The sequence below is a fragment of the Adiantum capillus-veneris genome, chromosome 12 (genome assembly GCF_014529385.1).
Source record: "Adiantum capillus-veneris isolate H3 chromosome 12, ASM1452938v2, whole genome shotgun sequence".
Lineage (NCBI taxonomy): Eukaryota > Viridiplantae > Streptophyta > Polypodiopsida > Polypodiales > Pteridaceae > Adiantum > Adiantum capillus-veneris.
This window is the reverse complement of record NC_140942.1, coordinates 70063819-70135907: the sequence shown is the minus strand read 5'-3', so window position 1 is coordinate 70135907 and position 72089 is coordinate 70063819.

Sequence of the window (72089 nt, the reverse complement as noted above, 5' to 3'; positions counted from 1 at the left end):
GTGGTATAGTGAAGTTTTGGCCGAACTCAGTGGCTTGAGAATTTGATCTTGGAATAGGATATAGCAAGCCTTTGAAAGGGGAAACGAATCTAGTTCTCAAGGGGATTTTCCATGGTTTTTTTGAAGAATTTAGGGAGCCTGGCTCCTTGTGTTAGTGCCACGTGGTGGTAAAAAATCCCACATGTGAAAATGAAGTAGTTGATTTGGGTGTATATATCCAGGGGCATGAACTTTCATATCACACAAAGGGGGAGAGAGGGGAACTCCCTCACCCCATGGCTATGGACTGGTCTTGGGCGAAGCTCGCAACGTTGTGTGGGAGCTGTGCGCGACGGCACTGTCGTGCACGTAGTGACTTTGGAAAAGATGGGCGGCGTTGGTGGTGCATGCCCATGTCAAAGTAGTGGGCAGCTCGACGTGATAGCGATGATGTGGCATGGTGCTCGCCACGGCCCGGGTTCACACGGGCGGCAACCCCGCCAAATTTTTTGAAGGCAACCCCTCGCCCCACTACTACTAGCGACCTCCCTAGTGCTTGGGAGGAGGAGGTGAGTCCCATGTGGTGAGAGAGAGAGAGAGAGAGAGAGAGAGAGAGAGAGAGAGAGAGAGAGAGAGAGAGAGAGAGAGAGAGAGAGAGAGAGAGAGAGAGAGAGAGAGAGAGAGAGAGAGAGAGAGAGAGAGAGAGAGAGAGAGAGGATGGCCAGACAAAGCAAAAGGGCCCAAGTCGGGTTGGGTGCAAGGGAGCCAGCATATGAGAGAGAGGAACGGGGAGTCCAAGGGCGGCCAAGAGAGGAATTCAAAGCAGATAAAGAACAAGGTGAGGTGTCCCATCATTCAAGGGTTTCTAAAATGAGCAGAGCAAGTGTAATCAATGCAAAAAAATACCAAAGAGGGCTCAAATTAAACTGCACGAGCTGACAAGCTCCAATTTTTAAATTTTTTTATAGTCTTTAGTCACTGCTATAAAAGAAAAATGGACACAATTTTGTGAGGGTTTTTTTTCCACACTTGCTTTTTGGCCAATTGAGTTTTTTTTGCCAAGGACCGTTGCTGGCATAGAGTTCATTGTAAATGGTTGTGTGGATGTAAGGAAAGCCATCATTGATATCTCTTGGCATCAATTCTCCCTTCCCTCATTCTCTTCTCTGCTTGTGTGCGTGTGATTTTGAGCGTGTGTCAGTGTGTGTGCCCCCCCCCCGCAGGAGATCTATTGTGCAAAGAGAGATAGAGAGAGGATGTGTGTGTGTGGAAGGTTGTGAGTTGGGCAGAGCAGAATGATTGGGTTTGTTTGCTGCATTTCAAAGCATGTGTGTGTATGGTCGTGTGTAAATGGTGGTCTGCTTGCAGATAAAGTCAAGTTCTAAAGGTTGATTCTAGTGGATTGGGGTGTTGTGTATACCCTGGGCTATAGTGAGGCATTGTGTTGTGTTCTGGGTGTGTTCCCCTTTCACCCTCTCCAACATAGCTAGCCCAACTAGTGCATGGAGGCTACAAGAGATAACCAATCTCTTGGAAAACCCAAGTCTATGTCGCTTCTACTTATCTACGTCTCAAGTGTGTGTCAGACATAAAAAGCTACTTTCTCTACTACAACCTTATCCAGACAAATTTGTGTAGCTGCAGGTCTCTAAATGGAATGAAACTTAATATCTAGCATAGGCAGGGTATCCTCTATACTCTCATGTGCTCAAATGTTGTTTCTAACACCTAGAAAAAATTGCACATAAGATAAACGGCCTATTTAGGGTTGTCTATTTTGGTCTCAAAAGGGCTCTATAGATTCCTCTAGACGTGCTCTATCTATCTCTAAGGTCAAAATCCAGCTTTAGTGCGTGTATTGTGCATAGGGAACAAAAAATATCTCATAGACGAGCACGACTAAAAGCACACTTTATCATGAGAAACTTACATTAAAAGAGAGATCTTTCACCTGTGAATGCATTGGTGTGCTCAGAACAGCAATGCAATACCATACTCAAGAGAGACAAGAGATTGAAGAAACACTAGAAAGTCCTTGAGCTGCTACACCAAAGCTTACTCTTTATTATCCAAAACGTAGGTCTTAAAGTTACAAAAATTGTCTTTTATACCTTATCCAGGTGTAAAAATGGATCCCTAGCTAATTGGGACTCAGTATAAGGTTAAGACACTGCATAGAATTACAAACATGGAAGCCATTGCCCCCTTTAGACTCATTGGTACTCAATAATATTACAATGTCTTTGAGTTTCAGAGATTTTTCGATAATAAAATGGGTTTGATTACAATCATTAGGCTTGAAGGAATGTGTGGAGTCCTCCTTGATGCTCTTATTTTGCTCTTGTTAGCTCAAGGGGGTCACTATATGTAAAACCTATATATCATGTACGTTCAAGGACTATTTATAAACCCCTTACTAGTGAATTTTCCACTAATGAAAGGGACCCTTTTTCTATTCAATCTATTAAAAAAATCAAGATCATATTTTAACACCCTTGTGTATGTGAAAATGTTACAAAATATAGAATAAAATAATCTCTACATTTGAATCCACGTGATAGGAATTTTTTTATTATAGTGACCCCTTTGTAAGCTGAGCAGCTAAAATTCCCCCCCTCCTTGCTTGTGTCGTCCGCGACACAACTACTTAGGGTGCTAAGTAGTGGTCGGGATTTTGCATCGCTGTTCTCTTTGCTTGATGCTCAAGACCTTGTTGGTACTTGAGATGTAGCTCTTTGTCTTCAGTGGACATGAATTGTATGTTGATTGCATTCTTCAGCTCCATTTCTAAATAGCTGACAAACCGAGCCTAGGTTTGTGATGACAGAGCCAAAGATCTTTGATCTATAAGTGTAAAAGCCCATGTAGAATGCTTCTTCAAATGTCTGCATATAATATGATAGGAGAAACATGGCCCTTGTATAGAATCCATGAAGGACTTCTTCAGATGGTTGAACAGAGAGATCATAGCATAGACCTTGTGTACATTTGAGGAAGGACAGCCATGCGGCTTTTGATTGTTTTGCCATATGAAATCTTTGCAAACAAGTGAGGATCATCTTTGCAATCCTTACTAGCATAAGGCATGCCAAATCTAGGATCCCTTGAAATAGATGTATAGTCGAAGATAGTGTCTCCACCATGTATCACTATGTCGGTTGATTATTTGGAGGTGGTGGAAACTGGGGGTAGTTAAGCCAGGTTGGTCTTTTCTGTTGGAGGATAAGGTGTTGCTGCCAATTTATGACAGCGTGATCAGGTGTACCGAGTATTGCACAGGATCATGTTTGATTAGTAATGGTGCATTTGTGAACAAAATGAGATACTTGGGATATTGGTTAAGACATATCTTGCACCATTTAGGGTGTTGTAGTGAAGGATTGGCCTAGAGATCCTTGAGAAATCTTTCTTTGATTTGGAGGACTTCGAATTTAATGAGAGGATAAGGGAGAGCTTGTTGATGCCACGTTTCATTGATTGTGGAGGATGTGAGTAGATTGACATTTTGAGAGTAAAATTTGGTCTTCCCATTGCATTGCCTCCTTCTAAATGGTCTCCCTTTGCTCTTCTATCTACTTCTTCAAAATAGTTACCTCCTCAGTAGTAAGGGTTTTTGGAGTAGTGGAAGATTTCGCTTCTGCTTGAGAAAGTTCAATCTCTGGAAGACTGGACTCTTCTATTGTTGACACTTCCAGATCCATGAACTAAAGGGTATCCTTATCTTACATTGCAGGAGTGATTTTCTCATCTCCCAATGTGGTTGCATATGCCACGGCAGCTTCTTTAGCCTTGCTTAGCTCCTCGTTAAGCTGAGTGATTTTCTTTTGGTAGTTGTCTTCTTGCTACATGAAACTGATTGACAATTCTCTTCTTTGCATCTGCTCAAGATTTAGCTCCATCTCTAAGTCCTTAACCTTCTGTTCCATTGTTTGATAGGCAACATCTATGCCTTGTAGTGTGGCTACTGTTGGGTTATCCTTTAGCTGATTTATAAGTACATTCTATTCTTGGCATTGTGCTTCTACCTGGTCCACTTGTGTACTTGTAATGTTAAGCTGAATCTGTAGGCATTGTACCATAGAATCTGATTCTTGTAGAGCACAATTGGTTTCAATTTAGTGTTGTTCCTGCTCTTTATGTTGAGATTGAAGAGTCTCTAGATCTGCTGATTTTGCTGACAACTCGGTGATTTCTTTCTCTTTAGCTTCCATAGCCTCGTTGTAGGCATCATTCAAGGTTGTTGCTACTTCAAGCCTTCCATTTGTAATGAAATACCTGATTCTGATATGATATCACAACTGAGTACATCAAGATAAACATTATTGGAAAACCCTGACCTATTAACTTTTTTATTGCTCCCAAATCCTCAAATTGGAGTCAATCTAAGTTTCTCGCTCTAGTTGTTGCAGCCTGTACAAAAAAAGTTGGTGTCTATGAGTTTACAGTCACTCTATTAATCAAAATCTAAAGTTGACAAATTTTTATCAAGCTTCTAGCAAAAACTATTATTTTACTCGTACAATCCACAAATCAAGTCCAACTTCAATTTTGAAGAGACCACTAGACTCCCTGTGACTAGCTCTAGCTATGTTACAAGTTTGGTCTCAATCTATGACAAAAGAACATAGATCACGATCCATATACCTTTGTGTCAGAATCAGATGAAGCTTTTTATACAACTTGTTCTTGGAAAATCGATCCAAAACATGTGTTTTTTATGTGATTTTGACTAGTTTAGGTCACCCAAAAGTCAAACCCTAGGTCTATTTGACAGTGTTTGGTCTTGAAGGGTTTTTTGAACTTTTTTGGCTACCTTGGTTTTGGAAGTATTACTCGCAAATATCTCTAACTACAGGTTAGTATGGTCTCTGACCAAATACTCATATATGGTACATGGATTGTGATCCATGTTTCATTAGATCCGGACTTGGAATTTGGCCTCCTGTGTTCACGACTCGCTTATGATGCCACTAGTCTAGTTTTTTGCATTTGGATAATTTTTTGCCAATGAAAAATGGACTTTTGTATCTATTTTGCGGTTTTTGACTATTTTTTAATTTTGTGCTATTTTGATTAAATTTTCTCTGACTTTTTTCCAATGTACCTATTGAGAAAGCTTTTTCAAATGGTCTCAGCTATATGCTACCCAAACATCAGCCCAAAATCATGAAAAGAAGCATGGATCATGATCCATATTCGAAAACATTTTAACATGAAATTTGGTCATCTTGTTGCCTATGCCTTGTAGAGGCTAATTCCCAACCTTTTTAAAATTTAGATCATTAAAAGTTAAAATATCCCTAGATTTTGGTCAATTTCTTGAGTTCTAGGTGCTCTAGGAGTATCGATCTCACCATTAATCTTACTCTTGCACAACATTTTTGAACCTAAACTGTGTGAAAAAACGGGTCCTGTTTTTGGCTTTTTTTCAATTTTTGGCAACTATACCACTCTAAACTTCATGTTTGTGTGGTTTAGATGGCTAGAGGTTTGGCCTTCATAGTTCTCAACATATTTTGATGCTTGTAGGGAGAGCTAAGTGTTAAATTGAAAGTTATGACCAATTTACAAGAATTGCATAATCCTGTTTTTCGGCCAAAATTAGCACTTTTACAAATTTTTTGGTGGCTTTCTTGATATCCAAATTCAATTTTGATTATGTAAGTGTAATGTATAACATAAAGCTAATCTTCCTTGAGTTTTGGGGGACCTAATATGCTATATAGCATAGTATATGATGATGGTTGAGTTTTTTTATTGCTGAAGAATACGATACATTTTAGAGTAGCAAGTATAACTTTATCAATATTGCTAGTTTCTTAGGCCAATTGTGTGTATTTTGTAGGTAGTAACCATATCTAATCATAGAGTACAAACTTGGCTAGATATTGAGTAGTTTCTATGGGTTTCTAGAGGTCATAATGCTAAACCCAGTTTTTTTATGTTTGCTGTATTTAGCACTTTATCATTGCCCTCAAGGTTCCAATCGTAAGAGATTCATTATCCTTTTGACACGCTCCATGGCTCCTTTTGAAGCCAAAGGCCCAAATGGAACTAAGAAAACATATATATAGTATCTGTATTGATGTTGACTATAGAAACTTTGATGATAGGTCCGCAGAATGACAAAAATGCAATTCTTTTATACCTATTTTTTTTGCCCAAAAAAAAATTAGTGAGGTAAAAGCAACCATATGTTTTGGTCACCAACCCATTGAAGTTAACGGGGCATTTTATCTCATGTCCTACAAAAATCCCCACTCTTATTTATATTCAATCAATCGTAAGAAATTGCTGTTTTGGGCAAAATGCACTGGTCCATCAACTTTGGAGACTTGTAGTGACCAAGGGATGAGAAAAATTACAAGTTTCTCATTTTTTCCATATGTAGTAGTTATTGAACTATAAGCTCATGAAAGGATTTTTCAAAATGAGTGGATCTACTATGGTTTTGGATTTTTTTCCCAAAACCCTGAAAGGACACTTTTATGTCCTGTTAGGTTACCATTCTAGTGTTAAGGGTAGTTTTCAAATTAAGTGCAACATTTGCCATGGCTGACAACAACACATGTGTCCAAGATGTTTACTGTTGAGGATAGATTGGATGGGTACAATTACCCTATGTGGACTTATATGATGAAACATGTCCTTTTGTCAAAGAGCACTTGGAATATTGTGTAGGGCATTGATGTAAGTCTGAGTTTTGAGGATGTAGGTGATGTTAAGGATGTTGCAGGTTTTGGTGGCATGATTGCTGCTACTAGAGCTATTTTGGCTATGGTGAGCAAGCTCATTGGGATGTAAAAGATGCAAAGGCTCATGCTTTGTTGTGTTGTCTATGAAGAGCCCTCTTACTCCTCATATTTTTTCAACAAAATCTACAAAATAGGCTTGGGATATTCTGGCAAGATTTTGGTTGGTCTTTATGCAAGTCGCAATGAGGCTAAAATTGCATTGCTGCATAAAGAGCTAGAGTCGAAGATTATGCATGAGGAAGATGAGATGGAAACTTTCCTAACTTGTGTCAAGGATATCAATGAGCAACTTATTTTTGCAGGTAAAGTCATTTCTGACAGTCTCCTTGTGCAGACTACTCTTGATGCTTTACCAGATTCTTACCAGAGTTTTGCTAGTACTTGGAGACTTATGACCCAAGGAAATCCTGAAGTTGTCAAGTTTGATACATTATGCACATTGCTATTGCAAGAGGAATTTGTGGATGAAAGATGTACAGTACATGATTTCAATTTCGGTGATGAAATTGTTGCATCTCGCATTTTATGTCGTGGCATCTATAAGATCATCTTGTATGACAAGTGTGGGTAAAATTTTGCAAATGCAGTTGTGAATTCTAAAGCTATTCCAAATGCAAAACTTTGGTATGCACGTTTTAAGCATCTGAACCTTACCAGTTTTTTGCGTTTGTAGAAATCTGATATGGTTGCTTCTTTGCCGCCTCTTGAAGCACCTGTCAAACATGTTTGTGAAGGGTGTATTTTGGGTAAGATGCAGCGTTCAAATTTTTTGAAGGATGGTTCAATTATGGCCACATGAAGGTTTATCTTATGCGCATAGTGATTTTTGTGCACCCATGCAAACTCCCTCCTGGGGAAATTACCTTTACTTCGTGACTTTGATTGATGATTACCCCAGGCATGCATGGGTGTATACGCTTAAAGAAAAGTCCGAAGTATTTATGTGCTTCAAAAAATTTCTGGATGGCTGAAAATGTCTAAAAATGCACTACGGGCACCCTCCGTTCAGATCGAGGGGGGGAGTATACGTCTCATGAATTCAATGCATTTCTGGCTAGTCATGGGATAAAACACCAGTGTACAGTGCTGTATACACCTTAGAAAGATGGTGTTGTTGAGAGAAAAAACTGGTCTCTTACAAAAATGCCATGATGTAGGTTCAAAAGTCAAGCTTTACCACATTATTTTTTGTTTTAGGCTATTATGTGTGCCACTTATGTACTTAACATGTGTCCTACAAAAGCTTTGCACTCTATGACTCCATATGAAGCATGACATGATAGAAATCCTTCTATTGAGCACATGCCTGTTTTTGGGTGTTTGGCATATGTTTTGGTGCCACAAACACAACACAAAAAATTGTATGATAAGGCTATTAAATGTATTTTTTTTGGTTATAGTGCTGAAAGAAAAGTTTACATGTTGTATCATCCACAAACAAAGCGTATCTTGGTCTCAGGGGATGTTGTGTTTATGGAAGATTTTGTCTAATCCTTGTTGTCATGTACTAGAGACGGTAATGTAAGCTCATAGGACATTTATGACACCTTGTTGTCTCTTTTTAGTGGTGAATTTTGAATGTAAATTCCAATGAGACAAATGTACAACCTACAGGGTTTTTTGAAAATGTTACATATCAGCCTATTATTGATACAGATGTACATGATGTATATGATGAGGAAAGGGCCAAGAATGAGTAGGCTAGAGGTATACCAGAATGGTTTGTGTATACTTTGTGTGACCGTAAATTGAATGCACCTTTTTCTAGTTGTACTTGTTCAGGTTGTCGCCATGCATCTTATGCATCAAATTGTTATGCTTTATCCTGTCTAGCTTATGTGATGTTGAGGAACATCTATCTTTTGATGAAGCACAAAATTCAAAAAATTGGATGGTCGCCATGCAATCAAAATATGACACTTATAAAAAATTACACATGGACTTTATCTGATTTGGCTCCTGGCAAAAAGGCCATTGGTAGAAAGTGGGCTTACAAGTTGAAATACAAGCCGGGTGGTGAGATTGATCTCTAAAAGGACTGACTTATTGAAAAGGGTTATGCACAGAAAAAAGGCATAGATTACAAAGAGACTTTTTCTCCCACTTATCGTATGACTACTGTGCATTTTCTATGTGCATTGGCAACTGATTTTGGTTGGGATGTACATCATTTAGACATTGTTATTGCTTTCTTGAATGGTGAAATATTTGAGGAAGTTTATGTAATATACCCTTGTGGTTTTGTCATTAAAGTGCACGAAGATAAAGTGTGCATATGTAAGAAATATTTGTATGGGTTGAAGCTATCTCCTTGTGCTTTGTATGAGAAGGTTGAAACTCATTTAGTCAAATGAGGCTTTTGTAAAGTCCAATAGAAAGCACAATGTATGTAAATCATGAGGGTTATGTACTTCTCATTGTCGTTCTCTATGTGGATGATTTGCTAATCACTGAAACAAATGAGAGACATATTGCTGAATTTAAGGCTGATTTGAATGCTACTTTCAAGATGAAATATTTGGGGTTGTTGCATAATTACTTGGGTATACAATTTAAGTAGTGTGATGGTGGTATTGCCTTGTGTCAGACCAGTTACAAAGAGACATTGCTATGTAAGTTTGGACTTGAGGATTGCAAACCTATTGCCACTCCCAATACGATGCTATAGTAGAACTATGTGTGCGTAGAGGTGCGTACATAAGGATATAGATATGAGCTAGAGCTTGACTGTGTGTCTTTTTACAAAAGAGAAGGCCTCCTTTTATAATCCAAGAGAGTGATTAGGGAACATATCATGAGATAGAGGAATTATTACAAAGTAACCTCAAATAGAGGCATTCCCCTGATGAGAGAGATCCGTGTGCCTTGCTTATTGACCAATTTCCTCTTAATCGCCTTCATCATGGCGAGCTTTGTCTCCATGCCTCCTTCCATAGCTTGAGTCCAAGAGCTTCCTTATAATATTTGAGAGAATCTTGATAAAATAAAAGAAAATCAAGCAATAATGGAGAGAAACCTATGAGAAATTATGTATGTGTAGTTAGATAACCATGAATTCTTCCCTTATGGACAGATAGGCTCCACTATTTTGGCCATATCTCCCAAAAGCGTAGCTGCTACCATATACATGTGGTAATGATGTGTGTGAACACACTAGGACTGTCGGGGCATTTTTTCCCTCTTTAGGAGGTTTTTTCCCTCGTGCATTGTATATACGCCCATCACTCTAGGGCTGTCTATCTTTCCATTACACACTAAGTAACACACTCTCAATTGTGTGCCTTGAGCTTCTTTCGTCTCTCCAAGCTGTGTGCGTTTCTCTGCAACCCTAATTCCAACAATTGGTATCAGAGCAGGTTGCGTCCTCTCGGGCTCAGTCACTAGTTGCTCCAGTACACGCCTGCTCACTTTCTCCGATTTCAATGAGCTTTGGTGAGCGTTCGCAGGTCGACAAATATTTCAGGGCAGCTCGTAGAACTTGGTCTGCTGATATTTTTTATTCGGGCTCATTTCGGCCTCCGTTTCCACTACAGGCAAGTCTGCACATGCAGTTTTGTCATTTTGTGCAAAAATTCTGTCAGTGACATTTTTTGCATAACAGGTGCCTTACAGTCTTCTACGGTTTGTGCTATATAGCACGTGTTCTTCCCGCTCTGTTTGTCCTATTTTCGGGCAGTTTTCACATCAGGTGCAACATTTACCATGGCTGACAACAACAACACAGATGTGTTCAAGATGTTTGTTGCTGAGGACACGTTGGATGGGGATAATTACCCTATGTGGGCTTATATGATGCAACATGTTCTTGTGTCAAAGGGCATCTAGAATATTTTGCAGGGCATTGATGTACGTCCTGGTTCTGAGGATGTAGGCGATGTTGAGGATGTTGCAGGTCTTACTGCAAGGATTGTTGCTGTTAGAGTTGTTTTGCCTACGGTAGAACAAGCTCGTTGGGATGTTAAGGATGCGCAGGCTCATGCATTGATTGTGTTGTCTGTGAAGCACACCATTGTTCCTCACATCCGTTCAACAAAATCTGCAAAACAGGCTTGAGATATTTTGGCTGGTTTTTATGCAAGTCGCAATGAGGCTAAAATTGCTTTGCTGCGTTGTCGAGAAATTTGCGGTCTTGCCAAGAAAGCACCGGGCTTATGGCTGTGAGAGTTTGTGAGAGAACTCAACAAAAACTATGTGAAGGAGTTAAACCATAGATGCCATGAAGACTAGGGTTTGGAAAGAAGTTCAATCAAAGAAGACTCACTCTTTCTCTCTTGCACTCACACACACAAAGAAAGAACACAAAAGAGAATGTCAAAACAATATGAAGATGAAAACATCAAGTCTATGGTCATATCGTATCATGGGTAATATGAAAGGGTTAATAGATGAGTTAATGGCATTCAATATTGGCTGACCAAATAGGCTACGAATTATTCTTTGGAATTATAGCTTTGTGCTTACCATAATATATATATTTTGTCTAGTGATTGGGATTAATTGTGTGTACAAATCCTCTTGGTTCATAGCAAGATAACTACGCTTACATCAAAAGAAAAATTATAATCTCTGAGAGGTAGTATGATGGGATCCGATGATAGAAGTATTTCATTGAGCCTTTCTGGGCCAAAGAGAAACACTATACGTTGTTGAAAGTGTATTTTACGGCTAATCCATACGTTAATTCTAATAGATCGTACAGAGTGAAAGCGATTGAAATTATCATCATGTGGGTTATTCATCTAGGATAGTATGTGAGAAATGTAGATATGAGAGAAGTGAAGAGATGAGAAGTTTCCCTCCCAAGCCCTATTCTTGCCCGTAGGCAATAAGGATACTGCGGAGAGAGATGTACTTGTAGCAAAGAGAACCTAGAATTTGTAGAGAGGATGAATTACTAAGAATGAGAGAGATAGGTTTGGTTCAGGAGATGATATTAGATACATACATATATATATATATATATATATATATATATATATATATATATATATATGTTGGATTAGAGATGAAAAAAAAACAACAAGAAATCAAGAAAACATCTTACTTGACAAACCCTTCAGCACCATTATTGATGGAGAGAGAAGAAGAGGGGAGAAATCCACTTTTATTGATACACAAAGTGAAATACCTTCTTTGATTAGAGTTGATCTTCCAAGGATAGCGTACAAGAATGGCTAGTCTTCCTCTAGGAGAAAGTGTAGGCTTCGGCTTATGTTAATGGCTAAGTACAATTAGGCATTACTACTCACTCCCTCAAGAATTCCTCTCATCAATGGCTTGAATGCTTGAGTTCTTTTCAAGGAAGAAGAGGTCCCCTTTTATAGGTGAAGAGAACCCCCAAGGGTTTACACAAGAAGAGAGGAGCCAGTGTGAACAGGAATTGGAAAAGTTGGAAATGAGCTGTCCCTGCATGATGTGGGCAGATTGGGGTCCAGTATTTTGATCATATCTCGTCAACCGTGGTTCCAAATAAAAAAGTAAAAATATGGGCAGAAACTTTAGATCATTAGCTACGATTTTTATTTTAAAATCATTTTCCAATTCGGATTCGAACCTTGTGTAAAAAATTCATCAAAATAGGGTCCATTTCTGGCAGCAAAAGTCTTCCTGTGGTCCCCTTAGCCTAGACTTTTATTTGATTCCAAAGGACACCTCATGCCATATGAAAGCATGACATTGCTCTTTGACATTTTTGTAATCATGCTTGCAATAATGCATTAAAATAAGTGTATCTTTGAAATCATGCCACCTAGTGTCCCACTAGGATTTGATTCCCTCCTAGTAGCTATTTAAAAAGAAATATAAGAAAAATATGAAAAACACATAGAATATATATATATTGGAGTTTACCCTCGATATAGGATCTAAATAGGGTGTGAGATGATAATGAGATAGTAGAAATAAAGAATCAATGTTTTTTGCCCCAAGTTAAAGAGACGGAGCTGTTGATACTTTTCCCATAGTATTTTCTGATGGTAAAGTAAGAATAGGTTACCCTTGAGAAAAATAATAGGATGAGATAGAAGTCTTATTATTATACTTAAATATGCATATGTACATTATATGAAAGATAATTATGTATCTAAAAAATTACAAGATAGATCTTGTAGCATGCGTTCCTACTATGTACGTGTCACAGCACGACAGCGTAAAGAGCTGGAGTCGAAGATTATGCATGAGGAAGATGATATGGACGCTTTCCTTGCTAGTGTCAAGGATGTCAATGAGCAAATTTTTTTCTGTAGGAGAAGTCATTTCAGACAGTTTCCTTGTGCAGACTGTTCTTGATGTCTTACCAGATTCTTACGAGACTTCAATAACAACAACTTATGGTTATGACATACATTACTCCAACATATACTTTGATTAATTATGTCATAGTCTTATGATACACATACACTATAACCATGCAATATTCTCACTCCCATGCATTTGTGGATGACCATATTACAACTTTGGCAAGCTTAATGCATACTAAGTTAAGGCAAAACACTTCACTTACCACAAGTAAATGATAATTCATTTTTAACTTCCTTTCTCTCAATTTTTAGTGCAAATCTGAACAATAGACTTGTGTATGTCGTCACAATTAAGTGCATAACGAGTATCATAATCATGAATTTTTAAGAAAAACACATGCTTTAGATTGTTGCCATCTTGCAACATCTTGAGGAATCATAGATTAAAGTATAATAAGTAGAGTTTTGCTGTATCCTAGCAAGCTTTGGATAGATAAGAATAAGAATGGTAGTAGTAGATTGGGAATTCTTGAGAAGAGAAGAGAATAGTGATGTAGAAGTGAATTGATGTAACAAATTTATATTACCAGATTGTGCCTAGGAGTTTTTGATCTCTCAAGGACTTGTAGAAGCTTCACCAACGAGTAGCCATAGCAGCAGAGTCTCCCTATCTCCAATGTGTATTCAAGTGTGTAAAAAAATGAGTGGGAATTCCCTTTATATAGAGATTTGGAGGAGTCTTGTTGCCGAAATCAGCCCCGTATCTCCCTAGCTTGCCCCCTCTTGCTAAATGAGTATGTGGAGGTACTGTCACAAGCTCCCACTTATTTATTAGAGGTGGCCCTCTTTACCCTTTTGGGTGATACACCTCATGTACTTACCCATGCTTATACAGTCAATCATACGATACAAGATGTGTCCATGGCTATGGGTCATCTATGGGCATCCATGGACATACATACACATGCACATACATGCCCATGGACATACATACACATACATGCCCATGCACATACATACACATACATACCTTACTTAGAAATTAATTTATTAGCACTAGGATGAAAATTAATTTTCTAGAGTGAGCTTAGCTTTTCAAAATTTAATTCTGAAAGTTGCTATGAAAAGGTAAGCTTGAGGATGACAAGTGAAGGTGTCAAAAGCACACACCTACTATATTTAGTAGTTTTTTCTATTAATCTTTTACATTGGAATTCCCTCTACAAGGGTGCCAAAGACCTTAAAAAAGCCCATATTTGGCCTTGACATACATGAATTAATGTGGATGTCATGCAGAGGACTTGTCCATAATTTTTGGACGACCCTTCTTCCCTGCTCTTTGAAAGAGTACCATCCATGTGGTTGGAGTCACATGTCCCTTTACTATAGTCCAATGTGTCAACCAATAGGGTCAAACACCAAGGTAATTAGTGGCCAAGGTCTAGTGTTAGAGAAAGTGTGTCTCATGTGCAAATTTTCACGATTGCAGTAGGTACATTTGCAGACTTGTGCAAAATTCAAGGGAAAGAGAGGAAGCTAGCACATGTCCTCGCTCTTCTCTTGAAGAGACAATTATGATAAGTCAATAGAAGAGAAACAACAGAGATGTAGTAGTGATTCTAGACTCGATATGCTTGAAATGACATGTGTTGCAGGTCTTGATGGAGACAAATTTGTCTATTGTGCATGTGCTGCAAGTTTTGATGTCTATGAATCTTCTTGCTTGAAAATGGTTGGTAGGACATGCCATGTGCAATGGTATTCATATTGTTGATCTAAGATTAATGCTTCTATTGTGGCTTGTAGGTTGGGTCTCTTATGAAGCTGTGGAGATTAATGACGTCGTTTTCCTCGTTGGGATTCTTTCTTGATGTCTTTTTTGAGTAACCAATACCGTTTAGTCTTCCAATGATTGTTGATTTAAGTTATTAGTGTTGCTCCAAATAAACTTATCATGTAGTGCTTGCACTATTAATTGAGAAAGATTGAACAAGCCTATGTTGATACGTCTAATAGCAATTATTGTGTTGTAAATGCACTCCTGTTACCACTAACCTTAACCACTCGTTTTTTGTCCTACCTAATGGACATACTTAAAGTGGTCCTTTTTTTTGTTATAAATATGGGGGAATTGCTCTCATGTAATCTCCTCGTATTTTACAACCTAAAAGGAAAAATGTCAGGAGAGAATCCTTTAGATTTGTATGGTAGTACTTTTCATGAGTGCTTCTATTAAATGGGTCAAGAATGTCTTGTACCAAATTAACTATCACAAATAGTGGTAGGATATAAGGAGAGGAAATCATGGATTTGTCAGGCTACTGATTAGGGTTGAAGATGGTTTGTTGCTCTTCCCATCTTTGGGTTGCTTTCATCTTAATGTAGCCTCATTCAACTTGCTAGTAGTCAACTCAATTTTTCTATTGTCACAAATTGTCGACATAGAAGGGCTAGTTGCTTCTTGCTAGTGGCGGCCAATGCAAGATAAATAGAGTGCATGGTGAAAATTGTAGGGAGAGTATGTGCATACGTCATACTGTTTGATGCCTTATTGCCAAAGGCCATATCTTTTCTTGATTTGGGGGCTAAGCTCATGTTGAAGCTAGCCTTTGGCCATGGTTCTTAAGTGTGTTGCTTCCTATTATTGTTGGTGTTGCATGTGAACAAAATTGCCTTAAAGCGTAGATGTAAAGAAGGAATTTTTCAAAACAATCTCCATTTTACTCTATTTTTGAGAGTTTTTAAGTAGATGTTTTCATTCCAAGGAAGTTTTCAATGTAGCTAGTTGTTTTGATTTTCTAACCTCCTGTACATCAAGTCAAAGCATTTTTTTCCCTACCTTGGATGGAGAGAGAGAGAGAGAGAGAGAGAGAGAGAGAGAGAGAGAGAGAGAGAGAGAGAGAGAGAGAGAGACTATAGGTGAAAGTAAGAGAAATTAGGATAGAGTCAGAGACAAGAAAGCAAAAAAGGGGCTTCAAGTTAATGAAGAGAGGTAATAAAGAACAAGTGGCTATTGGAAAAGGTGAAGAGAGGGGGAAAGAGGTATGACATTAGGAATAATTACCCTATTCTACAATACAAGGCTGAAGTTTTCAAAGTCTTTATATGATTCCAAAAATCCCATTACATATTTTATTCCACTTTGTATAATTGGAGTTATTATGTTTAGTTTCTCTTTTCAGTCCACCCATCACTCCATGCTCGTAGGTACTTCAACCTTTTTCAGTTCATGGGCTAGTCAAGTGACCTATATCGATGCTTTGATTTGACTCATGTCCCTATTGATATCATAGTTACAAGGAAACTCTGCTTTGGGGCCTATCGGATCAAAAACTCTATTTCCAACGTCCCCCGTTTCCTGTTTTCATTTAGTCACTTCTTTGGGAAGTTTCATAGTTTTTGTACACAATATACCTATATAAAACCATTTTGAAACCGTTCTAGTGAATTGAATAAGCCGTTTTTGTCTCTAATGGCCTTGTTGATCTCATTTCCATTTCCTATTCTATGTGAATATGGTTGATATTTCAAAGACATATCGGCAGATGCATTTTTTTGAACTCTTTTGAATTTTTACATGTGCTTGTATGTTGCTTTTCTGGAAGTTCTATGAAAAATGTTTGTATGTGGCTTTTTTGGAAGTTGTATGCCATTGATGGAATTCTTACTTAGACATGTCAAGATTCGATATTTTCTTGGTGATCTTTAGCTGTAACCACTTTTATTTTGTGTGATCTATGCATAGGATTTTTTGTAAGAAAAAATCTTGGATTGTAAGGTAGAGATTGTTCTATTGGTATAGCATGCTGCAAGAAAAGTTTATCTATAAACTCACCATGTGTAGGTCTAAAGGAGGCCATTGAGAGTAGGATATGTCTACACTTGGTTGTATCTTTGACCTTTTAACGTATGTGATGATGTAGAAAACTTCTTGTATGTCCTCATAAGCCATTTTATTGAATGTATTTGGATAGATAGCAACAAAAGAAGTTGTGATTTATCACCCTACTCCAATTCCTTGTTTGTGGAAGCTTGGTAAGAAGCATAGCACTTTGAGCTCCATCCAATACATAGACATCTGAATCAGAAATAGGTCTTCACATGCCTAGATAAGAAAGGGAAACTTGCAGTACAAAGGCTTAAGAGAGCCATAGCTTGGTGTACACACAATGCACCTAGGTAGGAGATTATGGACGCATGTTGGGTAGAATGATCACAACACATGCAAGGAAGTGCAAGGAGTGTGAAAGTTGAGCAAGAAGAGCATGGCTATGGAAGTTAGTGCAAGCATTGGCTGCACTTCTTTGTGCTGCTAGCTGATGGAGAATGTGCAAGCGCTTGAAGTAACCGTTCTTGCATTGGATGTACCTAACTTAGGAGCTAGAGGGATAAGGGACACATGTGGGTTCCCATGGGTCCTCCCATTTTTTAACACAGGAAAACATAAAATCCTTTTGTAACTCCCCAACAAAAAATTTGACAGGGGCCCACATTGGTCATGGTGCACTAAGGCAAAGTGACCTTGGGTTGGGTAAAAAGTCCCCATTGCATAAATGAAACTATCAAAATTTTGAACTTAGTGTCAAAATCTCTAAAAATAACAATATTTACAAGCCGTACACATATTATAGAGGGGGTCAACTTGACTCTAGAAGCACCATAGAAAGGGTGGTATATGGGTTCTTTAGAATTTGTAGATAGGGGGTTGGGCTAGTGGCATGGGGTTCGTAGATAGAGGGTTTTTCCCATATGGTTGTACGCAGGTGACATCCCCCCTAAGTATAAGTGAATCCCCCGGGAATAAAACACATCGTCTCATCAAGAAATTCCACCAAAACTTGGTCATCAACTCTATAAACAGCCTTTCTTTGTGCAGGGTGCCACAGGTAATATTGCCAAACTTGTGCTCATATGCAAAAAGGAGAACCCTGCCCTTCAAGTCTCTATCATTCAAACTTTGATAGGTGATGGATCGTCTAAACATTGGTTCCAATAGCAATGTGACCTAGTAAGCACAATGAAACCAACTTGGAAAGGACATAAAGAAACCAAAGATTGAAATTGTACTACACACAACATATAAAAATTTCACGATTTCACTACATGGGCAAAAGGGCTAAATGTTACTATTTTGTGTGAAAGATATACATGTACTATAAATCACTTCAAAAGCTATAAGCTATTAATATGGAATGTCACCCAAAAGACATATCAAAATAATGATTTGCACCCTAAGTGGTTAATGATTGTATCGTGGCAATACTCCCAAAACACCCAATGGCACTTTAGCAGCATTAAGCTCTTCATCTACCTCTATAAGATCAAGAATCTTGGCATGGCCCTTTGATTCTATCACAAGCACAACCAGTCTCAAGACAATGCCATAATCATGGACCACTCCACCTCTTCCTTTAAGGAGCTTCCATGAGTCCCCATGCTAATTAAGCTAGCAATGCTCACACACTCCCATAATGGCACAATACAAAGAGCAAGCCCATATGAGGCAGCACCATGAAGGGATTGTCCAGTGCTGACTTTATTGTCGAGGGAGACAGACATTCGTTTCTTATTAGCAATCAGCTGATGGTTGTAGTCCCTAGTACCGATAAGAAGCCTTGACTGCCACCGAGCCAGGGGGAGAGATGACCTTGATCTTTTGCTTTGTCTTTGCCATCTCCTTGATAATCTCTGTTTCGGAGGTATGATAAAAAATTTGACATGTTGTACAAGGGAGGCTATTAGTCCACTTGGCATAGGCATTGTAGGCTTTGCAAGAGAGGGAGTCACAAAGTATAGAGTCAAAAGGAGGCAAGCTTGGGCGACATTGAGCTGTAAAATGAGTATAATGGTTGAGAAGATGATAGCACAAACTATGTTGTGAAGTAGAAAATGCTCCATGTTTGAATCTGCCATGTTCCTTTGCCACATTACCTAAAGTGAACTCTCTCTCTCTCTCTCTCTCTCTCTCTCTCTCTCTCTCTCTCTCTCTCTCTCTCTCTTTCTCTCTCTCTCTCTCTCTCTCTCACACACACACACACACACACACACACATGCACACACGCATAGGTACACCAGGACACCACCTGCACGATGTTGGAAAGGCATGAAATGAAAACACCTTAAGAATTGTAGCATAAATTTCAATGCATGTTTACATCGCACAACTGTCATGCGATGTAATTAATAAGATAGGACGTGGCAACTACATGGACGATGACATAGAGGGAGGTGATGTTGGTTGTCCATGCATGCCCTCTAGCCTCTAGAAGTCAATGCATACACAAATTGTAGTTGGGTCGTATTCTCTCTCTCTCTCTCTCTCTCTCTCTCTCTCTAAGTCTTCGGACATTACACAAAGTTGATTTTGAAGCTTGAGTTTTAGATTTGGATAATTTCTCAAATCTGGTCTAAGATTGAAATTTGTGTAGTTATTAAGATCTCTCATCTGCTGAAGATATGGAGAGTTTTAAGTCTTAGAGTGACAAGTCTATAAGATATGGACAATTGACCAAATCTCATATTCAAGCATCAATTTGCTTTGAGAGAGAGATTTGGAAATTATCTAAGCCTCTTGTCTGAGAGAATCCTAAAGATGAGTGAAAACCCTATTTTAGAATTGAGAGTTGAGGTTAAGATGCTTATTGAGAACTTATAATGGTGTAGGATTCTGTATCACTTAAGAATGTTAAGAGCCAATAACCTATGAATGTCAAGTCAATGAGATTTGGACAATCGTCCAAATCTCATGTTTAAACAACATTAAGATTTGAGAAAAGCCTTGCAAATAAGAAAACTCATAAAATCTTAGAAAGGCTAAGAGAATCCTAAAAATGAGTGAAAATTTGAGAGTCGAGGCTAGGATGTTTATCAAGAACTTATAATGCTATAGGATTTTGTATCACTTAGGAATGCTAAGAGTCAATAACCTATGAATGTCAAGTCAATGAGATTTGGACAATTGTCCAAATCTGATATTTAAGCAACATTCATGAAAACAAGAAAACTCTTAAAATCTTAGAAAGTCTAAGAGAATCCTAAAGATGAGTGATAAACTGAAAGTTGAGGTTAAGATGTTTATCAAGAACTTATAATGGTATAGGATTCTGTATCACCTAGGAATGTTAAGAGTCAAAACCTATGAATGTGAAGTCAATGAGATTTGGTCAATCGTCCAAAACTCATGTTTAAGCAGCATTCAAATTTGAGATAAGCCTTAAAAACAAGAAAACTTATAAAACCTTAAAAAGTCTAAGAGAATCCTAAAGATAAGTGAAAATCCTATTTTAAAACTGAGAGTTAGGTTAAGATGTCCATCATCACTTAAGCTCACATAGATGCTTTAGACATTAAAGATTCTAAATATGTATATGAAAAGTCTCATAGATATATACAAACGTCATATTCTCATGTTCAAACTTGGATCTTGTTGGGGTTAATATTTACCATTGGTTATGAGTATGCATGAGAATGTATCTTAACGTTTCATATCTAACATTACGTGCAGAGCAACAAGCTATATAAAAAATCATAATCATTAAAAAATAATATAGAAAGAAAAAGAAACTAGATATTTACATTCCAATTGTTGCGTACAACTTGATTTGTAGTCCCTTGTGATGGTTTCTCAGGTGATCCAAAACTCTACCATTGCCTCCTTACATGCTTCAATTGTTCTAGAGTTGATTTTTTCTTTAGCACGTTGATTTTATAATTTTTCCATTAAAGAGATCTTGACGCAACATTGTGGTCGACAATCAATCACAAATCTTGTCAAACGTGTCTGATAAATTGACTTTTGTGCTGCATACACAACATCTATGCTTATGAAGATTTTTGCAGCCATGATTGAGTGTTGATCCCCAAGAATCCAATACCTATAATTGTTAAGATTCTCCTTCTTGAATTCTTCCAATTTAATTGGTTGCTTTGTCACTGAATTGTATGGCATAAGATCTGCTGCAAAGGAACATGGCTTTGGCATTGTCCCAAACTCCTCAACAAGCTCAATCACTACATTCTCTGATAATGGTTGGCATTTGTAAGCATCAGGTGCCAAATCACATAATGTAACAGGGATTTCCCTTGGTGTATGAGAGACCCAATGGATAATACTTCTCATATACAACTAGTGCAGCTAACCCTATGCGACTTCTGTATGCAACATCTAGAAGATGAAGTTTCTTGGGTGTTTCTTCATCATTGACTTGGATTGAACTCTCACTAGTAATTTTCTATATAGCTTGAGCATCATTTGTAATGGGAATCAACCTCAAAGCATCCTCTCCTTCCTGGACCATGCCATGCTCTGAAGTGGCCACAACCTCCATCTGCTGCATTGATTATTCCCTAGAAGGAGATCCTTCATCAATCTGATCTTGACTACGTCTTGATTTCTTTGTAGATCCTTTCAGAGAGACAAATGAACCTGCAATCTTGTAGTAGTGATCAAGCATAACACCAATAGAGATGTCACTTGTATCATTTGACTTGGAGAACCACCCCCGTGAGACCATGTTATCTAATGGGATATTGTTCATACCTTCAAAGTAATAGTACCCAGGATCTAAGAGCCATTTCTTAGTTTTTTGAGAGGAGACAGCTTGTGAATGGACTTCCACACAAGCTTCACCTTGAGAGCTCACATCTTCTTCAATAGCTCTCACAATCCCAACATCTATGAAATATTTCTTATCACTCATGAATACAAACAAATGTAGCCTTGAACTTTGTGTAATTTGCATTATAGAAATCAAAGTACCACTTCTTAGGTGCATGTGATGCACAAGCTATGACCTCCTCAGTGGCTTCTCTTTTTCTTGTTCTGCTTATTGTGCTATCTGTCATACAAAAATATTCAAAAAAATTAGATTCACAATCATGATTTATAAATCAAAATCTTTGACATACATTATGTTTGAGATAAAGATTGTATGTTTGCTTGCTACATTTACAACAGAGATTTAAGTAGTTGTATAAATATAATGCTCTGAGTTGTGGCTAAAAAAAGACTTTCAAATTTGGGAAACCATCCAATTCTCAAATAGCCAAGTATGGAGGTGCACACTTGATTGTGGCTAAGATTTAAACGGTTTTGGAAGTTTAATTGCTAGGGGTTTGGAATTGAGATAAGCCTCTAATATTTGGACAACCGTCCGAATCTTAGTCGATAACATATTTATTGCTTTAGGTTTGAGAAATTGTTTGAAGAGGGAGAAGGTCTATGGGATTTGCCACAACCGTCCAAATCTCTCATGAAGGTTTGGTTTGGGGTTCAAATCACTAGCCAAGTATAATGGTGCATGCTTCTTTTTTACGGTCAATTTTAAAATTGTTCTAGTAGTCTCATGGCCTAGGTTCATGTTAGAGAAAAGTATTGGAAATTTGGACATATATCAAAATCTTTGAGTTTTAGACAATCATCTAATTCTCAATTAAGTGCATGTTTCTTGATTGGGGTTTAACCATTGGACGGGTCCAAATCTAGTTTGGGTTTCAATTTAAAAATGAAAATTAACAAGAAAATAATTTGATAGAGTGGATGAAAAGTCTATGGGATTTTTTGCATTTAGGACTGATATTTAAATAGGTTTCCAATTGGCTAGGAAAAGTCTATGAGATTAGGAACATTTGTCTAATTCTCACACTAGAGCATAATTTGTGTTTGGGACTGATTGCTTGCAAGATTGTACCTTGGACGCATAAAAAAAATGGGGACGATGATATTTAACGATTGTGTATAAAGTTTGGACGGTTGTTCAAATCTGGTATGGAATTGATATGTAGACAATTGCTCAAATTGATCATTGAATAAATTTTTGCATTTTTTAGAGATGTGAGCAATATCAAGTAAACATCATAACAAATTTGCAACAAGTCTATGATACATATGATGGTCTTTGAAACTTTGATCCATGGCTTAGGTTCATGTTTAATATAAGTCTTTGTGTTTTGGACAACCATCCAAAACTCAATCGACACCATGTTTCCTGCCAGGGTTTTAAGCTTTGAACGCGCATCCAAAACTGATTTGGGTTTCAAATTGAATATGAGAATTAACAAAAAACTAGTTTGATAGACTGGATGACAAGTCTATGGGGTCCATTTCTCAATCGATTTTTGGCATTTACGATTGATATTTAAACAGGTTTCCAAATGGCTAGGAAACGTTTTTTAGATTTGGTTATCGTCTAATTCTCACACTACAAAATAGTTTCTGTTTGGGACTGGGGGCTTGCAAGATTGTATCTACGACATAGTAAAAAAATGGGGAAGATGATAGTTAAAGATTGTGTTTAAAGTTTGGATGATTGCCCAAATCTAATATGGAATTGAGATTTAGATAATTTCTCAAATCTTATCATTGCATATATTTTTTGTCAGGCCAAGGGCCACCCTGGAGGTCAAGGACCGGTGGGCCAAGGGCCGGCTACTAATGGAGACAGGATCCTAGGGGCAAGGCCTATAAAGGGAGGTTGGGTGAAGGATCGAGGCTAGGCAGTCCCAGGGTCTTACATTGGTATCAGAGCTTAGTGGACAAGGGAAGGTCGTGGATTTTTTTGCACGAGGCATGCATGGTCTCTCCTTCTCTCTCTCTCTCCCTCACAGGAGGCTATGGCGGATTTTTGGAGGGCCATGACTGGCGGGAGAACGGGCTCTTACACACAAGGGAGGCATGGGAAAGACCTACACTGTTTCAATTGCTACTGCTCTTGGTGGATTTGCACCGGCCCAAGGACCGATTTATGTTTCTGTAGAGGTTGATTTGAGCAACCATCGGTGCGTGCTGTGTACTTTTCCCCTTGCACAGTCGCATGCTACCACCATGGATGAAGCTATGAGCTTCTTTTCACATGTTTTTCAAACACGGGCACCCTAGTTGGGCACCCTACCTTACTAAGGCCAAGCCCCATTACAAGTTTGCCATGCATGCAAGGGTGTGCGGCTTTTGGCCTCGAGTGCAGATCCAATGGAAGCTCACATGCATGGGCTAGCTCGCATGTATCAACCTTTCCCTAGCCATACAACTCAAATTTGATTGCAAAGTCTTGAAATCTTGACTTCTTGAAAAAGGTTCAAGCTTCGACAATCGAGCAGAGAAGTTCCGGTATCACACCATCGTGCTTGTTCGTTTGAAAAGGTGCTTGTGCTTGCCAACATCAGCCAAGGTTCTGAGCAAGGCTGCAAGGAAAATCCAATGTCAATGCTGGGTTCGAGGTTCATGGAAGCTCAAACATCCGGACCATGCAATCGTCACGAAAAGTTGATACGGTTCACATGCAACACTCTTTTTGAAGCTTATGGAAAGCGATAGATGTATATTTGGAAAGAGTGTTGCATTTCAAAATCACCGCCATGTATAGTGGAGCTCTCAAGGAGGGCGATACTTGAAGCAAGCAAATATTTTGACGTACGATCGACAACAAGTACGGGATTTTTGCAGAATCCATGTAGGGCATGGTGGTGGAGAAGCAAGGCTTTATCGAACTCGAGGTAAACATGAAATCTTGTCACTAGTGGAGCACGACTCAAAGGGTGTTTATTGCTTGATTGTCCAATACGACAAATCATACACAAGCCAATGCTTGGCAAGGCAAGTCAATGCAAATAATTGAAAAGGTACGCAATAACTTTCGATTTTGTTGACACATTTTTCTATAACAATAATATGATCAACAATCATGGTATGCAACATATGTGTGTGCTGTCATAGCAATAATTTTATTGTTTACGCATTAACAAACATCATACAGTGGTGTGAAGACAACCATCAAGCAAGGCTTAATTTTGTCAACCGATCTTGATACAAAGCGCATCTTCTGCTAAGAAGGAAAATTTTTGCTACAAAGGCAAGGCTTTTTGCTAGTTTTCCTCATGAAAGCCACGATATGGCTCCTCGGAGACATGGTTGCATGGCTTGTGTAAACCTCTGGTGTAGATCAAGCATCTAGAACAAGATGTTGTTGGACACTCTCTCTTTGAAAGGAAAGAAAATCTTTCAAGAGCACGGTTCCACACATTGGATACCTCATCCTTTCTTGTATCTGTACGATTTGGCATGGCCGATTCTCTATGAAATTTTGATAAGGTTTCTACTTTGACATATGTATGTCAACAGGAACACATGTTAGCTCCAAACACCACGGATATGTTCTATTTCATCTTTTTGATGAACTTATGCGAAGCAAGGCATCTCTCAAGACAACTTGCATGGAAGTTTCAAAAGTTTGGATTATGCTAGTAGCATATGGACTTCGCAAAACTTAGCACATTGTATATCTGATTTTTTGTTGGAGGTCGGTATGACCCAAGCCACAATGGCATGTAGGGTACATATGATAGCTCTCAATTTCTCAATATCTATGGCTATGAGCCAATTTCAAGCGATGACTACTCGTCTCCAAGGGGCGACCGGTGCTTTACTAGACTTTATGTGAAGCAAAGTTGGTATTATCAATTGAATTTGGATCACCGATACTAACACACATCTTTAGCACTACGTGGGTATAAGCTCACAATTTATGCAACAGTGCACTGTGATGTATCCATACTAGTGTCATCGTGCACGAAACGTATAACAAAGGCTCACATGGTTTAGACTGTCCTTGAAACCAAGGGCTTATTATTCTATTTTTTGCTTTGTATGCATGTCATACTAGTACGATGGCCATACAACACCCATCAATGCCTATGCTTCCTCTATAGCACTAGCTACTCTGTCAAGGACGAGGTAAGTGGTTCACGATGTGACTTATGATACCTCTCTCAACGAGAGCGTTGTACAAGCACACTATTGTATGCTTATTGAATAAGCTATGACACAGACATGGTCTGCACTTGAGTATATGCAAGGAGCATACAACACATTTGAATAAGGAGTTTTCCTTAGCCTAACACGCTCTCTCTCTCTTTCTATGTTCTATGTGGGAAAGGTGAAACTAGGCATGATTTTATTGCAATCTTTTTATGTCAATACGATAATAGGAAGGGCTAACTGCCATCTACTGACACCTATTTTGGCATGGCTAAGAGCGTTGGCATGGCTTAGCACCATCTATTTGTAGTCCATCGGTGATTGATTTCAAGATCGAACACTTCTATCCAGTTAAGTACCCATCGGTCATAATGGACAAGCAAGAGTGTTGTCATTAGTGATTTTTTTTGGGCATTATTTTAGCACTACACACTTTGAGTGCAAAAATCCAGTTGAGTTCTTGCACATCTTCAACTCGTAAGGGCTTTTCTCTACCAAGGTGTATAGATGACGCCAGCATTTCAGACAACAAGACTGTTCACAAAAACCCAAGATTATGGAGTTTTGGATCTGGAAAAGATCTAGTTGTAAATATGATTCCAACTTCAGTGGATCTCCTATTTTTAGCACTACGAGTATGTATATGAGTCCATTTTTGGGGTAAGACCCAGCTTGTGATTATTAAATCACTTATTCAATGTGATGATCAATTCTTGGAATCTTCACACTTGCACTTTCAAGGAAATAATTCCATAAGCTGCCAAGGGCTCGTGGATATTTCAACTTCCAAAGTTGAATTAAAATACTCTCGCTACTAGTTGAACATTTTTCCTGCAACGTTTAACCAGGGGCTTTGACAATGCTGATTTTACCCAAGGGGTCTAGTTTGTAAAGGCAACACCCAAGGTTACATGTGCAATACTACTTGCATTTCACTAATTCTCAAATAGTGTTCCTAGGCCTTTGCAAGCGAGAAATTTGGGCAGGTTCCTTTTACTTCAGATAAGTGAACACTATGTTTAACCTTCAGGAACGCATCTGATTTGGTCTTGTTTCTTTTTGTTTTCTTTTTCCATGTAGGATGTACAAACTATGTTATCATCCATTTTTGCTCTTAAGAGAAATGACAAGGTCATGTAAGAGCGAATGAATTTGGGTTGTGGTGTCCAAAATAAGTTTCTGCATTTTGCAGTTATACACCCACTTGTAGGGTTATTTGGCACATGGGATACAACATGGTCTAGGAACTCAAGGAATTCAGTTTATCCAGTGTGGAGCAAGGCTAATGAGGGTCGCTCTCACTCCCATCGTAGAGCGTTTGTAATTACCTCCACACACAAGTACATGGTTGTACTTGAAGGATGTTTTTTTTTCAAACATTCTTACATGAGACATATTCTACATGTGGAGAATATGAGTCTCTAGGACTAACACTGGCGCCCACTGTTTGAAGTATGTGTCATGACAAAGTCCCTAGGTGCTGATCCAGTCCGTTTTATAGACCGTTTTCAGCACGATGTATCAGAAACAATTTCGGTGGCCAAAAATTGTCGGATACTTAGTTGTTAAGGTACAAGTGTAGCTAAACAACATTCCAGATGGTTGTTTATGCAGATAGCAAGGCTATGAGTCGTTAATGAAAAGGTTTCATTGTTTGTACCTAGAAGTGATTACTATTTCACCTTCTATTATGGTTCAAACGTTTCGGCAAGGCTTGCAAATGATTGTAGCTGAAAGTATTTAGTTTCTTTTCATACCTATTTACACTCCTCTTTAATGTGTGCTAGGAGCATCACATTCATCATAAGTATTGGCAAGGATAATCATGAATATACCGGTTCGGATCTGTTTTTTGCTAAATGCATGTACACTAGGTGTTATGGGTCCTAGTGTTTAGCAAAGACTGATTTGAAGCGGCATGTATATTCATCACACTAGTTGCTTATGAAGCATTTTGCACCCTATGTGCAGTATCTCTATGAGATTACTTTTGGGTCTACCAATCACCAATAGAGGTCATGGCTCATCGGTTTGGGTGCTTGTGGACTTTTCAAGATTAACCATGATGGTTATTTCGGACATTGATGATTCCTCAGCAATGTTATACGATCTTGTGATCCCCGTTTACCAGTCCTCTGGGAAGACTGTCTGTAACCGTGGGGAAAAACACCTCAGTACTGTCCGTTATTCAAGGGGATCGGCATATTACAAACTCTAAATTTGTGCTAAAGGATATGCAAAGTGCGTACGTTAGCACCAAGCAATCCAATTAGTAAGAATTTATTGCTCTATTTGGAGATTGCTTACCATAAGTTAAAGCATGTTTGCGACTAGGCTTAGTCTCTTCATGTATGAGTCAGGTTCTCAACCTTGAACACTAGTTATGGTGGCATTGTTTACTGATGAAATTTGAGAACAAGTCAAGGACTTAAACTTGGTTGATGAGTTATTTTAGCAAGTTACTTGTATGAAAAGTGAAAAGAGGTACTTTTTCGGGTGCATCTTTGTTGTGATAACTCATTTAGCATGCCATGAGGGCCAAAAACGATTCAAAAAGGGTTGTGTAAGGAATTGGTTAACTTACCAATTAGCAGAGCCGTTTATGGTCAAAACGGCTCCAAATTTGTCCATTTTGGTCATTTAAAGCATATCTATGCAATTTAAAGCGTATCTAGGTACATATCTCTAAATCTTCAAAAAGATATCGTTTTCTTCATTCTTTTGCGGCTCACCTCAAAATTTGTTCTCATTTACTTCACTTGGCGGCAAATAGTTGTTTCCACTTTTGAATTCCTCAATCTCTCTTTTTTCGAGTCACCTTTCGCGAGCTTTGTCTCTTCTTCTTTGATGCACCTTGTTCTGCTACTATGTTATTTCCATTATACTTTCTGTGTGTTCATTACTTACAATGAGTAATACATCTTCCATTAGTGATAACCGCAAGTTTCACTTGAACATTAAGCTAATCCAAGAATATGCTACTACACGGAGTGTTTATCAAAGACCAGTTACAATTGCAAATGAAGCACAACAACTTCACAACGAGGGGAAGAAACACATTGATATATGGACAGATGGGAGCTTGTATCCACCGGATCCTAGCACTAGAAGGTATCCATTTTTTCACACACCTCATGATTTGATGAGATTTGTTGGTGATGGGGTTGATGGCTTACTAGGATATAGTTCTAGGCTATCTCATTTACACATTGATCATACACAATACATTCAATATCTCAAACCTGTTTTGTCTTCAAATGCAACAAGAATTGTAGAAATTCAAAACCAAATAGCATCTCTAAAACAAGAAAATCATCATCTTCAGACTTTAAAAGAAACTCCAATAGGATTAAGAGCACGAGTAAAATGAATGAGAGATGTATTAAACTTAACAGAAGGTTCTGGACAAAGAAAAAATAAATAAAGATTACTAGAGAACATGTGACTAGTCTTTTAGGATTTGATATGTCCAATGTTCAAGAAAGGGTGAGATTTTTGAATGAGGTAATGAACAAAAGTGATATTTTGAAACTTTTGAAACTTCCTGAAAATCAAACTCAGAAAGAATTGGTATTTCAAAATTTACTGAAAGATATGGGTTTACTGGTCCAACCTTCTCAAATGCAAGAAGTTTGTGACACAGTGGGGGTGAGTAGAAGGGGTTACAGGGCCATCTCTAAAATCTGCTTTCAGGTTTTAAAGTATTACAAGATTAAAGCTTTTGGGTTGCCTAGGCCTCACAATGTTGGGAACATTAGGACTCTGTTAAACGAAGAAATACCCGAACATTTTGGAGAGTACTATCATATAGAAGGAACGATGCCATATGAAAAACATTAAAAGAAAATCTTCTTTTGAGTAAATTGTTTTTAATAACATTTGGATGAGTATCAAAAATGTTCAACCTGCTATGGTGAGATACTATAACATGCAAGAAGTAGATTGTGAAGGAAAACTTATATTTGTTATGAAATTGGATGAAGCTCAAATTCAGAAATGTCAAAAAATGGAAAGAGTATCCATATCCCTAATGAATAGAGCATTGGATTATAGCCAGGGTAAGCTTGATTCCCCATACCACAAAACTCAATAAAAAATGGAGCTTTGGTGGATCAGAGCAGCTCAAACACCAGTAGAAAATCACGATACATTGAAATGGCTCTTTTTGCAGACCGATATCCCTTCTGTTATACAGGACCAAAATGCAAGTGAAAAACTCTGTGTAGATGGCATGGGTGACCTTTTGTAGAATGGCACTTGAGTGCCGACCTAAAAGCATTAAAGTGCATATTTGGTGTATGTGGAGGTGCCAATACCAAGTATCCATGTCTATATTGCATGGCAAGCACTGGAACAAAAGGATGGCTTGCAGAACACAAGGTTGGAAAACCACCATCGAGAAATAGTGTGAACGTCATCGACTACCCATTGTCTTCTATGATTTGGAATCCAATTCTAACAATAGATTTAAAAAATTTACATATACGTACAATGCATGCAGAGATAGAATCTTGGACAAATTGCTTTGACTCTATATGATTATGCATATTCTATTAAGCTAAGTAAACTTGCAGATGAGTGCATAGAAAAATGAGAGTCTTTGCTCTCTCAAATGGGTTTTCATGGTGGTCAAGTGCATCTAAAAAAAGATCCTACTCTTTCAAAAGAAACGGGTGATGTTTTGCAAGATATTTCAATGGGTGGAGCAAAAGCCAGAAGATTTTTGAGTAGCCATGACAACAAACAAGTTGATACTATGTGAAACTATTGGAAGGATCTTTGTGTAATAACAACCAATGTCAAAAGTAGACCAGATGTAGTGTGAAAGAAGCTCGACATTTTTTTGAAAGTTTTGAGACAACAAGTTAGGTCTGCTACTTATGCAGATGACTTTAAAAAGACAATAAAGCTTTTAATAACTACTATTACAGATTTTTGGGAAGAAAAAGACATCACATATTACTTAGTGAGGATTCAATTACTTTCTAAAGTCTTGATAGTATTTTACATTGCATCCTATGAGTTCAACTAACTTTTTTTTATTTTTAGCATGTTCTGTACCTGCATGGACCATATTTTGCAAAACAAGGACCCCTTGCAACATGGAATACTCAGGGAATGGAAAAATCTCACTATCAAGCGAGGACTTCTTTTTTCAAATGTATGAGAAAGGCAGGGGGACAAAGAAGGAGCAATGCACTAAAGGAATTATTCAATTGGTTCTATAGGAGGCAATTACAACAGATGAGATTAAACAACCATGCTTCTCAACCACAGATGGAGATTAATGCTTCACTTTGAAACTTTGTACCAAATCTTTCTGAAGAGATCCAAATTCAAAAAAGATATTCTGGTGCAAAAAATTGTCAAATTTACATCAGTTTTTGATTTTTTTCATATCTCTAGGCATGTCACCCCTATATCTCAAAAACTTTCTTCTTTTATAGCCCCCAAGAAGGTTGACATTTGTCTCCTCAGCTGCTGCAGATAAAGTATTTTTCTCTTGAGGCATTGAATCATGCAGCATATCCAAATATTGTAAGTGCTATAGCTCTCTCAAGTAGCATGATCTTATTTGCATTGTGTACCCCCAAAAACCGTGACAATATCTTCAGGGTAAATATTAGCAACTCAGGATCTTCAGAATACTGCATGTGAAAAGCACAGAAGGTGGCACTATCCAATGTAGGCATGTAGTGCATGAGAGAGGAGGCATCCCTTCTTGAAGTGCCCTCTATTTATTTCCCACTTGAGCCTTTAGCTCTCCCAAGAAAATTGTCTTTGTCAAGGAGTAAACAAGACATAACGAGTAATTAAAACAAACTTGAAAAAAAAGAAAGATTTCAGAAGGGAGATCAAGGTGAAACTAAATCTACCTTTTGCAACTCATCCTCGGCAATTAATTTTTCTTGAAGGATATTGCATGATCCAGTCATCTCTCTTATGTCAACGTCCTTTCCAAAAAAATTTAGCTTAAAGTCTCTGCCAAAAGATTGGATGCAAAGCTCAACAAGTCTCTTCTCAAAATCCTCATCTTTGAGGGAAGGTTTCTCCTCTTCCACTCTTCTCATGCATAGAGCAAGTGCATCAGGAGCAGGAAGAAAATCTTTATTGGATGTCTGAAGATCAAGTGCCAAAAGCTCCTCTTTTGACTCTTCTTTTGTGTCAATAAAATCTTTGGCCATCTCAAAAGCTTCAGAAATGGTTGCATACAGTAGTCCTCCCTCCTATTAAGCAGACATTGGATATGATGGAGAGGGATATACTCTTTTCCATTGGTATAGAAGTAGCAAAGGTTTGGAACATTAAGGGAAGCCTCAAACACCTCTACCTCCTCTGTTGGCTCATCAATGACAGTACTAGCTCTAAATTGAGCCACATCAATATTTGCACTCTACTGCTCCTCAGCTGCAACATCAATTTTCTCCTCTTCTAGAATTTCACTTTCTCAAGCTGCAAAACTATGGAAATATTTATATTTTTTACCTCTTCATCTGTATCTTTCACTTCATCAGCTTTGCCTTGCATGTCAACTTTAAGGAACAAAAAGAAAAGAAAGGCAACTTCTTTTGGAACAAGGTTGCAAGGCTTTGAATGTAATTGACAAGAAATGGTAGGTGGACAAATAAAGGAAGTCTTCTTAGAAAATCTTCCAAACCTCCTTGTTACTTTGCCTTTCTCGATTGAGTTGGTTTTAAATTTGGTTAGATGGCAATAAGTCTTACCATCTAAAACCAAACACTTGCCTTCAACTGCCTCGACTTCAAACTCTTTGAATTCTTCTGACAAAAAGTCCATCAAATAGTCTAGCATAAGTGCAAGATCAAACAAAGGGTTGAATATTTCATATGCTTTGGTGTACACTTCCATGTCACCACCATCCATCATAGCAACCAAGAGTTTCTCACTTGGACTCTCCTCTAAAATCTCCTCGCAACCTTCGTTCATGGTTTGGTTGAAAAAAAAACCAAATCGGAAAAGCTAGGCAGAGGGTGAAGTCAAAGAACCCAAATGGCGTGATAGAAGCCCCCAACACAATCTGCGGCGTTTGTCTCTTGCGTCATGCCTATCAACAAGGACGCACCAAAAGAAGCCCAAACGAAGCGCCGGACCAAAGTGATGGAGTGGAGAGAGAAGCCCGAACGAAGCGATAGGGGTACGTTCCACAACTTGCAAAGCCTTCCAGTCGTGTCGTGCGGGAACTAACTAGCGGAGTGGGAGAAGCCCGAACCAAGCGATAGAGGACCCACCCAGAATTTACAAACGCGTACCCTCGAGTCATATGGGACCAAGAGACCAAGACGACGTGGTAGAGTGGAGAGAGAAGTAAAACAAAGCAAATTCTTGTGTCGTGTGGCACCAATAAAAGTACTATGTACACCAACAAAAGTCGAGATCAAGCTTTATATAAGGTGCTAAAAAATAACCGTTATGGACACTTGTCATCCATGCACATGTGCCACATGGCATGCTTCCAATGGTCGTCGTACAGACGGTCGGTTGTATAAAAATCTCTCTCACGTGCTCATTTTTCACCTTCCTCCAAAACACACATTCGCGTCATGCCGTACCTCAAGCATCCTCCGGCATCTTTTCAACAACCCGCACACCCCCTTTTTGCCATTTTTTTTGCAATTCCGGAGTGCGTCTTATCTCTATCCCGTACGACGTGATAGGGAGATCCTCCAGCATCTTTTCATTGACCTGCACACCCCCTTTCTGCCCAATTTTTTGCACTTCCGGAGTGCTTCTTATCTCTATCCCGTACAAGTGATATGGAGGTCTTCTAGACTTTGGGTGTCCCTCCTATCGCGTCATGCGGTGTCCTTCCATGATTCCGGGCCAAGCTCAAAATCCTCACATACGACATGATAGCGACAAGTTCTAGACTATGGGTGGCCCACCTATCATGTCGTGTGGGGTCTTTTTATGTTTCCATGCCACGCGCTTTTGTGCTCAGCATCTTTACATACGACGCAATAGCGACATGTCCTAGACTGTGGGTGGCCCACCTATCGCGTCGTCCGGTGTCTTTCCATTTTTCCGCGCCATGCGCTACCAACCCCAGTATTTTCACATACGACGTGATAGCGGGATGATCTAGACTGTGGGTTGCCCCCTTATCGCGTCGTGCGTTGTTTTGAAGTACTTTGTGACCCAAATGGCGAGGAAAAAAAAGACTGCAAGAAAAGTCTACGAAGCCCCAAAAGATCCAAAGAAAGATGATTCAGAGAAACCACCTCCACAACCTCGTCAGAGGCCTATTGCTAGAAAAAGATTGAATTATCAAGTCAAATCTTTAAGGGAAATAAGAAAAGCACAAAAGTCTAATTGTCTTCTGATTCCAAAGCTACCTTTCATGAGAGTTTTCAAAGAGATATCAGATAGACTTGTAAGCATGATGAATATCAAAACCTTTGTTTTAGTAAGGTGGCAATCTGAAGCCTTGATGTGCCTTCAGGAAGCTGCCGAGGATTTTCTCATAGAATTTATGAATGATAGCTACATTGCAGCTGCATTTGCTCACAGGGTCACATTTATGAGCAAAGATTTTGTGCTTGTGTCAAGGATGAGGTGTAAGTTTGATAAGACTCTTGAGCGTATTCCTAGTGAGGATCTTAAAGCCTTCCAAATTTTAAATATCCCCCCTTCCAGGCAGTAGAAAGATTCAGGGGTTGTCATTGAAGATGTTACACATCAATATGAGGCAAGAAAGGCCCAGGATATCAAAGCAGGGAAGGAGGTTGAGAGGGAGCAAGACATGATGTCAGAGGATGCTATCCTTACAGAGCAAGCATAAATTTTAAGAGCATCAAATTCTCTCATTTATGAAAAAGTTACAAGCCAAATGGTGGTGGATGTCTCCTTATGTGGAGATGATGAGGTGTACTTGGACATATTCCCTCAAGACACAAGTATGCTTGTAAACCCCAACATTGAGCTTGGTGAGACTGTGCTCTTTATCTGTCTCAGGTATGTGTTGCCCCTTTGCTAATTATTAGTGCATGTGCAGGCACAAGGGCCTCATTGGGGCATGTGTTTTCTTTTTCAGGTGTCTTTTGAGGGATCTTCCAGAGGCTATATCTATGCAAATTTCCATACTTGATCCTCTAGTGACACAGTGCCTTTTTAACAAGCAAGGAAGCCTTTCAAGTTTTTTTGAAGATTTTAACATGATGACTTGCAATTACATAATATACCCCTATGTTGAAGCGTAAATATTAACTCCTAACATGTTATTTATAACAATTTTTTGTATTCCTAGCTAATTGTTGTTTTTTGTAGAGGACATTAGAGTCTTATTATCTTCAATCTTTTGGAGAAAGATATTATATTTGTGAATTCATTGTCAAGTATCCATGGGAGAAGTAAACTCTATGTATGAAGTATGATCTATGCTTGATGGCCCATTGTTTTCTATTAGTAGCTTTTTTATTGATGTCTTCTTGCAGTGTTGCCAAGCTTATTGTTGGTCACCTGAGTACCACAAATAAGGATTACAATATAGAAGTTTTCAAGTACTACAATCAAAAAGTGCCTTTACAAACATACTCAACATCTTGTGAATGGAGGGTGCTTGCCAATGCATGGAGATATCTTGAGTCAAGGTGCAGGATGACTACACTCATTGTAAGTGTGTATCTCATGTGCCATTGATTTATTTTTATTTCTTAACTATGTATGTATGTACTTGTGTCCTTTAATTCCTTTTTCTATTTGTTTTAGTTGCATGACTATCCAGAGTCTTGGGTCACGTGGGTGAGAGGGAAGGTTGTTTCTATGGTTTTGGAAAGATCAATAAACCCAAATGATCCAGAATCTCCTTTGCCACCAAAGAAAGGTAGAGCCACCAAGGGTTTGGATGCAAAGAAAATGGATCACAAGAAGAAGAGTCCTGCAAATAAGATCCATACAAAGAAAAGAGATCACAAGAAGAAGAGTCCTACAAAGAAGAGCCATGTCAAGAAGAGTCTTGATAAGGGGAAGAGTCAGAATATCCCTGCCAAGGGGAAGAGTCCCACCAATAAGAAGAGCCCTACAAAAAAAGGAGCAGATACAAAGGGCCATCCATTCCACTCACCATTGAAATTCAAGGTTCAAAAGCATCACACAGCTAAGAACAGTAAGGGGGAGGCACCTAGCTCACCTTTCAAGCTACCATTCATGTTTCCAAAGAAGGTTGCCAAGTCACCCAAGCCAACCACTCCTCAGGAGCCCAAAACACCAACCCCTGCCAAGTCCCCCGTGCCAAGCCTTGAGGAGCCCAAGTCACCACCACCCACTCTTGAACTTTCACCCCCTTCTGAACACAAAAGAAAAAGGGTCTCTGAGGATGCAGAATCCTCTCATGCAAAAATAAAAGCGGAGTTTCATGATTGATTACTCCACAAAAGCTATGTACACTTTTGTTCATTTTGTCCATATGAACATATACCCTTTGGTGATTCAGAATTTTGTACTTCAAATACTTAATACCAATTATTGATTCTTAAATGTGTATCATGGTGTCACGTAAGTTTAAAACAACATAAATAATGATCACAATAAGGTAGAGAAAAGATAAATATATTTGCAAAATGCAATGATTACAGTATTGAACTTGTTTTTTCAAGTCCTTGCAAGTGGCTCAAATACAACTCTTTTTGGGGTAAGGCATTTGATGCAAGAGGTTGAATTCTCCATCCTGTGCTCACCACAATTCCATCCACTTTGAATCTATACTCAGAAGATGTTTCATCAAGAAACTCAAGAGATTCTCTAACATCATGTAGTCTCCAATTTGTTGTTACTATAAGGCTTCTATACTCGGTTGTGGATGGACTGTGACCTTTAGTTCAAACTCTGGACAATTTTCCTCAGAGTTGACACCCAGCCACCCACTCTTGAATTTTCACCCCATTCTGAACACAAAAGAAAAAGGGTCTCTGAGGATGGAGAATCCTCTCAGGAAAAAAGAAAAGTGGAGTTTCATGATTGATTACTCCATAAAAGCTATGTACACTTTTGTTCATTTTGTCCATATGAACATATACCCTTTGGTGATTCAGAATTTTGTACTTCAAATACTTAATACCAACTATTGATTCTTAAATGTGTATCATGGTGTCACGTAAGTTTAAAACAACATAAATAATGATCACAATAAGGTAGAGAAAAGATAAATATATTTGCAAAATGCAATGATTACAATATTGAACTTTTTTTTTCAAGTCCTTGCAAGTGGCTCAAATACAACTCTTTTTGGGGTAAGGCATGTGATGCAAGAGGTTGAATTCTCCATCCTTTTGTTCACCACAATTCCATCCACTTTGAATCTATACTCAGGAGATGTTTCATCAAGAAACTCAAGAGATTCTCTAACATCATGTAGTCTCCAATTTGTTGTTACTATAAGGCTTCTATACTCGGTTGTGGATGGACTGTGACCTTTAGTTCAAACTCTGGACAATTTTCCTCAGAGTCGACACCCAGCTACCTAATTTTCTTCTCCATCTCCTATAGTCATAGCCCAAAACTAATGATTGACGACATAGTTGATATGAGATAGACATAGAATTTGGGCTTACTCTACAACTGATATTATCGCCACTATGGAAAGTTTCTTTGGTACTCCAGTTCAGTCATAGAAAGTCTTCTATTAAGCCACATCGTCTTTGTCCTCTGCAAGTCCATTTTTTTGAAACATGCCACAAAGACATGTATAGGCAAGAACCATTGAATTTTAATCCTTCTTGATATCTTGCCCGGAGACATAGCTTTAAGGATGTCTTCTTTGATGTTGGATTTGAAGCTTGATATAGTACATGCATCAGGATCTTCCCAGTCAAGTGAACTTATGGTGGGAACGGGTAATTGATGTAGTTCTCCATATGCACCTTTTCGTGATGGAACCTTGTATTCTGCAAAATAGACAAACAAATCCATTGTTTTGTAAAAGGAAGGTGGCTTGTCAGCATACATAGCATCTGCAATCCCTTTATGCATTGCTTTGAATGTCCCACTTAGACTCTCCATAGGCTGCCATTCCACATCTACTGAAGGAAATATATCTGGAATGGAATCAAAAAATGAGAAAAAAAATGGGAGAATGAAAAATTCATTGTATCAAATAGAAGTTTTTTTTACTTACAGTAAAAATGCAGTGTGGGATGTTCTTCCCAGTCTAACACCATATCCTTGGCCATGTACACATGTTGAATCTTAGGTAGCCAGCCATTTTTGGTCACTTTGAAAGCAAGAACACGACCTTTCCAATTGTTTTTTACTTTATCATGTTTAGTTCTCTTCACTCTGTGTACACCTTTGCATGAAGGAGGCATTGTTACCCAGTCATTCACACGAAAAGATATGGGCTTCCAAAGACCATCCTCTCAAACGTCATGAAAGTCACAAGAAGTTATGTTATTTGAAGGGCGACGTGCAAAAGATGCCAGGGAAACTCAGAGATTAGAGAAAAAGAAAGAAAATATAGAGAAGGAAAGACTTAAAGCTCTCACAAAATAGAGAGAGAGTGAAAAAGGTATGCGTTTGAAAAAAGTAGGTGATTTGTCATTAATGGCCTTGTTTTGAGAGCCTTCTGACATAGATTTCGTATCTTTTGACAACGCTTTTGTGAAATATAAAATAGAGCAAAAGATGAGACTTCATTATTTTGGGCCGCAATTTAATGAGCTCACTCGCCGAAAGCACCTAAATATAGCAGTTTCAGCCTTATGATCAAGACATTTAGCCGTTCTCCGTCAAAATAGTACCACCAAAACCCAAAATAGAGGAGACAAGAGTGCCTTACTTTTGTATACGTGTCAAATGACTATTGGACTATTCCTTAATCCTTAGATTAACAAACAACCCTTTTTGAGTCGTTTTTGGACCTAATGCTCATGTGCATTCTAAATGGAGTCTACACACTATGCTTGGATAGGAACTGGTACAACCAGATGGTTGCAAATGGATAACAATGTGGAAAATCAAGATGTTACTCTTGGTTTTATTGAACCTCCTACTAAACCGTGTTTCGATCGAGCAAACAGCTAGATCCATGAAGGATGCCACTTTGGAAACCATTAGTGTATCATCACTGTTGTTTTCAAGGATGAAAATGCTTCTCCAAAGGGGGAGTAATGTCAAGCCAAGGGCCACCCTTGAGGTCAAGGGCCGGCTGCTAATGGAGACGGGATCCTAGGGGCAAGGCCTATAAAGGGAGGTTGGGTGGAGGTTCGAGGCTAGGCAGTCCCAAGGTCTTACATTTTTCCATTCCTTACAGATGTTAGCAATATCAAGAGAAAATGGTAGCATGTTTACAGCAAGTCTATAATACGTATGATCGTCTTTGAAGCTCAGACCCATGGATTAGGTTCATGACTAATATAAATCTTTGAGATTTGGACAATTGTCCAAAACTCAATCAACACCATGCTTCCTGCTAGGGGTTTAAGATTTGGACAGATGCCCAAAACTAATTTGGGTTTCAAATTGAAAGAATTAAATCTTCAAGCAAGTCTCATGGCCTAGGTTCATAATTGAAACAAGTCTGTAAGATTTGGACAACCTTCCAAATCTTACAGACTTGGAAAACAATCCAGATCTCAATTGACAACTCAATCGATAACATAATTTTTTGCTTGGATTTTTCAATTTTGAAAGCCTTGAAAATAGAACAATGGATTGTAATGGTCCAAGCTCACTATTAGGTAGAATCAACAAACGTATAGTTAGATATCTGGTTGTACCTTTTTCATTGGATCTAGAATGATGCTAAGATATGGACGCTTATCCAAATCTCATCCATTGGGATTGTATATGGGATTAGAGATTTTAAAAATCAAACAAATACAAATATACTTATGTGTCTGTGAAAATTCTCAATATACTCCTCAACTTTCCAAAATTCCCAATAAACCTCTCTCATTTGACCAACATTACAAAAACAAGTCATCCAATTTCTTGTAGATTCCCTTCCGTAACCTATGGAGTATCTGTAACGACACACAATATAAAATCGTTCATCATTTTACACATAAATGCCCCTAGTTGTGAGCGTAAACTATGCATAAAAATTGATACAAATCCATTTCAAAAATATTAAGAAGCATTAAATATTTTAAATTAATAGAATATTCTAGATTTTTTCACAAAATGTAGGGATAATTTGATCATTCTTTCTTAAAACATCAACAATAATTTTTAAGTGTTTTGGAAATAGGACAATGGATGTAAGGTCTACAAGTATCAATGTCACAATTAAATCTCCACGCACCAGTAGCTCGACCCAAGAATACATGTTTGAAAGTATTGCACAATAAGATTACATTGTAAAGCTCATGAGATTTGGACAACCATCTAAAACTCCTGCAACATGTATGCAATTTTAAAGGTTAGAATTTTAATGATTCTCATACTTAAAAATCACTTCTTTGTCAAGCATCAAGGAATTCATTGTGAATAAGATTCTCTCCAAAGGACAAAAGCCTGTGCTACCTTTCAAGCAAGTAAATCAAGCATTGTACAAGTAAGTACATCCACTATGATCTCTACAATATTTTTAGAAGCTAAATGATTTGTTAAACTAAAAGTTTAAGCAAATAATGTAGAGTGTAATTAAGCACGTTAGATAGAAGTTTAAGCAATATCAAGAGAAAATGGTAGCCTCTTTGCAACAAGTCTATAATACATATGATGGTCTTTGAAGCTTGGACCCATGGATTAGGTTCATAACTAATATAAATCTTTGAGATTTGGACAGCTGTCCAAAACTCAATCGACACCATGTTTCCTGCTAGGAGTTTAAGATTTGGAAACTAATTTGGGTTTCAAATTGGAAGATTTAAACCGTCAAGGAAGTCTCATGGCCTAGGTTCATAATTGAAAAAAGTCTCTAAGATTTGGACAACCAACCAAATCTCGGTCGAGAACATATTTGTTGCTCTGGGTTTTAGAATTTTTTAACAAGAGAGAAATTGGTACTCATGATGAAGTTACCTAATTTTCTAAGTTTGTGATTGAGATAAGCCTCTAATATTTGGATAGTTGATCACATATCAATTGATAAGGTAATTTCTTGCTTGGGTTTTTCAATTTTGAAATCCTTGAAAATATAACAACGGACTGTAATGGTCCAAGCTCCCTACTGGGTAGAATTAACAAATGTATAGCTAGGGATCTGGTTGTACCTTTTCCATTGGGTCTAGAATGATGTTGAGATCTACACATTTGTCCAAATCTCATCCATTGGGATTGTATATGGGGTTAGATATTTAAAAAATAAAACAAATATACTTATGTTTTTGTGAAAATTCTCAAAATACCCCTCAAATTTGAAAAATTCCCAATAAGCCTCTCTCATTTGACCAACATTACAAAAAAAAGTTCATCTAATTTCTTTTAGATTCCCTTCGGTAACATATGAAATATCTCTAAAGACACACAATATTAAATCTTTCATCATTTTAGACATAAATGCCTCTAATTGTGAGCTTACACTATGCATATTTGATACAAATTCATTTCAAAAATATTAAGAAGCATTAAATATTTTTAAATAATAGAATATTCTAGATTTTTTCACAAAATGCAAGGATAGTTTAATCATTCTTCTTAAAATATCAACAATAATTTTTAAGGGTTTTGAAAATAGGACAATGGATGTAAGGTCTACAAGTATTAGTGTCACAATCAAATCTCGTGACGCACCAATAGCTCGACCCAATAATACATGTTTGAAAGAATTGCACAATAAAATTGCATTGTAAAGCTCATGAGATTTGGACCACCGTTTGAAACTCATGCTGTCTGTATGAAATTTTAAAGGTAAGAATTTTTATGATTCTCATACTTAAAATTCACTTCTTTGCAAGCATCAAGGTATTCATTGTAAATTAGTTTCACCCCAAGGGACAAAAGTCAGTGCAGCCTTTCAAGCAAGTAGATCAAGCATTGTACAAGTAAGTACATCTAATCTCTACAATCTTTTTTAGAAGCTTAATGATTTGTTAAAAAAAAATTCTTTTACTTTTTTGGGCTAGAGCCGAGAAGAAAAACTGCCTTTGATTCGTGTGTACGCAAACGAGTCAAAGACAAGTTATCTTGCCGACCTACCGACAAGGGGAAAAGAGACTCCAAGCCGTATAGTGGCATGTCAACGGGGAATGGAAGCAAGTTTCCCCCTCGGGGGAGTAAAAAGTATTTTCATGCCATGTTAGTCAGTCCATGTTCCCTTGTTAGTCACGCCACCCAAATGTAACGTTGAGAAATCACCAAACGAATTCGATGATGCACTTAAGGACAAAGGCCGAGAGAGAGGGACGAACCCTTGTAACTCACAGACAGTGCTGAAGCTTGCCCAGGTACTCCGGGATTTTCGCCGGTAGAAAAAGGCCCCCGTCCAGCGGATGTCCGGTAGGATGTCGCCAAGGCCCGCTCGAAAAGCCCCAGGACCATGTTAGGTGGGACCACACTGTACGCAATGACTACAAGCCCTAGGATCTTCAAACATCCTCACAGACCAGAGCATTGTGGTATCACGGTACAGCCTCGCAAAGGAATGCTGCAATGTTATCCCCATAGGCACTCCTCAGTTGCGGTCCACGACGATCATTATGGGCCCCACGAGGGACAACCCATCCTATAAATTTCTTTCCACTCATCTCCCCTCCTAGGAGTAACACTTTGTTATCTTCACCGCTAGTATTGTTTAATAGCCATCTAGCATTATCCATACAGGGTTGTATTGAGTTTCTGAGATTATCCAGCTCAGGACATTGTACCAACATGTGAGTAAGGGACCTTGCGCCTTCTTCCAATCCGCACACCGGGAAAGTTCTAGACTGTGTCCGCTCAATCTTGTCCTTAACCATTGAACCATCCACTCTTGCTAGTAGCAAGACTTTCTCTTCCATCCCACCAAGGTTCTTTCCAATGCTCTGCCTAAAGAGGTATCCACATGTGTCCTCATACTTCCTCTCAATATAAGGATCAAGGGAGACACATTGGTGTGAGTGTTCCCAGTCTTCCAGCTCTCATGTCTTGTGGTCTCAATAGAAGAGTTGTTGATATACCTCTCCCCCAAAACTTTGTCTTTTTACACCAAGTCCATTTCTTGAATTGATTCCAATCTGGTATATAAGGTTAACCAAGTCTGCAATCCAAGTTCTTAGACCTGCGTACTTGCTAAAAGATTGTACCCTATGTCTTGCACAGTAATCTGGTATGGGGGGGAGCCCTAACTCTTGATGAAGAGTAGTTGTTGCCACAAAACTCGACTTTGCGGCCTTACCAACTACCCACCTCATTCCAGTTGATATAAGTGTCTCTAATGGGTTCAACTTCCTCAAGTCGTGTGAACCAATAATCTGTGCTCCATAAGTCGCCCCTCGGAAGACGCATGCCTTGAGAAAGGCCAACCTTGACCACACTGGAATTTTCCTAGAGCATAGAAGGTGTTTATGGGCATATAGAGACTTATTTACACTTTCAATCCTATCCTTAAGGATAGTATCAATCGAGACTTTGTTCTCTATTAATATGCCCAAGTACCTATACTCTGAGGCTACATGAATCTCCTCAGGTCCGATGTGAGGCTTAAAGGCAATAAGTTCCTCAAGGTCCCCGCTTAAACACGGTCGCCTAGCATTTCTTTATGCCAAACTTCATCCCCCACTTCTCCGCCCAGCTATGCAATCTATCTAAACTAGCCTGCAACTCCTCCTTAGACTCCGCGAATAAAACTAAGTCATCTGCAAAAAGCAGGCCCTGGATCTTCAGGAGTAGGCATGAATAGCCACCCCAAGGTCAGTCGCACTCTCATCCAGGATGTCAGTAATGAAGATATTGAAGAGAGTAGGCGACGTGGGACACCCTTGACGCACTCCACGGGCAATTTGGACCTACTCACTCAGCTTCGCTCCGACCCGCACTCTGACTTTGGAGAATTGGTACAAGGCTCAAAAAAAATTCAAGCAAGGATCTCCAATCCCTATGGCTTCCATCTTCAAAAAGAGAACCTTGTGTGGCACTGTATCGTACACCTTTTACAAGTCAATGTATGCCACATACATTGGTTTCTTAATGACCTTCCATCTGAGCACAATTTCCTACAAGGCCATCACTTGAACCACACATTCCTCCTGAGTCCGAAATCCGGCTTGACCACACAAGAAGAAGTTTCTTTCCTCGAGTTTAACTGAGATCCTATTGATCACGAGTGAGGTCAAGAGCTTCAAAGAGATCGGAATACTCTTTAGTTGTCCATATTAGAAAGATCACCCTTCCTCGGGATATATAGCAGTATCGAGGTAGATGATGCGTCTAACAACTTCCCTTAATCAAACCAAGTACATAGCATTTTGAAGACCGCTCTTCCCATATTTGTACTTGGTCTAAATTGATTTAATCTAGTTCCCTTATCTTGAATAAGGATCTTGAAAAATTTAGGGGGAATGTCGTCTATCCCAGCTCCTTTATGTCACTTAATCTTGCGACATATCTCCCTAACTTCAGTCTAACTAATAGAGTCATTGATGCCCTCTATTCTATGCCAAAGTCACACAGCATGGTTGCGCAAGTGTTCTGGATCTTTGTTGTGCTTGGAGGGATTGGTGAAGACTCGAGAAGCATGACCCTTCCAAATATCCCGGATCTTCTCTTTGTCTGCCTGCAGCTTGCCGTTTTGGTCTCTTAGGGGTTGAGCGGGCCCTCCTTTTCTGCTCCCCCCTAGAACGACTTTGAAATGCTTCCACCATGCATACCACTCTTTGCATCTTGCCAATCCGACGCTCTTGAGCATGAATCATTTGAGAGCCTCTCTCTCTCGCTTCTCTTCATTTCAGCTTGTGCCTCTTTTCGGAATTCGATAAACTTCCACCATGCCTTATCCTCACAAGAGGAATCACTCTCTGCCTTCGACAGAGACTTTCAAGCTTCCCATCTTTGGTTGATGAATCTCCAAGATCTCGGGTCTAGCCTAAAGCCTCTATTAGGCCTGAGAACACACCAACATCTCGAGAGACTCTTTCAATTGCCTTCTCAAATCTCTTCAACTGGCGGTTCACTGCTACCTGAGTGATTTCCCCCTCTTCTGTCACCTCTAGCAGGGAGTCCCAAAAGTTGTGATGCAAGAAGAGCTGAGCTGCCGGCTCAATTCTTGTCGCATCGATGGAAGGGGGTGGTGGTGGGGGACGCTCCACATGCACCGCATCACAAACCAACTTCACCTTAATGGGCTAGTGGTCCGACAAATCCACCGCTCTTTGAACACTGGCATGGCCGAGGAATTGAAGGGCCAGATCATTGGCTAAGAATTAGTCAATGTCTGATTGTCCTTTACCACAGGAAGAGTGATACGAGAGTCCAGAGCCTCTCGTTTGGAAAATTTTAAAGTCAAGGTCCTCAATCCCCAGCCATCTCTTCATCGGGCGCCGTCTAAGATTCCAGCCCCCTCCTATTAAGAGAGGAAGGCCCTTTCTGCCCAGCCTACGAAGCTTTGAAGCTAGCGCACTTAGCATATCTACTCGCTCATCCACTAACTTCATTTGCGGGACATAACCATTCCTGTAAATCCAACCCTCTTTCATATTCAGAGGAAAGAGTTGAACAAACAGGGAGTTTACGTCCGACATTCACAACTCAAAGGCTTTGAGTTCCTGGGAGACCAAGGTCACGAGTCCCCTTGCCCCTGGTTTATCAGATCCTAGCACTTGGAATGTCGAATATCCTGCCATTCTAAGGGGCCATGCACTGGAATAGTCGAGTCTCACCACATTCCAAGTCTTTTGTAACATCATGTACTCCAACTCCCCCCGCCTCGACCTGAGTCCATTGATGTTAAGCATGGCAAAGATCTGCATTTTGAGCACTTCCATCATCGGTGCCTGACGATTCCTAACTCTCCTTTCAAATGGAAGCAAGATCTTAGAAAACCACCTAAGCCTACTCTCCGATTGGATATTCTAAAGGATATCTAGGGCTACTTGTTTACTAGAAGTGAAAACATCGAATCGGGTAGCCCCTGTTTGATCGTTAAGGAATCGATCCAGAAACTCAATACTTTTTCCCCCGAGCATTGTATATACGCCCATCACTCTAGGGCTATCTATCTTTCCATAGCACACTAAGTAACACACTCTCTATTGTGTGCCTTGAGCTTCCTTTGTCTTCTCCAAGCTGTGTGTGTTACCATATACATGTGGTAGTGATGTGTGTGAACACACTAGGACCGCCGGGGCATTTTTTCCCTCTTTAGGAGGTTTTTTTCCCCCGAGCATTGTATATACGCCCATCACTCTAGGGCTATCTATCTTTCCATTGCACACTAAGTAACACACTCTCTATTGTGTGCCTTGAGCTTCCTTCGTCTTCTCCAAGCTGTGTGTGTTTCTCTGCAACCCTAATTCCAACATTATCCTCCTTGAGCCTTAGCCAGTCATTCTGTGATGAAGGGTCAGGCCATCTCCCCTTGGCGTGCAATGCCCTATAAACCACTTTTGTGATCAGCTCACTCGGCACAATGTAGGTGGGGTTCTTGTTGCCACCTTCACCAGATTATCATGGATATAGGCAACATAGTTGATCACCTTCGGCTTGCTCTTCTGCATTTCCCAGGTGAAGGTTGTGGCAATGACTCCAGGTGGCATTCTATACTTCTGTGGCCGCTTTGTACACATGTGGAAATACTGGTTATACAGCTGACTCATGATTGCCACTTTAGGGTTTGCAATGTCTTCAAAGGTGTAGTTTCTCTTCTTTTCAGAGTACACCTTGACTTCATCTCTTCTTTTGGTTACACTATCCCCTTTGTTGGAGAGGTCTAGTGCGGCTGCCACTACTTTCTCTGTCATTACAATCACAGTGTCTCGCTTGCCCTGCAGATCCGTAACTCTGGCCACTCCATCTTCTTTGGTTGTAGTCACAAACTCCCATACTCTTTTTATGTCAATTCCTGCCAGCACAGCTTCAAAATAGTTATGGAGATCAATTTTCTCCAGGTAATCTTCCATCTTGCTTCTGAAAAACTCATTGAGCTCCCGAGGTAGCATGGGTAGCTCTATTACATTTCCTTCGGTATCTTTGAACACGCCTTGGTAGATCTTCAGATCATTTGACTCTAGCAAGTCCTCTTGGATCCACGTTCTGGTTGCCTTGAAAGTTCCTTCTGGGATGAAAAACGGCTCCACTTCTTCCAAATAGTCCTTTATGGTCATCCTCTTCTTCTTTGCAGGTGATTTTGCGGCTGCCATAGATCCTGTTGCACTCAGTAGTCCGAAGTTAGCGTTTTTTCCATATCAGCTGAGAAACTGAGTTTTAACTATCCAAATGACTTGAAAATTGAAAATAAAACTTAAAAGGAACTTGGGAAACCCTGCATGTGCTCACAGTATAATTCTGGCCAAAATTTATCATTTAGACATCCTACGCGTAGGATGTCTTTTTCATCAGTTTTTGGTGAAACTTGACATGCAGGTGGTCCTTGGCCTGTGCAACATGGCTATATGATTGGAATTGGGTTTGGAAATCAAAAAGTGTATTTTTGGGCAGATACAGGCTTTAGGCTCACAAATTGGGTAGGATGTCCACAACAGGTGGCAAATGATATCCAAATGGATTGAAAATTGATATATGGGCTCCTTGCACCATGGTAATGGCTCCCATTGCACAGAAGGTCAAAATTGAGCTGGAGACATCCTATGCGTAGGATGTCTATTTCATCAACATAGCTTGAGATTTGTTATGTGGGTAGCTCTTGGCCTGTGGAATATGGCCATGCTCTTGGATTTTGATTTGGACAAGAATTGGTGTTGGTAAGACCATGTGTAGTGTTTTTGGGTTCAAAAAGTGTATCTTGGAGGTGTTGGGGGTAAAAAATGATTAGAATGGCTTGAAATTTGATATATGAGCTCTTGAAGGTGATATGAATAGATCTGGAATTGAAAAACACCCTCTGTAGGCCAAAAATGTCATTTAGACATCCTATGCGTAGGATGTCTATTTCAACATTTTTTGCATGTGACCACACAGATTGGTTGGCAATGTGCCCATGAATGTATTGTGCAAGTTTCATGTGATTTGGACAAGTTTTGGTAGGTCTATGGTCCATTATTGCCTCTATGCCCTGACTTTGCGTTTTTTCATACATATGAGGTCAATTTTTGTCCAAATGTGATGAAACTTGGTGGCTAGCATGTACAGGCTATTTAGAAACTTTGTGCAATGAGAAATGTTGGGGTTTGTGCCCAGAAATGGCCTTGAGACATCCTACGTGTAGGATGTCTCCTGATGAAATTTTTACCGAAGGTGCTACTGGTGCCTGCGTTTAGTCCCCCTGAGTCCCTTTTAAGCCTTATTTCAACAAAAAAGTCAAATAGATTGAAATTAACTCCATGTGTGGATTTCAGAGCCTCCGAGCCGTTTTCTGACTTTTGGAGTGCTTTTCGGCGATGAAATTTCTTGATGTTGGTCTCCATAGCTTCCCGATCCCTTGGGGATCCTTGCCGTATGGTTTTTGTCGACTTTGGCTTCATCGGAGCTCCATTTGGAAATTTGTCGCTCTAGAAGCACCCGTGGTTGCGTTTACATGTCGTCGATAACTTGTGGTGGTCTACCACCATAGGACTTGGTTGTTGATGATCTAGGAAAGCCGCTCGTGAAGTTTGGTGGCAAACGGACATGCGGTTTGGTCGCGAGAGCTATTTAACGCTTTGTGCGTCTGATGCCGTTTCTGAAGTTTAGTGCCGCTTCGGGTCACCTTTTGGTCATGTGGGCTATATAGACTTGTCGAGCATGTCGAGATGCTCCTACCCATGTATTTTGGTAGCATTTGGGTGCCTCTCCGTCGGTTTCCCATTTGGTGTCCTCTTGCGGGGCTCTAGGAATTAGGGTTTTTCCCGATGGTTTTCTACTACCTTTGGGCATCCAAGACTGGTCTCCTATGCTAGGGTAAGCTGCCGATGAAGTCTCATTGCTTTTGGGTTAGCCGTTAGGTGGCCACTTCTACTTGTAGGTCTCTACTGCCCGCTTTCTGTGTGAACCCTACGCTAGTTTTCGCGACAAAACGAGAAACATGCGCGAAAAGGTCAAGGTGGTGAGACTTCCTCTCATGTCTAGAGCCCGTCGGATAGTCGTGCGTGTCGTAGAAGCTGCCAGATGTTCCGTTCGCTCTAGGTGGCATAAGCTCTCTCTCAAAAGTCAATAGTGGAAATGAGCTTAAAATGAAGTGAAATTTCTTATAATGGGGGTTCCTGAACCACTTTCCATGAAATTTGACATGTGCTCCCAACTTCTTGGGAGATGCGGTTTATGCTCAAAAATTTCTTGATTTGGACTCCATTTGCCCAGTTTCCGAGAAAATTGACGTTTCGGTCAAAATCTAGCCAAAACACACTTTCCGCTCCCGTCTCATAATTGCACCCCCATTGTACCATAGGTTGTCCTATAGTCACTGATCATCCCCATATTTTTTGTTTTTCATTACGACTGTTTTTCACTTGCTTTTTGTATTTTTGAAGTTTTTCTGCCGAAAATTAGTAAAATTAAAAGGAAAATAGAAAATTAAACCCAAAATATTTCCAAAAATCATAATAAATAAAAAATATCACCACAAAACATTATATACACTCACATGCAAACTTTTATGGCCGAATTTCTCCGTTTTACCAATATTCTGCCCGAAAAATGGCTATTTTTACTTATATACACACACGGCTTGATTTGGCATTTGGCCCCATATACTTGTAGATTCATGCTGTATAAGGGCATATGTACTTGGGTAGTCAAGAAAGTTTCGCAATCAAACAACAACCCTTAAAAATAGTCAAAAAATGCCCTTTTTTGCTCTTTCTGCCATTGGGTCCGCATTTGAGAATGCCTCCCCTCCTCCGAGGCGGAGTCCTCCCAGACAACAAGGTATCATGTCGGAGTATGTGCCGTACATAGGTTGAAGAATTGTGCTAATGCTTGGCCGTGTAATGTGGCCCTATATGATGCATACTCGGTCAATGCATGGAAAAATTAATGTTGTGCAAGAGAAGGGTATAAGCAAGATGCTTATTGGCATTTGCCGTCGAGGTTTTCTATTTGTTGTTGATTTGGTGGGTGGAGTTTCTTTGCAAGTAAAATTTGTAACTCTACCGCTCTTTGTTTGATCGTTTTTCTTGCAACAGTCGCGAGTGTTTCCGCTACTGTCGATATGGCCGTAGTCGTCTCCTTGGAGAGAATTTTCATGGCGGAATTGGCCGTAGACCTTTGTCTCTTTTGCTTTCCATTTGTAGCTTTGTTTTGGTGGTCATTGTAGGTTTATTTCTACTGCCTTAGTTGCCATTGTTTTGTTGCTGAATGGCACCCACATAAGTCGGTTTGTTGGTTTCATATGCAGTTGTCTGCCTTCCGATGTTGCTTGTACTGAAGGGAGTTCCTTTTGCTTCGGTTTTGGGATCCATAAGCGAGTCGTATTTAAGTTGTTGCTGAGAATTTTCTTTGGTATCCATATATGTTTTATTCCCTTGGTTTTTGGTTGAACTATCTGCTTCGGTTGAATTCTTCTGTAGTATTGTGGTTTGTCTGCCATGTCATTTCTATCCTTCCGCACCCATACTTGTTTTTCTTGTGTTGGTAACCTTGATCTTTTCACTGCGGTAGGTGACTTCTTATGCATGTAGTGAGCATGGTTGGCAGTTCCTTGTTTGTTTACCATGGGTATAGTGTTGTTCTTTAGTGGCATCCTTTCTTTTGGCTCTTTATCCAGTGATTGCATTACTGGCAGCTGATTATTCCGGGGTTGCTGAGCAAAGGCTACCACCTGTTGTTCTTGTGCATGCTAAATTTTGACTGCATTCGCATTCCAATCTATCTGCACATTGTACTCTTTTTGCCAAGGTTGTCCCAACAACATGGGGTGCTGTGTGTTTTCATCCTTAACCACATAAAACTTGGGTGGGTAAATATATTGATGTAATATACTCCAGCCCAATGTTTTCAACGAATGTGATATACTACTTTCCAGCACTTGTGGAGTAGGATGAAGTTGACCTGTGGGGTTGAGCTGTTTGTAGAATGTGTAAGAGATCAAATTTGCTTGAGCTCCAGAATCAAGCAATGTTGTCGATTCAACTTGATTGCTACCCACTTTGACTGCAATTATTGGCGCTATGAGCAGGATGAAAACACACACAGCGCCTCTATAATGACCCGACACACACTCTTGGGAAGATACACACACACACACACACTATGGGGCACCACTCGGCTTACACAACACACCTGGCCGAGACAGGGAACACACCTCTGGAGTGAGAGGAGAGAGACTATCCACTTGCCCACTCCACACAGACACACACACACACACAAAAACACAGCTCAAAAGAGGATAATTTTTTATGTTTAGATACAATTGAGCTTGGGCCAACACCAATGGGGCAAATAGCTCACACAATATGGGTAAAATAAACCAGATACAATCACAAACTAGAGCAGAAACTTCGCTCATAGAAGAAACTTGCACAGAAAAACAGCAGGAAAAGAGTGAGGAATTTGGCAAAATGGACAGCGCCATCGCGTCCGGAACGGCCCAAAACCCCAGTCTACAATGTCAAAGTGCTCAAATCCGACCTCGGATGAGCAGTTTACGGCCAAAACAGGCTCCAAAATCAGCAAATACACAGCTACGGCTGTTCCTCCTCTCTTCTCGGCGTTTTTTCTGGTCTTCTCTCTGTTTTTTCAGTTCCCACACTTAGCTTTATTAGTTGGGCACCCTTGGCCTTTTAGATGACCTCAAACGGACCCCGAACAGGCCAAAAACTGACCTCGCAGTGCATAGTTGTCACCTTTTTGCATCATTCGCACACCTGGCACTCAGCTTTTTTCCAATAATGCATCTCGCCACCACATGAAGTGGCCCCAAAAAGTGGTCCTAATGATGACCTTTCTGCGTAACTCTCACAAGAAAACACCCACGTTGTGTCCGTCCTCATCTGCATGCAAATATTGACCTCGTTCGCCCTCCTGACGCCACTAGATGCCATCTGACGCACCTGTTGACCTCATGTCATCGGCCCGCGGATAGCTTCCTCGAGAATTTTTACACGCTATAAACTCCTCATTATTGTAGAAAAACACAGTGGTACTGGTAATAGTGAAAATCGATGCACTATGTACACCCTGTCCTACCTGTACACATGTGGGCCCCACATAACCACCTGGCTAAGGAAAATGGGCAATCCTTTATTTGATGCACTATGCATGTATATGTACATATGCGCAATCCCTTGCTCCAAAAAACTCCTGACATAATTTGCCCATCCCCTAGCCTGCTAGATCATTCATGATCAGCAGCAGCAAAGAGAGATATGAGACTCGCCGCATCACAGGTCTCCTCATCCCTCACCAACACTGCTTGATCCACAGACAGCTCATCTTGCTCCACCATCATCAATCTAGCATGATACAATTTAAGACGCAACCCATTTACCCTTGACTTATGTAGAACACCATCCAGGTTAGCCAGCTGATATGTGCCATTTGGAAAACACTCCACTACCTTGAAAGGGCCTTCCCACTTAATTTGAAACTTCTTTTGGAAGGTGTTGTCCAGCTTACTGTTGTAGCGCAAAACCAAGTCATGTTTCTTGATACCCTTACTTCTAGCCTTTTCATTTATCTTTGCCAAAGCCTTATCCTGCATCTGCCCATAATGCTCCAATGCGCTCATCCTATCCAACTAGACCTCTTGTAACTGCAGGAGCCTTTCTTTGAATGCATCACTAGGCGACCCAAGCAACTTCTCTAACATCTTGACCGCAGGCAACTCTACCTCCACAGGCAATAGTGCTTCCTTTCCATACACCAAATGAAATGGAGTAAACCCTCTTCCTGTCTTCACCGAAGTACGGTAAGCCGCATAATGCACTAGGAAATTCCAAATCCCAATTCTTTCCTTGGTGCTCCGTCACTTTAGAAAGAATTTGTACCAACTCACCATTGAATCTTTCATTTAAGCCATTACATTGCGGGTAATAAGGAGTGGTATGTTGGTGCCTAATCTTCATCTTTGTGCATAAGAAGTCTAGCAGTTTAGCTCTAAATCCTGGCCCCTTATCTGAAAGTAGCTCTAATGGCACCCCAAACTTGCAACATATTTCATCATACACAAATTTTGCCACATCCTTTGTAGTGATCTGTTTTACTGTTATAGCCTCTGCCCATCTAGAGAGATAGTCCACTGCCGTCAAGATATAGCTTTTGCCCCTGCTTGTGATAGGTAACGGGCCTATTGCATCAATCCCCCACTTTTCAAACACATCAAACGCCATAATGGTTTTTCGTAGCTCTGGCTTCAACACTCTCTTCCCAAATGCTTGACATCTATTGCAAGACCTACACCAATGGTGAACATCCTTGTGCAAACTAGGCCATACATACCCCTCTTGCAAAATCTTATGCAAGGTGATCTTTAGAGCAAAATGTCCACCACATGCGCCTTCATGATTCTCTTCCAACACTCTGTAAAGCTCCTCCCGCCAAGGTACACGTCTCAACACGAGATCAGCCCCTTTCATGTATAAGACATCACCAATCAATTTGTACCTGTATGCTCTACGCACAAAGCCATACTTCTTAGACTTCTGAATCTCCCTTGGAATGATTCCTGTTAGCAAAAACTCCTCTTCTTGAGCCAAACTTTCTCGGCCATGATAAAGAGGTAAATTGGTCCTCAACACGAATAGCTCCCCAATCATGCCTTGAGCTGCTTCATGTGCCTCTCCATTTAGAGCACGTTCAATGTGTTTGATGCTCCATGCTTCAAACTTTTTTAACAAGCCTTTAATTCTAAAGCACATTTCCTTCAATGAGGTGTTCTTGCTCTTCCACACACCCAGCACTTGCTTCACCACTAACAAGGCATCACCTTTTATGCTCAACCTTCGAACCCCATGCTTCAAACAAATGTGTAATCCGGCTTCCAATGTAGCATATTCAGCCTCATTGTTACTATGCGCATCCAATTTGAACCCTCTCTTGCATACTAGCTTCCCCTCTGGATCATAAAGTGCTATACCCCCTGAAGCTGCATCATGGCTCTTTCTCTATGAACCATCAAAGAACAACACATGTGCATTGCTGATATGTGGCACTTCTTCAACTACCTTTCTCACCACCTCTTCCTTAACAATAAGGGGATTCTCCTTGTAGGTCAACAAATCAGCTAGGGTAGCCCTTGTACTATCTTCCACTAGAAAAGAGAACTCAAACTCTTGCAGCTCAATTACCCATTTCTTCACCACATTTGACATGTTAGTACCATTAATTAACTGTGGCAAAAATGCATAACTCGTCAATAAAACAAAAGGCCGTGGTAGCAAGTAATGACGAAATCGTCGACAAGCAAATATTACACTGGCCATCACTAGCTCTACTTCCGATAACTTTCTCTCCGCTACCAACTTCACTCGGCTTGCACAATACACTGGCCTCATATAATGGCTGCCCTTCCCCTTTTGCAATAGCATAGCTCCAATGGCATCATCCCCTACTGATGGATTTACATAAAAAACTTTCTCCCAATCAGGAGCCTGCATGGCTGACAAACCCCCTAACACCTCTTTCACCTCTTGAAACACTTCTTCACACTTGTCATCCCATTGCAATGGATCATGCTTTGCCACTTGTTGTAATGGATAAAGAATCTAAGACGACAATGGAATAAACCTTGCCATGTACTTCACTTTGTGTATAAAGGTTGCCAATTGCTTCGTACTCGTAGGTGATGGAAGAAGAATAATAGACTTAACCTTGTCTGGATCAGCCTCAATGCCATTTTCTGACACCATGTGGCCCAATAACTTCACCCTTGGCTGTGCTAGATGACATTTCTTTGGATTTAGTTGTCCTCCACATTCATCATATCGAGCCAATACCATATGCAGCTTCTCATGGTGATCAGCCCTACTGCTATAGACACGGAAGTCATCCATAAAAGCTTTAACACAACTACCAATGAATGGTTCCAACACCCAATTTGCTCTCTCTTGATAGAAGGAAGGTCCATTTGACAACCCAAACGGCAACACTGTGTAGCAATAGCAGCCCCATGGCGTAATGAAAGTTGTCTTTGTGCGGTCTTTAAGAGCAATCTTCAATTGAAAATAGCCTGAAAAACCATCACACACACTGTACCTCTCATAACCTGCCACTGAATCCAAGATCTAATCAATGAATGGAAGAGGATATGGGTTCTTCTTAGTGGATGCATTTAAGGGTTTAAAAGCTACACAAATCCTCCACTTCCCATCCTTCTTTGGACTGACTACTACTGGACTCACCCATTCTGTGGTCTCCACAGGGACTATGAACCCTGCCTTCAATAACTTGTCCACCTCTACCCGCAAGGCTTCCATTTGCTCTTGACCCATCCTTCTTAGCCTTTGCCACACTAGCTTAGCACCTTCTTTCAGCTCTATATGCATCTCTTCACCCTTGAACCCTCTGATCTCTTCATATGAAGTAATGAACAAATCAGGAAAACTAACCAGCATATGCAAAAATATATCCTTCTCCATAACTGAGAGGTCTCCACTAATCATTTGCGTCATTAATTCCTGCTTCTTTGACAACTCAACCTTGGTTTGCATCAGCCCTTCAATCACTTCATAAGGCCCTTCACTTTCATCTTCAACCTCATTCGCAAATGCAACTAAACCACACTCCTGGATTTCTTTATCCATCAAAAGAAATGCAACATCAGCATCCTCATCACTGTTGGTAGTGCTATCACTGTCCTCATCTGTCACCATGGAAGAGTCTTCATCACTAGACTCATCCTCATCTTCATAAAGCTCCTCTAATCGTTTCCTTGTGTCCATATTATAAAGCTTCTTAGTACCTGTCTTTCCATAGAGGCTAATCGTACCATGTCGCCAATCTTGAACAGCTCCCACTGCACGTAACCATGGTCTTCCCAGTATAATAGGATATGCTCCCAACCCTGCTGGCATCACATGAAAATCAACCATTGCCTTTGCATCATATGCCTCCACTTCTAAGCTCTTTACAACACCTAAGCATTTTACTTTTTGATGGTTTGCCAATCTGATCCGAAAACCTGACACCCCAGCCACTGTGAGACCCATCTTCTCAACGCATGAGTGTGTTATGAAGCATATTTGGGCTCCGCCATCCACATAACCTTGTCCCAAATTTTTCCTTTTATGACACACATCTACTATTGGACAAATGTCTGGTAGCTTGTCCATTGCCAACACCTTCACCGAACCTCTCTCTGGCTCTTTCTCCATTGGGTTAACCATCCTCTTCCACTGTCGCTTTAGCTTAGGCACCATCTCTATAAGCTGCCCAAAAGTAACATCTGCCTTCCTGCTCGTCAGATCCTCCTTCAAGTCATAGCTTAATTGCCCATCCCCTAGTGGAAAATCTGAAACATGAAACTTTCGACGAGCTCTCCTTTTCCTCTTGGCCTTGACATCCTCGCCTTCATGGCTCTTTCCTTTCTTCTTACTAGGACCTGGGGCACTTCTTCCTTCCTTATCCTCTGTGGTCCTCTTCCCAATAGGCATCACTAACGTATCCTCTAGCTTTGATGCCTTCTCCAAAGTGACTACACTTAGCACTTTTGTCTTTCCCTTTTCCTCCTGGGTCAGTCCACTGGTTCCTTCGTCTCCCTTAATTTCGATGCCATAATCATTTGACCTAGTTAGCACCTGTCTTGGCAATGGATACATGTCTCCCCCCATCCTTGGTGGCTTATCACATTGCGGGCTGATGTGACCCAACTCTCCACAATTATAACATGTGGGCGTCTGCCTCCAAAACCTACCATTGCTTTGTCCAACACCATTCCTAGGCCTTTCTTCACCTCCTGGCTGATTTGCAAACCTCCCTCGACCTCGATTATTTCCCACTTGACCTAGCATATTTAGGCTGAGATTCTTCATCAAATCTACCATTTGCCTCATGTCTTGCCTTAGCCCATCATCTTGCACCGATGTAGTGACCACTGCTGGCATAACCTGAGTAGTAACAGGAACCACTGGTTCGTGATGAACCCCTGACATGCGACCTTGTAAAGACTCTATAGGCTGAAATTCAGACCTCATGGGCAAAGACTCCACCCCTAACTGGATCATTTTCCTCAACTTCCACTCTTTGTTCCTTGATACCTCTAGTGCATCCTCATATGTCCTAGGCTTCTTTAGCTCCACTCTCCAACGTATATTCTCCCAAAGACCAGCCAAGAACCTGTCCTTCTTCATCATGTCAGGCGGGGGTACCTGTGGTGCTAAGGCCTTGCACATTCGCTCCCATGCCAATGAAAACTTACGTATGTACGCATCTACTGGCTCACCTTCCTTTTGCACCAAAGTCTGTACTTCTTGCCACACCTTGTCAGGATCTTCTATCTTCACAAACTCCACTTCCAACCCATGTCGTAGATTGTCCCAACTCAACCTTACAGGTGGATCAGCCACACGCAATTCCTCTTCAAATGCTTTAGACCAAACTCGTGCAACACTCTTCAAACAAATTTGTAGAAGGCGTAACATTTGCGTAGGGTCATGAATCTGGTTGCTAATGCAGGCAAGCTCCATCTTTTCCAAAAAATCTTTCACATCTTCATCACTTCTTCCATGAAACTCCGGATAAGAGAAAGCCATGGCTAGAGGACCCCTTCAAACACACGTGCAAGAACCCAAAACTTTTCACTACCCAATCCCCAGAAACTTCAATGGAGCTCAGCTTTAGATAAGGACAAACACATGCACATCAAATGAGTTTTCATAGTTAATCATCGGAATGACAACAAGCAAAGGACATTCCAGGATCTCTCTCAATCTTCTTGGCCCAAACATAAAGACTATGCGCTGCTGGAAAAAGATCTTCCTGGACACATGAACATTAATCTGAATTCTTTGAGTTAAATGAAAAGGAGTGAACTGAGGGCCATTTTGATCATCCATTAAAGCCAACCATGAAGCTCCCAAGAAGGCACACCTAACTTATCCTCTGATTTTTTCCCAAATTTCAGCAGCATAACAGCATAAATGGATCAAAATACCAAAAAACCAGCCATCATAACTTGGGAAAATTTCGACAGAGTTTCCCCAGAAGTAGAGCAGTAGGAACCCAAAATATAGATTGTCTATGTATGCATAAACTGTCAACAATAGAACCCGAGCATCAAGTAGGACTCACTAGTACATAGCCTATGGCGAGGTCACGAAAAGGGTGCTCCAGCTACCTGTATCACCGAAAGGATCTCCACATTTGAGAATCCCCCAGCTCAATAAAACCTCACACTATCGACCCTCACACGAAGGCTTATGCAAATCTCGTATAGTCAAGTCTCAGAAATGACTATCTTCCAGACCAAGTCTCAGAAATGGCTGGGACTGCCAAATAAAACCATATATGGCTCCACAAAGGTGTACCATGGCAGTTTCCACAAGTAAAGTACAATCCAACAGACAATGTGCTCAAACAGACACCAAGTGATGCATACCCACAACCACTGCAAGTGACACCACTGCTAATATATCACTGTACTTCAGCTACCTGTAACTGTGTGAATCACCTATACCTGTACCTGTACCTGTCCCTGTAACCTGTAACCTGTAATCTGCAACCTATAATCCCGAATCTCGAAGCTTGAAGCTCGAAGCAGAAGGTACTTGAAGAAGATCCTCTGTGGGGGCACCAAAAGAATGTGAGCGGGATGAAAACACACACAGCGCCTCTATAACGACCCAATACACACTCTTGGGAAGATACACACACACACACTATGGGGCACCACTCGGCTTCCACAACACACCTGGCCGAGACAGGGAACACACCTCTGGAGTGAGAGGAGAGAGACTATCCACTTGCCCATTCCACACAGACACACACACACACAAAAACTCAGCTCAAAAGAGGATAATTTTTTATGTTTAGATACAATTGAGCTTGGGCCAACACCAATGGGGCAAATAGCTCACACAATATGGGTAAAATAAACCAGATACAATCACAAACTAGAGCAGAAACTTCGCACATAGAAGAAACTTACACAGAAAAAAAGTAGGAAAAGAGTGAGGAATTTGGCAAAATGGACAGCGCCATCGCGTCCGGAACGGCCCAAAACCCCAGTCTATAATGTCAAAGTGCTCAAATCCGACCTCGGATGAATAGTTTACGGCCAAAACAGGCTCCAAAATGAGCAAAAACACAGTTGCGGCTGTTCCTCCTCTCTTCTCCACGTTTTTTCTGGTCTTCTCTCTGTTTTTTCAGTTCCCACACTTAGCTTTATTAGTTGGGCACCCTTGGCCTTTTAGATGACCTCAAACGGACCCCGAACAGGCCAAAAACTGACCTCGCAGTGCATAGTTGTCACCTTTTTGCATCATTCGCACACCTGGCACTCAGCTTTTTTCCAATAATGCATCTCGCCACCACGTGAAGTGGCCCCAAAAAGTGGTCCTAATGATGACCTTTCTGCGTAACTCTCACAAGAAAACACCCACGTTGTGTCCGTCCTCATCTGCGTGCAAATATTGACCTCGTTCGCCCTCCTGACGCCACTAGATGCCATCTGACGCACCTGCTGACCTCATGTCGTCGGCCCGCGGATAGCTTCCTCGAGAAGTTTTACACGCTATAAACTCCTCATTATTGTAGAAAAACACAGTGGTACTGGTAATAGTGAAAATCGATGCACTATGTACACCCTATTCTACATGTACACATGTGGGCCCCACATAACCACCTGGCTAAGGAAAATGGGCAATCCTTTATTTGATGCACCATGCATGTATATGTACATATGGGCAATCCCTTGCTCCAAAAAACTCCTGACAGCGCCACTATGTATTCATCAAAATTCGTTAGTCGAATGGCATTGATTCGCAACGGTGATCCACATTGTTGTTGTTGTCGTAGAAGCCTTCTTTTTTCAATGCGTTCTTTTGATTCTGCTTGGGCTTCTTCTCGTACCCTCTGTTTCTCCTTCCTGCGTTGTTTTTCTTGATGGATTTGTTGAAGCATATCCCTTGTTAGTGGTAAATGATATTTCTTTAATCGACACCCACTAATCCAATTTGGCAGCTCCACTTTGTGATAGGTCACTAATCACAAAGGGTCCCATCCCTCGCTTTTTAAGTTTCTTGGCATGTTGCTTCAAGGTATAAACAAGTACATAATCACCTGTTTTGAACTCTTTCGTCTGCACATGCTTGTCAAAAAACTCTTTTTGTCTTCTTTTTTTAGCATAGATCGAAGCTACAGCTCTCAAGCGAAGTTCATCTAGCTTTTCAAGATCATCTATTCTTGAAGAGAGCTCATGCCCTGTCCATTCTAAGCGTTTTGCTACTTGTAGAGTTGGAATTAAAAACTCTATTAGTTAACCCTCACGGCTCACGGACCCCTATCACCTACGACGGACGTTGTAACCTACGGCGGACATTGTATTATTTACTTGGTAGAGTCAGGTACCGGGCTTGTCGATCCAATAGGAAAAGGGTAAGAGTGATCGCCGATGAGAGGCGCACTCTAACTAGAACATTCAAGGGATTAGTTGGTTAAGCAGGGGCGCCCAAGTGTGAATGGGGTGAGCTCATATATAAGTCAACTAAACCTAAAATTCACTCATTCTCTCATTTGTGCAATAGAAGAGTGCTCTTGCTCCATCTCCATCTTCTTCTTCTTCATCTCCTTGTGTGTGTGTGTGTGTATGCGTGAGAGAGAGAGAGAGAGAGAGAGAGAGAGAGAGAGTGCGATCGAGCATTGCGATGACGGCACGGCGATGGCGAAGCAGTTGAGCGCAACGAAGTGGCGGCTCCTTCTTCTTCGCGGCGAGGAATCCTCCACGAAGCAAGCGTAGAGCGGTGAGTGACACACCATCGCCTTCTTTGAGCTTACTAGTTTAGGCATGTTGTGTGCTTGGAGCCATTTGTGGCTCGCACACGGTGTATCGGCAAGTTACTTGCATTGAAACGTGTGACATACGCGCACATTTTTGGCGCCGCTGCCGGGGATTGTCATACACTAAGCTTGAAAGGCACTCTATGCTTCTTTTGTGGTGCAATTTCTATTGTAGGAAAGGTAAGGAAGGAGGGTGTGTGTGCTGAGAAGAGGGATTTGCTGTTATACTGTGTGTTTTTTTTGTTAATGGAGTTTTCAAAGGTATTGTGTTTATTCTCTGTGTATTAAGGTTGTTAGTTTTCTTTGTTAATGGAGTTTTCAAAGGTACTGTGTTTATTCTCTGTGTACTAAGGTTGTTAGTTTTTTGTGTACAGTAAGTAGGAAGTAGATCTGTGAGAGTTAATAGAGTGTGTTTGTGTGTAACAGTAGGTGTATTAGTTAGAAGTAGGTAGATAGAGTGTGTGTGTGCTCTCGCGCAGGCCGCGGTGACCTTATTCTTTAAAAAAAAAATTTAAAGGTAGGACCGAGATCGGGAATATCTCCCATACCCAAGCCCAGACCCAAGCCTAAGCTCACGCTCAAGCCTAGGCCTCAGTCGCCTTTTAAAAAAACGAATTTTAGCTTCACACGTAGCTAAAATTTGATTTTTTGAGGACCAACGGAACTTCAGATGCCCGAAAATTGTGCTGTAAAGCACACAGTGACCCTCTAAGTGATACGCTCATTTCGAGCTATCACACACTTTAATCAAAAAAATCAAACATTAAAAAATATTTTTAAAAATACATTAAAAACGTAAAAAACACGAGTGAAAAAGAACGCTTAAAAAAGGTAAGCGATTAACCTTCGAGGTTATTTGCCGACATTTGTAGGGTGCCAAAGGTACATGCATCTGCGCTCTGGTCATGTGCTAGAGACGGAGCAGCTAGAGAGAATTTCGACTTACGCGAGTTCTCAATATCCACCTACTTTAGGTTCTAGACCCTCGGCCGGGACCCAAGGTAGTACAAACCAAGATCCGAATATAGCGGCTAGTGACTCTTCCTCTGGCTACGACGTCATGGAGGGTTTCCCAATGCCTAATCCCGATAGGTCGAGCCAAGACATGCATGCCATGGGCCCTTACTCCAGGCCGAGTGTGCTTAGCCGCCTGAAGGAAACCTTTAGTAGAGCCACTCGCTCCGAACATGGAGCTAATGATGTAAATGAGGGGGGTGGGGAAGTAAATTCTCCATTCGTGACCAACGTAGACCCTATACCGTTAGAGAATGTGCACATGAATACTTCATTCATTGCACCTCCTGACTCTTCAGAGTTATTTCCCTCTGAGGTCATATTACCCGATGGTAGAAGCCTTGCCGAAGTGCAAGAGGTTGAGAGATATATCCTTGCAGCGAGGGAAAATGAAGTCGAGATCTTACGCAAGGGCGGAGCAACGAAGAGAGTTAAGAGAAAAAGCTCCTATGTCAATATCCTTGCTAAGAGAGCAATCAAGTGCTCCTGATTTAGCAACCGCTAAGGGCCAACCCCTAGAAAGCAACATTGCATCTAGCTCAAAGGACACCCCTAGCACCTCAATCCTAGATGGAGTGTTCTTAAATGAGAACTGGGAGTACGAATTACAAATAGAGACTCTGACCGACCTATACACAGGTCACACCTATCATGTGGGTTGGTTAGATGTCCTACAATCCACAATGGGTGCTACTAGTGTAGAGAATCAACAACAAAGAGTTTGTGAGGTCATTCATAGGGTCATTGAGTTAGAGAGACAGAACAAGGGGATCAACATGCCTTCAACGGGTCTAATGAGATTCTTGGATACAAGGAAGGCTAAACAACCGACCTTATTGCAAATGGAGACTCCCTCGGTAAGTCCGATGGATCCCCCATATGTTGTTTCTCCAGGGGTCTCAGTGCAATCTGAGCCCACAAGTGATAGCTTCACCTTTCCAAGTCTAGCTCATCTTTCCCTTGATGAAACCATGGCTACCATGCCTACCCCAATGATGGGCGTGCCGAGAAACACGCCATGGACTTCATTTGTTAGTAAAGCACCACTACATGGTAGCTCAATGCCTGTAATAGTACCTACAAGTGTGTACCAATCGTATGCACCTATGGGTCATCACACTCATGTAGTCCCTACCCCTCCCATTGTTTCAACTACATATGCTCCACAACCACAATACACAGGTTCTTATTTCCATGGGACTATACCGACTAGCATTACCATGTCACATCCGACTCCTGCTATGCCTAGGGCCACACATATGAGCTATGGACCACCACATGGCACAACATCGTACCCAACGTGGGACCCAAGGGCTTCCTATGCGCCAAGCCCAATGCCAATACCTACTCCACATGTAGTCTCTAGAGCACCTCCACCCACGGTGCCTGCTCACTTAGGTGAATTGGCAACATTTGCTCAAGCTATTGGTCGATCTATTGCTGAGAATATGCGTAACACGCCTGATAGAGAATATGCGTAACACGCCTGATAGTGGAGACGGGGATGTGAGAAAGCATATCGAAGTGTTTGAACAAATATGCGATTCTCTAGGAGAACACAATGACCTACATAAGAGCAATGCTTTAAGCCTAACCTTAAGTGGAAAGGCTGGGGATTGGTATAGAATCCTAAGGGTGGAAGAAAACACGATTTACCCTACTCTTAGGAGACTGTTCTTGAAAGAATACATACGAGAGGGAGTACTTTGGGGTGTGGCCTCTCAGCTCCAGAAAGCCGAACGAGAGGAAGGAGAGTCGGTGAGAGACTTTATAAGTCGCTTGAAGCATTTGAATTCTCGTTGTAATCCAAATGAGCGCTTCAACAATAACCAATTGCTTGATAGATTCATTAGGGGATTACTACATGAGGATATCTACGATGGCCTAGTCATTAGAGGTATCACCACTTGGGAAGCAGTCACCACTAATGCGATCCAATTGGAGGATAATTTAATGACCAAGGAGAAAGAGTGTCTGTTGAGACTAAATCTATTAGCTCGCAAGCATCAGGGCATCAGCCAATGACCCTAAAGCCTATTGCTAAGGAGCCAAAGATATCTGAGATGACTTTAGCAGATCTCACCAAGGTTATTCAAGAGAGTCTTAGAGACAATCGTGCTCCGCAAAACAATCATATGTATCCAAGAAGGGAGCAGCAATGGTGCTCAGTATGCTATGGACCGCATAGTACAATTGAATTCCCTACTTTTAGAGTAAAATTCAATGGGAACTGCAATGCATGTGGAAGGTATGGTCATCAAGCTAAGGATTGCATAGTATTTAAGCGCGCGATGAAAAATAGACCAACCTTAGCATGGACAAACACACCTCGAGTGCCTGCATTGGTGCCGGCCCCACCTCTTGAACAAACGTCACAACACATGGTCCCTAGGGCCCAAATTTTTTTTCAAACAACACCTTTACCACCTCCAGTGCTAGGACCGCAACCACCACATCCGAGAATCACTTCTGTGAATCAATTATGTTGTGAGTCATCTATTTCTTGTTTGGAAGGTTGTGAGGAAGATACAGATCCTAATATTGCCTATGGAATGGATGTGCTTGAAGAAAGTCCACAATACTACATGGAGGACTATTGGGGACAAGTCAAACTTGTATATCAAGTAGCTGCTCTTGCGGCAAGAGGCCAAAATATCAATTACACTGCTAAGAGACAACCTCTTCAATGCTATGAGTGTGGAGGTCCACATCGTGTAGCCGAGTGTCCTATTAGGCTACAAAAGGACGCCACACTAATGCAAACCAATCAAGCGAGCACGTCTGCAATGCCGATACTCATGTGTAATCGATGTGGCATAGATCATTTGACTGCCCAATGTCCAAATAATCCAAATGCACCGAAGATCACGCCATTAAACTTGATTTAAGTTACCAAGGAGCCATCACAAAGTACACTTGTGGTACCAGTAAACGTACTCACACGATCGATGCTCCAAAAACAAAACTATATCCTTGAGGAAAGAGACATGGCATCAATTGCCCAATCTCAGAAAAAGAAGAAAACATGAAGAAAGAGATCACAAAAAGCAGCGAAGTCAGACCCCAGTTCAAAGACCAACATAGGGACTGGTGACGACCCCGTATATATGAATGACGCTGAAGAGGATTCTGATTCAAGAGAAACCATGGAGACCAAAACGACCACTAAGATAGAAACCAACAAGGAAGATCTTCATGAGCCACAATGGCCAGGATCCAAGAAGAATATAGGAACTTATCCAAACCCTACAGAGGAGATTGAGCGAGTCAAGCAATTAAGGAGTTTGGTAGAAGATACCCAAAGGGATCTAGAACAAGCACCTAGGAATATCCAGATTACAGACACCGTGTTCCCTACACAACAACAACCTCACCAAGACCATAGACCCTTAGCCATACCTAGTGTCATCCAAGAAGAAAGTGACTTAAAGTCATGGGAAAGTGGGCGTACTCACTTCTTGATGGAAAGAATGTTTACAGAGGGACTACCTGATCCTATCAAAGAAATGGAGATCCCATCTTCCCCACGTCAAGGGACTCAAGGCCAAAAGGTGCTGTTAAACATTGCCAAATTGATGGATTCCGTGTCTTCAAAAGTTAGAACCACCATCATGTCCAAGCTTGTCGGTCCAATAGGAAAAGGGTAAGAGTGATCGCCGATGAGAGGCGCACTCTAACTGGAACATTCAAGGGATTAGTTGGCTAAGCATGGGCGCCCAAGTGTGAATGGGGTGAGCTCATATAAAAGTCAACTAAACCTAAAATTCACTCATTCTCTCATTTGTGCAATAGAAGAGTTCTCTTGCTCCATCTCCATCTTCTTCTTCTTCATCTCCTTGTGTGTGTGTGTGTGTATGCGTGAGAGAGAGAGAGAGAGTGTGTGCGATCGAGCATTACGATGACGGCACGGCGGTGGCAAAGCGGTTGAGCGCGGCGAAGCGGCGGCTCCTTCTTCTTCGCGGCGAGGAATCCTCCACGAAGCAAGCGTAGAGCGGTGAGTGACACACCATCGCCTTCTTTGAGCTTACTAGTTTAGGCATGTTGTGTGCTTGGAGCCATTTGTGGCTCCTACACGGTGTATCGGCAAGTTCCTTGCATTGACACGTGCGACATACGCGCACAATTGAGTGTAGCTGCTGATCCCAGTCTGTTCTTGATTCTGATACAATTTTAGTGAGAACTGTGCATAGAGTTTTATTTGTGGCCTCAGCTTGTCCATTTGCCTTTGGATGATATGGAGCAGATTTTCTATGTATGACCATGAATTCCTCTAGCAGACATTCAATGACTTCATTAAGAAAATGTGTTCCTCGATCACTGACTATTTCTATTGGTAAACCGTATCATACAAAGACATTCTCATATAGAAATTGTGCAGTGGTTCGTGCATCTACTTTTTGTGTTGCCTTGGCTTCCACCCATTTTGTGAGATAGTCTGTAGCCACAATGATATATTGGGTATGGGTGCGATATGCAGGGGGTGAAATAGGTGCCACAAAATCAATGCCCTTGCTCCCATCATTGGCCATAGTGGCATTTCATCTCTCTTTATCGGCACCTTGGTGCGTTGACAAGCGTCACAACGCTTTACAAACTCTTCAGCATCCATATGTAATGTAGGCCACCATAGTCCTGCGGTTAAGAAAATTTTTACCGTCTTATCGCCTGAAAAATGGCTTCCACTTATGCCTCCATATGCATGTTCTAGAATCAGCAGATATTCACTTTCACTTGCACGGATTCTAAGTTGATTGTCCTTTCCTCGCTTATAGAGTTGGTTCCCAATTAACTGAAAGTCACGAGCCTCCAACTCTATAGCCCTTTTCCGTGCTCTTGTTATGTTTTCAGGAAACGTCCTTGTGGTTACAAAATCAATGATATACTGACTCTATGCAGGTGCAATGTTTATATGAAACAATGTCGTGTGATTCACTGGTCATTTGGCACTACATATAGTATAATTGTTAACATAAGCATGTGTGTCCGCGTACATAGTTGGCCAATAAACCCCTAACAGTTTCAGTCTCTGGTGTGTTTTCATTGTTGAACAATGAAATGCACAATCTTGGACATGTGCTTCTTCAAGATAACACTCGAATTCCTCCGGATTTATACATAATCGTAGAAGCTGGTCCGATCCTAGATAATACAGCAGTCCTGCAATCAACTGGAAGTTTTTTGTTTGTCAAATTGTTTGTTGTTTGGATCTATCTTCCGTGTTATCAAACCTACCTCCAAAGGAAAGAATGCTAACAATTTCCTGAGACCATTTGGGTATCATTTTAATATTGAAAAGATAAGCATCTGGTATGTCATCATCTACTAGCTTCCCCGTTTTGTATCCTTGAAAGATGATCCGCCCGTAGATGAGTTTTACCCTTTTTGACTACCATTGTGAAATAAAACTCTAGCAATATAATAAACCAGCGTACAATCCTCCCAGTATTGCATGGTTTATTTACTAAATATAAAAGAGCTTGATGATCTGTGAAGAACACAAATTTGTTTGTGAGCAAATAATGCCGAAATTTCTTTACAGCATAAATCATTCCTAACCCCTCTCTTTCGGTGGTTGTGTAGTTCTTTTCCGCACTATTTAACTGTCGGTTTGCATAACAAACTGGAAAATCCATTGTTCCATCTCTAGGTTGAGCCAAAATACTCCCGATTGCATATGCAGATACATCAATGTGAACATGGAATATCTTTTCCCAATCCGATGCTTTAAGTACAGGTGCTGATACAAGGTTTTTCTTCAGCTTTTGGAATGAAGTTTCACACTCCTCAGTCCAGTCGAAACTGACTGACAAACGATACAGAGGTTGTGCGATGACTGCATACATATATATGAATCTTCGATAATATCCGCAGTGTCCCATGAAGGATTGTACTTGTTTCGCATTAGTAGGCCTGGGCACGTCTACTATGACTTTGATTTTGTCTAGGTCTGCGGTTATGCCATTTCTTGAGACAATGTGTCCTAAGATGCGGCCTTGCCTAACCATAAAAATACACTTTTCCGGGTTAAGACAAATTCGATATGTTCTGCATTTTTCAAATACCTTTTGCAAATGGTCAATATGTTCCTCTCGTAGAAGAGAGTGTACACAAAGATCATCCATGTATATTTCTAAGAATATTCTTTGGTATTCTTTGAACGCGTGCGTCATTAACCTTTGAAAGGTAGCTGGGGCATTAGTTAAGCCAAAAGGCATAACTCGATATGCATAAATTCCCCATTCTGTGGCAAATGCTATTTTGTGTTGATCCTCTATTGCAATTGCCAGTTGGTTGTATCCTGTAAACCCATCTAGAAAGGAATAAGCCCGTGTTCCGGCCACCCTCCCAAGTACATGTTTTGTGATCGGCAAGGGATAATTGTCCCTTATGGTGGCTGCATTTACCTTCTTGAGGTTTACACACACTCGCAGTTTTCCGTTCTTTTTGGGGACAACCACAATGGGTGACACCCAATCTGTATGTTCGATTTTGTAGATGAATTCAACATCCATCAGCTTGGCAATCTCCTCTTTGATTCGTTTAGCAAATGTGTCATTATATGTATAAGGACGCTGTTTGCTAGGTTTGGCATCTGATTTCAAAGGAATTGTATGTTGGCATATAGATGGATCAACTCCTTTGAGGTCTTTGTAGGACCATGCAAACACATCTTTATACTTCTTGAGAAGTTGTGTTAACAGTTCTTCTTCTACAGGCTCTAAATCGGTTGTGATATAGACCGACTGAGGCTCTTCACCTAGTTCAGCGAGGTCTATCCTTTTTGCATTTTCCGGCCCATCATAAGATTCCTAGTTTGTTCTTTACCTGACTGGTGGTGTCATGATGATTTTTATGTCCTGGATGGTGAATTTTCGATAGTGTGATGGTACATTCATGTTTCCTTTTTCTGACTCCCCCTTACCATCACTATCTCCCTCAGTAGTCCATACCTCTCGTAAAGACCGTTTTAGTTCTTGGTATTTTTGTTTATGCTCCAGTTTGGTCCACTCTGGGTCTTTTGTTGTTTCTTTTTTTTATTTTTGAGATTTTTGTGATTTTGTTTCTGTTTTAGCTTTCCGTACTTGTCTTATTTCCTCTCGTGTTCTTTCCCTTCGAACTTTTGAGAGCCTTCCTGATATTTGATCTTTTACACAATCCTCTGCTTTGACAAGCATTAGATAGTGAGTTTTATCTTTTATCCTACAAATCAGGTTTTCTCTCATTTTGTTTTCTGCTCGTTTTCTCCTATAGCGTTCCTGGCGTCAAGGGTGTTGATTGGCAAAATCATAAAACTTGATATTCTCTGTTTTCTCCCCACGCTCACTTGAGTTGTCTGAACACTCATCATCTACATCGTTATTTACCTCCAGATTCTCAGAGGAGTTATAAAACTCTTCATATTCTGGTGGTTCTACCATCTCATCTCCTCCTGGTATAAAGCTTACCATGTAATAGGGCAGCACATCATAGCCATCCTTATCGCAAAATTTTGTCGTTGGACTATCTATAATGGTACAGACATCCAATGTTGCTAGTATGTGTTCCCATTCCAGAGGTTCCAAGGCATCTTCAAGAAAAGGTTCCGGAATATAATCCTTGTCCTCAATAGCTCTTTCTAAGACACATTTCTCTCTTTTTAAGCTCCCACAATGTGAAGCTCCGCACATCCATAGCTCTTTTTGTTGCCCTAACCATGCTGGGAGTTCCGACCCTGCTAATGTAGCTGAATCAAACTCTTCCACTGGTGTCTGGTTCACATCTTTGTAACTATGGTCTTTCAGGTGTATTTTGGTTGTTGTCTCGCCATGTCTGAGGTATATGTGGTCGTAACCCCAATCCTAGACTATCTTTAATTGTCACATGAATGGTCTTCCCAAGACGATCTCATAATTGTTCTTTTTGTCGAAATCGACTATTGCAAATGTATGCTCATACTCGATTCCGCACAAAGTGACAATCACTTTTTCTAAGAGTCGTAGAGGTTTCTCCATGAACCATCTGCCAATTGCAATTTCATTCCGGTAGCTCTCAAGCCGGTTTTCCCCAGTTTTTCCTGATTTCCTTGGTGGCGATAGCAACTCCTGTCCCACTATCAAGAATAGCTTTGGAAACTATTCCTTGGAATTCTACTGGTAGCGTGGTGTTTCCATCTTCTCCCTCACAATACTCTCCAACCTTGTTTAAAGGTACTAGCCTAGTGTTTAGTTGAGGCTTGTCCAATTCTCTGATCACTTCCTGAAGCTTTGAGGTGGGGTTTTTCACTCCAAATTTTTCTAGGCATTTGCCTACTGTGGTCCACATGTTTGGTCGTAACCTTAGGAGTTCGGCTAATGTGATTGTGCATGCCACCGGGGTGGACAATAACTCAATCAGCCCTTGTGAATCCATCACTTTGTTAGACGGAAGTCTTTGAGATGGGATTGATCTCACCTCAGACTTGGCTTCATACTCTCCTAGGTAAGAGGGTAGAGTTTTCAGCGAGTCTGGTTGGCTGTGCCCCGAACTAATTGATCCCTGGTCTCCCCCTTGTGAATGTATATCAAAGTTCATTTGTGATCTTGCCTCAAATTCTTCAATAGGAGGTAAGATTTCATTTTTCTCTTTTCTTGTGCTATTCATGTGGTAACTCACCTTGTTAGCTTCGTTGGCCTCACGGATTTACTTCCACGGATCATCTAGACCGTTACAATCCTTATCCATTTTTGCCAATGTTTTAGGCTAGAACTCGTCACGTGCCTCATCTATTGTATTTGGCACTATGATAGGCTCTCCCCTAGACTCATAAGCATTCGCGAGTCTTTCCTTCGTTTCTACTTGTTCCTCTAGAGTTGGTTTGATAGGGGTGGGAGCTAGTACTTCATGCCAATTTGCAGGTTTACCAAGCGGGTTTTCTATCAAAGATTGAGCTGTTTCAATCATCTTTCTACACATTTCCAACCTCTGTTTTTCTATTTCAGGATATGGATAAGTCATCCATCTTTGCTCTTGGGTTTCATTATTTTTTAGTATGGCTTCGTAAGCTTTTAAAATTGCATCTAACTGCTCATTTACCTTGTCTGCCAGTACTAATCCTCCTGATCCTGCACTTTTGGGTTCTGCTATTTCCTTAGGTGCTATGGTTGCCGCAATGTGTGAGCTTAGGCTAGCTAGATCCTCTAATCGCTCTAATCTATCCTTTGTGTGTTTTAACTCCTCGGATAGAGCCGTTTGCTCTCGTTCTTTCCTGGCTTTCATACGCGCCTTTCTATCTTTCCAAGTGCTTCTCGGATTTTTCATTTCTAAACTTGGGGCATCAGTTTTTGGCTCTTCAATTATGGGTTTGTTAGTCATTCTTTGAGCTTGGGCTCGCGTCACTGCCTTAATAGGTATTATTGGCTTGTTTTCTGATCCTCCAGTGGAAGGCACTGCTTCCAGTACATTCAAGGTGTTTTTTGCTCCTTTTCCTAGGTTCTTAGGGCAATCAGGAATCAAATGAGTAACTCCACACTCGGTGCAATATGCGTTGACTCTAATGATTTCATCATGAGGACAGTCTCTTAGCCAATGGTCTCCACCACACTTGTAGCAGGGTCCTTTAGGTTGTTGAGGTACTCCTTGAGCTCCTCTTTGTTGGTATGTATGTCTCTATCCGCCCATGCCTCCGTTGGCTATGAACAACAATGTTCGTTCATCCAAGCTATATCTTCCTTCTCCTGCTGCCTGCGCAGCTATTGGTGGTCCTTCACCTCCTATCATGCTCCATGGTTCCGGTGTTGAGGGTTCTTCCGGTGGATAATAGACAGGATTTACAGCGGATCTTCATAATATGCATGCATAGGCACCAAATCCTTCTCTTCTGATTCAGTTACGGTTGGTGTGTACCTTATGCTGACTGGTCGTAATCCTGGTAGGGGTGGTTGTCGCCCCAACACTGGTTGTGGTCTTTCTACACCTACAGGTCCTGGTAGGTTGCCTGCTTGATACCTAGGCATCGGTGGAATTTGAGGAGATGCTACCTGAGCATGGGGAGCATAAGGTCTCTCTCTCATATATCCCTTGCTATAATAACATTCCTCCGTCCCATGGTTTGTCCATTTTTGCTCATTAGCACACCACTTGGGCTGTTTATCCTGGGGTTTTGGCGTACAAGTTAATCTTTTTTAGCACTCCTTCTACAAGTTGCTCCTGGCTTACAACTACTTCTCCTTTCGGTGCTGTCTTAGAAGACTTGCTTCCACTTTGTTGTGAGGATGGATCATCGTCGAGATCCTTGAATTCACCTTCTTTGTAGACTGCACAATTGTCCACAAAGTAAAGAGCCTCCTTAGTTAACTCATTTAACGTCGTGCTCCTCTTCATATGTAAGTCCTTCTGGAGATCTGCATTCCTTAGTCCTTGAATAAATATAAGCATAAGTCTGGACTGAGTTGGCAGTTCTTCCACAGGACATAACTTAACATATCTTTTTAGTCATAG